The sequence below is a fragment of the Arachis hypogaea genome, chromosome 18 (genome assembly GCF_003086295.3).
Source record: "Arachis hypogaea cultivar Tifrunner chromosome 18, arahy.Tifrunner.gnm2.J5K5, whole genome shotgun sequence".
In the NCBI taxonomy this organism is placed as follows: Eukaryota; Viridiplantae; Streptophyta; class Magnoliopsida; order Fabales; family Fabaceae; genus Arachis; species Arachis hypogaea.
The window spans coordinates 120,269,637-120,330,584 of NC_092053.1; the positions used below are offsets into that span (position 1 = coordinate 120,269,637).

The window sequence follows — 60,948 nt, forward strand, 5'->3', positions numbered from 1 at the left end:
TTCATGTAATTAAAGCACTCTTTTCTCTTCTAAAATTATTTTTAGAAAAATATCTTTGTTATAATTATATTACAATTAGCATTTAATGAATAATGCATGATTATACTAATTTAGGAAAATATCTTTATTTTTAGAAAGTACTATTCTCATGCAATAATGAAAGTACTATTCTCTCTTCTAAAATTATTTTTAGAAAAATATCTTTATTATAATTATATTACAATTAGTATTTAATGAATAAGGCATGACTATACCAATTTAGAAAAATATTTTTATTATAATTATATAAAATAATTTACTTAATATACTAAAATTGAATTTTTCCCCAACTAATGAAAGTAAGGTGTCAATTTCTCATGAATTTATTTTCTTTTCAAAATAAAAGTACTATTCTCTCTTCTAAAATTATTTTAAAAAAATATTTATTAGAATTATATTACAATTAGCATTTAATGAATAATGCATAATTATACTGATTTTAAAAATATCTTAATTATAATTATATAAAAAATTAAACATAAATTTATAATTCTAATTGCTATAAATATGATACTAACGTTCATAGTGGTAAATTGATATTACAATAATTAATTTCTATAATTATTTTTGCACTACTAAAGGCTATATATAGTATTTCTTTGTGGTTAGTGAGTCTAAATCTAAGAATCAAAGCATTTTTTTTAATCTGTTATTCTTTTTAATTTCGATTGGGTAATTGTTTCTAAGGAGCTTTATAGGTCAAGTTCAAGTCACATCCCTTCTACGTTTTCTACGTTTGTCCAAAAATATTCGAAGTGGAGCATATAATGAGATCGAATTTCCTCAATTTAGGTTCAATTTTGAAATATTCGTGCCAACCTTGAAGATGCAATTCAAAGATTGGTACTATATTTAAATTTTTTTCTCTTAAGTTTTTTGTATTAAAAATAATTTTATAACATATTGTATTTTTTTCAGAAACTACCCGTCTTTTGGTGCATTAATACAATGCTATTGAAGAGAATAAAAGTCAATTTTATTTGACAATTTTAACAAGAAGGTAGTCTTAATTTGTACCGATTCTAAGTATTCGATCTTATGATGTTATTTCGGTTGGTTGTTACGAGAATGACTCTAATCTATACGTATCTAAGGATTAGAATAGATTAAATATTATTTAAATAATTTAGTTCTAATATTGGTAGTTGATTAAATTAGTTTTAGAAAAATTTAAATTGTTATCTCAATTTATATATTATGACTATTCTTTATGGATATGTTATTTTTAAACTTTTTAATATGATTTTTTTAAGTTTGTTTTCTTTTTTGATATATGTATCACTTTTTTTGTATCTACTTAATATACTAAAACTGTGTTTTCCTCCAACTAATGGAAGTGAGGTGTCGATTCCTCATAAATCCATTTTCCCGACAAAATGAATGCACTATTTTCTCTTCTAAGTTTATTTTATAAAAATATATTTATTATAATTATACTAATTTAGGAAAATATCTTTATTTAGAAACTACTATTCTCATGTAATGAAAGCACTATTCTCTCTTCTAAAATTATTTTTAGAAAAATATCTTTATTATAATTCTATCATAATTAGCATTTAATGAATAATACATGATTATACTAATTTAGGAAAATATCTTTATTTTTAGAAAGTATTATTCTCATGTAATGAAAGCACTATTCTCTCTTTTAAAATTAGTTTTTAAAAAATATCTTTATTATAATTATATTACAATTAACTTTTAATGAATAATGCATGATTATACTAATTTAGGAAAATATCTTTATTATAATTATATAAAATAATTTACTCAATATACTAAAATTGGATTTTCTCCAACTAATGAACGTAAGGTGTCAATTCCTCATGAATTTATTTATTTTTTCAAAATAAAAGCACTATTCTCTCTTCTAAATTTATTTTAAAAAATATCTTTATTAGAATTATATTACAATTAGAATTTAATGAATAATGCATAATTATACTAATTTAAAAAATATCTTAATTATAATTATATAAAAAATTAAACATAAATTTATAATTCTAATTGCTATAAATATGATACTAACGTTCATAGTGGTAAATTGATATTGCAATAATTAATTTCTATAATTATTTTTGTACTACTAAAGGCTATATATAGTGTTTCTTTGTAGTTAGTAAGTCTAAATCTAAGAATCAAAGCATTCTTTTTTTCTAATCCGTTATTCTCTCTTGATTGGGTAATTGTTTCTAAAGAGTTTTGTAGGTCAAGTTCAAGTTACATCCCCTCCACGTTTTCTACGTTTGTCTGAAATATTCGAAGTGAAGCATATAATGAGATTGAATTTTCTCAATTTAAGTTCAGTTTTGAAAAATTCATGCCAACCTTGAAGATGCAATTCAAAGATTGGTACTATATTTAAATTTTCTTCTCTTAAGCTTTTTGTATTAAAAATAATTTTATAACATATTGTGATTTTTTTCAGAAACTACCAGCCTTCTGGTGCATTAATGTAATGTCATTGAAGAGAATAAAAGTCAATTTAATTTGATAATTTTAACAAGAAGATAGTCTGAATTTGTACGGATTCTAAGTGTTCGATCTTATGATGTTATTTCGGTTGGTTGTTACGAAAATGACTCTAATCTATACGTATCTAAGGATTAGAATAGATTAAATATTATTTAAATAATTTAGTTCTAATATTGGTAATTGATTAAATTAGTTTTAGAAAAATTTAAATTGTTGTCTCAATTTATATATTATGACTATTCTTTTTAGATATGTTATTTTTAAACTTTTTAATATGATTTTTTTTATTTTTAAGTTTGTTTTCTTTTTGGATATATGTATCACCTTTTTTTATATTTCAGATTAGTAATGCAATTATTAAGAAAAATATAATTCATCAATCAAGTAGAATGGTTATGGGATATAGTTCTAATTCTTATTCATGTGCAATAATTTTATTAGTAGATAGTTGATGCATACATTAATAGTGACTCATTTAATTTGATAATAATAATAATAGTAGTAGAAAAGGTCTAGATGGGTACATGCATTGTATTTTAAAAAAGTAAAACATATTTTAAAAAGGATTAGGATATCAATAATAAATTTTGATCGATATAAATATCAATAATTAATTTTTATAATTATTTTATACTACTAAAAGCTACATATAGTGTTTCTTTTGTGGTATAAAAAGGTTGTGATTCATAACATTTTTGTGAAATTATATTGTATGGACACAAGATTAATTATTTAACAAATTAAATTTTAATTAATATGTTTATTTTCTACTCCTATTTTTATTCATTAATTATTTTATTTTTTATATTTATAGTAAATATTGAATGTAAAAAAATATTAATTATTATATATTTTATTTATTTAGAGTCACAATTAAATTTGATGTAATTGTAGCAAGTATCTACAATTAATAGTAACATGATACTATAATTTTAAGTTGTATAATATAATTAAAAAAGAACGTAGCAATTTATATATGCTGCAATAATATTATATATATTTATATATCTCTTCTTTTAGCTCTTTTCTAAAAATATTATCATATAATTAATGTAGATAATATATATATTGAGAAAGTATCTCCATTGAATTAATTATAAAGGTTAATAAAATATAATGGCATAATTTTCATCCAATTGTAACAAATATCTCCATTAAAAATATTGGCTAATTATTACCGTATATAATTAATGTGTATGTGCGCATAATAGTGAATTTTTATAATTATTTATCATTTAGAGAATTCAAAATTCAGACATTGTTCTTCTTCTATTTTTTATTTTTCATACCTAATGGCTACTAGTTACGATTCTATCAATAGTATTATCTATAGTAGATTATGTGATGAAAAAATTTGGAAAATAAAGGCAAGAATTATAAGGTTATGGACAGTCTCATCCAAATTTGACAAGAGCAAGATGACTTACATAGAAATGGTTCTAATGGATGTTAAAGTTAGTTGATTATTTTTCATGATTCTTTCAAGCCATGCTAGGTTCAATTTATAAATATTTTTTTTCGTATTTTAAATTTATTTGATAAGTAAACCCTTGCTGTTAGAAACAAGAGACTCAGAGAATAATATGAAAAGTGTATTATTGAGTTGTGTTGTGAGGTACAATATACAAGGGGTATTTATAGGTGCTAAATGAATCAAAGTAATAAAGACATAGAATCCTACAATTAATGTACAGATATGCTATATAAATATAGACGATGCTAATTGATCTAAAATTGATTATATTGATTCTCTAACATCAATGCTAATTGATCTAAATTGATTATATTGATTCTCTAACATCCCCCCTCAAACTCAAGTGGGAGCTAAGGATACCAACTTGAGTTTGGATAACAAAGTCCGAAAGCGAGTCGGGTGATGAGCTTTCGTGAAGATATCAGTAGTCTGATCCAGTATTCCAACAGCAATGAGACGAACATCATCAATAAGGATATGTTGCCGAACAAAGTGACAATCAATCTCAATGTGTTTGGTGCGTTCATGAAACACATCATTATGGGCAATCTGAATAGCACTACGGTTATCACAAAAAACATCAGTAGGGGACGGCTGAGGAGCACCCAGATCTTCGAGAAGCCAACGAACTGAGATAACCTCAGCAGTGGTGTCAGCGAGGGCACGGTACTCAGCTTTTGTGATTGAGCGAGCAGTGAACGTTTGCTTCTTAGCACGCCAAGAGATGAGAGCGTCGCCAAGAAACAAACAGTAACCAATAGTAGAACAACGATCAGTGGGATCACCAACCCAATCAGCATCCGAGTATGCCTGAAGGGTCAAAGAGGAATGGGCAGAAAAATAAAGGCCATGAAATAGAGTGCCTTTGATATACCGAAGAATGCGAAGAACTGCCGCATAGTGAGTAGTACGAGGAGCTGACAAGAACTGGCTGAGGACATGAACTGGATAGGCAATGTCTGGTCGGATGACAGTCAAGTAGACGAGACCTCCAACTAACTGGCGATAAAGTGTCGGATTATCCAAAACAGTGCCATCCATAGGGGTAAATCGAACATTAGGCTCAAGAGGAGTAGACTCAGTGCGACTATTTGTAATCCCAGCGCGAGCAAGAAGATCTGAAGCATACTTAGCCTAAGAGAGATAAATGCCATCATCTGTGGAGATGACCTTGAGACCAAGAAAATAGCTGAGAGAACCAAGATCCTTCATCTCAAAGGTACGGTAAAGTGAAGCCTTGAGATCAGAGATACCATCAACATCATCTCCAGTAATGATCATGTCATCAACATACAAAAGTAGAAGAACAACTCCACGTTCGCTTTTACGAATGAAAAGCGCATTCTCATGAGGACTAGAAATAAAACCAAGACTACAGATGGTAGTGATGAACTTGTCAAACCATTCACGAGGAGCTTGCTTAAGTCCATAAAGTGCCTTGCGAAGGAGACAAACCTTACTGGAAGGACAAGGATATCCTGGAGGTGGTTTCATATAGACTTTCTTTTTCAAATCTCCATTAAGAAATGCATTCTTCACATCCATCTGACTGAGAGACCATCTCTTAACCGCAGCAATGGCAAGGAGAGCTCTAACAGACGTAAGGTGAGCAACAGGAGCAAAAGTCTCTTCATAATCAATACCATACTCTTGCGTACAATCTTGAGCAACCAAGCGTGCCTTATAACGGTCAATAGAGCCATCAGAGCGAGTCTTGATCTTGTATACCCATCTACTGCCCACAACTTCCTGATCAGAAGGAGGATCAACCAAATCCCAAGTGTGTGCTTTTTCAAGTGCCTGTATTTCTTCCTGCATTGCTTGTTGCCAATTTGGATTTGTGGAGGCTTCTCTGAATGACTTAGGTTCATGTTGATGAAGAATAGTAGAAAAGCAATGATAATCAAGAAGATGAGGAGGTGGATTCCTTACCCTAGAAGAACGAGTGGGAGGAGGAGGCATGGCGCTAGGAGCGGGATCGCCGTCCGGACTGGAATCATCGGGAGATGGAGAAGGCGGAGGATCAGGAGCCTCGAGGGGTGGACTTGGGGTAGACCCTGTAGTATCATCACTAGGAAAGAGATCAACATTTGGGTTAGTAAAAAACGGTGACGGAGTAGAAGGAATGGACTCAAAAGAGGAAAAACTAGAGAACATGTGATGCTCCCAGAAGACAACATGACGAGATATACGAATACGGCGAGAGATAGGATCCCAACAACGATAACCCTTATGTTCAGAAGCATAACCAAGAAAACAACACATGCGAGCCCGAGGTTCAAGCTTATTATGTTCATGAGGCTGAAGGAGGACAAAACAGACACAACCAAAAACACGGAGAGAACTGTAATCGGGAGGAGTACGATAAAGACGCTCAAAGGGAGTAGTGTTACCAAGAACAGAAGAAGGGAGTCTATTGATAGCATGAACAGCAGTGAGGACAGCTTCACCCTAAGCACGCTCAGGACAGGAAGAGGAAATAAGCATCGCACGGACAGAGTCAAGAATATGACGGTGTTTACGCTCAGCTCTGCCATTTTGTTGAGAGGTACCAGGACAAGAAAACTCAGGCAAAGTACCCTGTTCAGCGAGAAAATTTACGCGGCGCGTCCGGAGGCTTCTGGCGGCTATCTCGGCGGCGTTGGAAAGCTGACGAAGAGAGGATCACAATGATGCTGGAGGTGACGAACCAAAGCGTCAAAAACAGATCGAAAATTGCGAGCAAAGAGGCACGGGTGGAATCTGGAAGGAAGATCAACCTGGTCGTGGCAGCGTCTTTCGGCGGCGCGTGGGGGTGCGTCTGGCGGCGAATGGCGGCAGTTTTGATTGCGTTGGAATCACGGCGACAAGACGAACAAGATGTTATGGGGGGTGACGAACCAAAGCGTCGAAAAGAGAACGAAAAAAGAGGCCAAAGAACACTGCCGGAAAGGAAAAAACAATGGGCTATGAACTAATATTCATTAAAAAAAAAAGACCTAAACTCTTGATACCATGTTAGAAACAAGAGACTCAGAGAATAATATGAAAAGTGTATTATTGAGTTGTGTTGTGAGGTACAATATACAAGGGGTATTTATAGGTGCTAAATGAATCAAAGTAATAGAGACATAGAATCCTACAATTAATATACAGATATGGTATATAAATATAGACGATGCTAATTGATCTAAATTGATTATATTGATTCTCTAACATCGATGCTAATTGATCTAAATTGATTATATTGATTCTCTAACACTTGCAATCAAAGACAGTGCCATTTAATAGCTTTATAAGTGCTAATAGTTTTTATATTTAATTTGTTTTACAGTTTGATAAAATTTATTGTTCAATCAAGAATTATTTAGTAAAGATGTTTGACAATGAACTTATTGAGGGGAAGGTCAATGTCTTCTCAGATTTTGTGATTGAGGAATCAAGCAAAATTTATCTTCTAACTGTACACGTGTGTAGAATAACTTTTAAGAAGGAGTCACATATAATAAATACGGTCGATAATCATAAAATTCCTGACAATTATTTCAATTTTCTTGCTCATGCCGATATATTGAAACAAATAAATGAACAATCCAACTTATTTGATACGTAGTTAATTTAATTTGTATTAATCTACATAAAATTATTTTTTATTTTATTTTAATTTTTGCCAAGAAATTATATGATAGCATCATTTTATCGATAACATAAATTTTAATAGTTTATTTATACAAATGTTTAAAATTGTATTGCGACTTTTTAAAAAGTATATCCTTTTATTAATATATTGTTAGTTTTATCGTTTAATATAAAATAAATTGGTAAATTTTTTTTTTAATTTATAAATTTATTATGTTATTCATTTATTTGTCCTTAATTTGATACCTTTAATTTTTTTTTCAATTAGATGTTATTGGACTCTTGACTGGAAAAGAAGAGTTATATATCATGATCAAAAATAGGAAGAAGTGACCATTACATTGTGGTTGATCTTCATGATTTGGAGTATATGAAATTTTAATATTTTACAATGAGATTTTGTTTTCTAACAATTATCTATACATATGCAAACTATTTTATCTTTTTTCATTATATATTACTACTTATTTCTCTTAATTCTTGCTTTTATTTAGAAATAAGGAAAAATAAGGTGCATACTGTGAGAACAGTTTATAACTCAATTATTTAATTATCTAGGTGATCACCAAACAACCGAATACATACTTATTCACCAATTTGCAAAATTTAACGATGACATTAGTAAGCATATTGGTTTACCTTTTATTTAACATATTTGTTTATGTTATATTTGTAATCATATTTTATCTATTTTTACGAATATATCTTTTTAAAAAATACTCTTAATATTAGTATATGGTATATTAAATAAATATTAGTAGTTTTAAATTATGCAAATGTTTAAAATTGTATTGAGACTTTTTTAAAGGTATATCATTTTATTAACATATTATTAGTTTTATCGTTTAATATAAAATAAATTGGTAAAATTTTTTTAATTTATAAGTAATTTGTTATGTTATTCATTTATTTGTCCTTAATTTGATACTTTTAATTTATTTATTTTTCAGTTAGATGTTATTAGACTCTTGACTAAAAAAGAAGAGTTTATATCATGATCAAAAATAGGAAGAAGTGACCATTACATTATGGTTGATCTTCATGATTTGGAGTACGTGGAATTTTAATATTTCACAATAAGATTTTGTTTTGTAACAATTATCTATACATATGCAAAATGTTTTATCTTTTTTATTATATATTACTACTTATTTCACTTAATTTTTGCTTTTATTTAGAGATGAGAAAAAATAAAGTGTACACTATGAGATCAATTTACAACTCAATTATTCAATTATTATCTATGTGATCACCAAATAATTAAATACATACTTATTTTCCAATTTGCAAAATTTAATAAAGACATTAGTAAGCATATTGGTTTAACTTTTTATTTAACATATTTGTTTGTGTTATATTTGTAATTATATTATTATATTTATTTTTATGAATATATCTTTTCAGAAAATATTCTTAATATTAGCATATGGTGTATTAAATAAATGTTAGTGGTTTTAAATTATTTATTATTTATTAGAAAATTTTGTGCATTAGAATTTTCTAATAATTTGTTATTCATTTTAAAATGATTTTGATATGTTCTTACTTTACGGTAAAACATATAAAAATTTGTTGGTGGACAGTATTACTGGGTTATTTATGGGTCATATTGAGTATATATGTCTGATTTATTGAAAAAAATAGATTACTAAATTCGATTAATAACTACTTTAGAGTTGATACACTTAATATTAAATTAAGAAAAAAATGAATAATGCATAATATATTATTTTTTTATTAATCAAATTATTATAATTTAAATTAATTTTAACAAAACAACTTAAAATTATAATTTTAATGTTATCACGTGTATGACACGAGTTATTACACTTGTATATGGATAAAAGATTAGATATGAACGGAGTAGAGTTTGACGTACACTTTAACAGGTGTAGTGAGAAAGGAAGAAATTGTATATTAATAGCCAATAAAATCAAGAATGACCTTTTCAACGTGATTAACTCCCGCAGCAATGTCTCCTCTCAATAAACGGCAACGATTGAATAATCACATGCATAAAAACTTATGGTCCATTATTGGATTATTTATTGTCGCATATGAAGCTTTTAATTTATTTAAAAAATTTAAAATTTATTTTTATGAGATTTTTTTTAATAAGTTATTTTTTATCTAATTAAGGCTGATATGAAAATTAATTTTTTAATCATTTATAAATATTTTAACAGTATAATTTTTTTATATTGATTATGGTAATTATTCTTTAATTCTGATATATTTGATAATAACTTACTGAAAAAACGAAAAAAAAAGTCTAATTTTAAATATTTTACTAGTAAATAAAATTTAAATTTTTAATATATTTATTGCGATAAAATCATTAGATTAATAAAAAAGTGATTAAGACTATGATTAAGACTCGTGCCCTAGCCCCACGACAACGGAATGTGATATTATTTTATTATTATGTATGCATGCACGCACGAAACGAGGTAAATTTATTTGATTTCTCTCAATACCGAAAATACGAAACCAAATAAAGAGATCCACATCTGTCTGTGGCTAAATAGATGGGTCATGGAAAAGGGATTGAACTTGATTATCCTAGGGTCCTTTGATTTGCACCACACCCATTCCCATCCATTTCTACTGTTCATCAAACTTGTTGCACGTTTGATTATATATTTTTCATCATTTAAAAATAAAATGTTGCCAGCAATTTCGATATGCTAGCTGTGCTAGATATTGTATGTGTGAACTTGGAGATTCGATCAATCAACGTAATTCAATTAAACCAATTTTTATCACTTTATCTAATAAATTTTAAGTTTAATAATTTTTTTTTATGTTATCCGTCTATCTAACAAATTAAAGACTAATCTATTATATATATAAATTTTATTTAAAAATTTATATTATTACTAATTAATAGATTATTACATGCTCAAAATGAAATTCGAATTCAGAATACTTATTTAAATAAACTAATTAGTTTAAATAAAAAGATACGAAAGAGAGACTATGCATATACATTAAAATCAATTACATATTGTGTATAAATATATATTATTTAATTTATTTTTAATATATATTTTATATTTTAATATATATTTTTAGATACGTGTATAATTTAATAGCATATTTTTAATATACAGCTTAGTACTTTATACGCATATTCTGATAAACATATACATCATGAAGAGTAAAATAATTAATAATAAATCAGTCATATTATAATAGAGATTATTCATACATATATTAGCCCTAAGACATGATTAAGACGATAGATTATTGTCCCCAAAAAAATATGATTAACACGATGGGATGAGAGAAAAAAATAAAACAAAACAAACAAACAAAGTGCGGCTGGAGTGCTCGATAGAAATATGTACAAAAAGCATTATTGAATTATATATAAATATAATAAAAAATTATATATAAATAAATTTAATAAAAAATTAGGCGATCAAATATATTTTTAATTAAGTCCAACTAAATTAGTGGCGGAGCTTGAAATAAAATTTTGAGGGAGCCAAAAATTTAACATAAAAATTTAATAATAATATTTATATAAAAAATTAAATTAAATAAAATAAATAGTAAAATTAAATTAAATTAAATAAATAGTAAAATATAAAATAATATTAAATTAAATAAATAAAAAAACCTAATTTTTTATATTTGAACTCAAAGGTAAAAGGAGCGTTATTTATTGAATAGAGAGCTGCGGAATCTAAATTGAGAAGCTACTAGGAAAGGAGCGTGTTTTTATAATGATAATTTTTATCTTTTATTTTGTTAGATAATTTTTTTGATTTGATTTGATTTTATCTTTTAATTTTGATGTGTTGTGAAAGCCAACAAAGACCTAACCAATTTAGTCCAAATCCAACATATTTTTAATGTTTAAAACTAAAAATTATTGTGCAATAAAAACAAGAGATGAAAATTGAACCTCGATAGTAAAATATTTGACCCAACTAAACTTTTTTTATTTTTTGAAGAAGCACTACTAATTTTCTTATAAAAAATTTCGGAGCATGGTCCCATTGTCTCATCTAAACTCCGCCCTGAACTAAATTATATATTTATGTATAATGTGCTTTTTTTATAATATCTTTTTTAAATATAATATTTTTTATTTAATTTATTCTTATTTTTTCTCTTCTCCTTCTTTATTATCATTATCATCATCATCTTTTCTTTTTTTTTTTCTTCGCCTCCTTTGTCTTCTCTCTTATTTAATTTCTTCTTCCTCTTTGGTCGAATTATCATTTTCTGTTCAGTAAAGCCAAAACTACTGAATGCAAACATTTTTGAAAAATCACAAATCTAAAATATTGATTCACCAACTAATAAAATACAATTAAATTATTAAACACAAAAATTTTAGTACATAATACAAAAATTTTATAATGATCAACACAAATTTTTATATATTAGTTTAAAAAATTTGTTTTCTATAAATTTTTGTATGTGTGAATCACTATTATTAAATTTTATTAATTTTCGAATCTTTTAGGAGGTTTGAATTTATTTATTTTCATCGCTCTTGTTACTTAATGTTAGTTTTATGAAATAATTTGATGTTGGTTCAGTGTATTATGAATTTGAATATTGTAACAAAGATAGTATTAATGAATAAGTAGTTTGGATGAATGGTTTGAGAAAATTGATAGTTATATTATTGATGGGTTAAAGAGAGAGTACAAATGCTAGTGAAATTTGATATGCTTCTTAGTTGATTGCAATGAACTCCATGATGACCTATTTATAAAGTTGGTTCATTATAATTTTTAAATAATTCTAAGTCTTAGATATTTCTAGATATTAATCTAGATATATCTAGATACTAAACTTAGATATTTCTAGTACTTAATTTATTTATTTATTTAACTTCTAGACTTTTCCATCAAAATATCTACATATTTATTTTTATAAAATAAAATCATGAGAATTCTAAAAAATTCTACAAATATATAGCATAATCAATATTTAGTATGAAGTATCGTGATTTAGTTTCCCTTACTTTTATTTTTGTGCTATGTGCAAAAAATTTTGTGCTATATATCGATAAATCTTTGTGGTTTTTAAAAAATTATTAATAATTATTTGTATTTTATTTTCTATGATTATTTTTATATTATTTTTTTGAATTTTATATTATTTTTTTATTTTTTCGAATTTTCTGTTGTCTTATACCCAGGCTAACAGGAATATTCTGCTCTGTAAGCTTGATCCGCCAGAGATGTGGCACCCGACAGTTGACCAGACTTTATGAACAACGAGATTCTACCATGTATCAAGAGTGGGACAGATCAGAAGGGCATTCTACTTTGCTATCTGCTCTTGTGAAAAGGTGGAGGTCGGAGACTCATTCTTTCGTATTGTCAACCAGTGAAGTTACAGTAATACTGGAGGACATGTTACACATATATTGGCCTATCGATTGATGGAGAGGTTGTGACTGGTTGGACCGATAGCAGTCAGGACTTCTTGGTCAACCAGAGAGCATGGCAATTTTTGACAGTGAACCCATTGGGAGTAGTTCATCTAAAAGTTACATAAAGCTAGCCTGGGTTTGCCATATTAGACACACACAGCCTCTAGACACTTGGTTGTCTGTTCAGCGATACATTAGGTCTTACATCTTCTGTCTGCTGGGAACCACCCTTTTCGCGGATAAATTGACGACGTATACGACGTACCCACCACTGTTCCAAAACTTTGAGCATATCGGCACTTACAGTCGGGGGGTCAGCAACTCTCGCACATCTTTACAAGGCATTGTGTCGTGCATGACGGTATGATTGCAAGGAGATGGGCCCGCTTGATTTGTTGTTTGCTTAGGCGTGGGAGTGAGTGACCTTTCTTGCGCCCATTCCAAGACAGCGACTTGCACCCGCTGATATACCGATTGCATGCAGGTAATACCATAACAGTACATAATTTATTAGATTTTGACTCGTATTTTATTTATGTTTTACTAGCAAGACGTAATTTAAACTCTGTTATAACATTGCGTATTGCAGGTGGAGTCATCATCCACGAACCAGGGAATGGATGTGGAAGAGTGCGGCGTCTGTTAAGCACGACATATACTACATAGAAGAGGTCAGTATCGATATTAATTTATAAGAATAATTTATGGCATTAATAATCTAACTTAGCTTATGCAACATTTTGCAGTTTGTCTGGCGGCCATACCTCGGCATCATCATCCCGGCCGAGCTACATCACTATCTTGATGTGTGTGACACAGTAGGGTAGTTGCTTTCATTTAAATGTGTCGAATGACTTCCTATGGACCGAGTGGTTCGCCAGTATGGGTATGCACAGTCTCCCCCTCTGCCGGCACAAGCCATCCTTCTTGACCAGCATTATTACGCTCTTCCGAGAGTATAGTGCCATCATTGGAGCATCATACTCGACGAATGAATCAGCAATGGGAGAATCGCTGCAACAGTTGATTGTTACATAGCAATCTACAACCAATCGCCGATTTTAGCCCGTCTACCAATTACCGTAGTTGGTACCTTGGATTATTCTAGATGTACCTGAGGTTGTCGGAGTTCATTCCTCAGCAGCCATACTGCATCCACCCTAGCAGCCATGATTGACTCATGACGATCGGAGATTATACTCACGCTGTCTTTTCTTACAACAAGCCTTCATAAGTTACTAAGAAAAAAGTTTCACGCATTAGCGGTCTTACCCTGTACATGGCAAAAGCAATCGGCACAATATTTTGATTCCCATCTTGCGTAACTATAACCAAAAGGCAACCTTTATATTTTTTATATAGGTGGGTGCCGTCAACTTGAACTAGCGGCTTGCAATATTTGAAGGCTCTTATGCTTGGATTGAATCTCTAGAATACCCGATGGAGTATCCTAACACACCACCTCTTCACTCCCGTTATATAGGGGTCGTGTTTCTATTTGGACTTGTGAACCAAGCATCTTCTGAACCATTGCAGAGAACCAAAACGGCAAAGCTCCGTAAGATTCTTTCCATCCACCGAAAACTTTCGCTATCGACTTTTGCTTTGCTAACCAAATCTTTTAATAACTAATAGTGTAGTTGTATCTTGCCTGGACTTTCACAATTATAGATTTTACCTTTATGGATGGGTCGGATTCAACCAATGGCTTCATAGCCTCAGCAATCGTGTCTGAGTCCAACTTGGAGTGATCCTGTGAGATCGTTCCCATGGAACGCGTGTGCCTCCCGTTATATCTCTGAATCTCCCAACAAGCTTTCTTCTATATCAAGCTAGCTCAGATAAGCCAATCGCACCCACGTCCATAAGTCTTGCATTTTGCATAGAATGTTTGTGGCTCAAATTCATAAACAACATAATCAACTCCTCTAGAGATAGTGTAACTCCAAATTGCTGCAATGACTGATTTTCTAGAACCGTATTCCACTCCGATCTTGAACTTCCCGTCCCCAGGATTAACAACACCTATAAAAAGAAGAAATTGTTGTTCATTGATCTGTCAATTAGAATCACTCAAGTCTTTCTCGACACGATCAACTGGTTTGGCAAAGTGAATCGGTTTTGCTGCTACCATGGGTGTATACTGTAAAACCCGGTCAAACCGTAATTAATTAAATAATAAATTAAATAGGAGCAAATATGGTTAAAAAATCTAGCAATCAGAATTTGATAATTTAAATATGATATTTGGACTCAATAAATTTTTCTGAGTCAGAAAACATAGTTTTCTAAATAAAAATGCGCACTGAAAATTTGACCGGCAGTACTGGCTGCGATCTATACGGTACTGTGGCTGAGAAAATTAATTAGAAGTGAATAATTTTAAGAAATAAGAATTTATAATTTGGGAAGCTAGAAATACTTAAAATACGATTTAAAGCTCCAATCTTAAAGGTTTTGGCCCAAAATTGGGCCTACGGACTAAAACAAGTGAACCGGGCCTAAGTGGGCCCAAGACCCAACATATATATAGCCTTATTAAGGCCATTCAGCAGACAGCAGTCACAACCCCCCCCCCCCCCCAATTTTCATGGGAAACACGCTGAAATGGAAGAGAGGTGAGAGGTGAGGGTTCCAACTTCAATTTCAATCTTCAAACCACCATAACTTGAGCTACGGAGCTCCGATTGACGAGCCGTTTGTAGCCACGCGTCGCTCTTCTCCTCCTCTTCGAGTCTATCTAAGTTTTGTGGTGAGTATTTAATTCTCCTCTGCCCAGTTTCGTTTTTCCTCTTGTATTTCAAATTTAGTTTTGATTTTGTGAAAATCTTGTGATTTTGGTTGTTTATGGGTGCTCTAGTATGAGCCATTGGTGATATTCATCATAAAATTCAGTGGGCTGAGGTAAGAAATCACTAACCCTTGTGATTTACTAGATTTAATAAACCCTAGGTTGATGTATGTATGATCTTGGTTTTGTTAGAGTTGTTGGGTGAGATTTTGGTGCTCTTGGAAACTTGAATTGGCTTGTGAAACTCTTGAGTGAGGCTTGGGGCTAAGATTGGTGGATACTTTCAAAGAAGAGGCTCAATTGATCTGGCTCCAAGAGGTACGGTTTAAGTTTCATTTAAGTACCGTATGGTGTGATGAGAATTCCTAGGCTAGATGCCCCTAGGATTAAGTTTGTATTTTGTAAATGGTTGGTACTAATATGCATAGTTGATATGTAATGTAAATTAATGATTGGGTTGAGAATTGGGTGAATTTGTATGTTTGGTGTGTTGAGAATTTGATGGATTGGATAATGAATATTGGTTTGTGGAATATCCATTTAAAATTGTAAATTTGGGCCGGAGGCCGGAAAGAGGTAAGGAAGGTAAGTTGATGTGTTTATTGTGTGATGATGTAAGAGATTGGATGGATTTTAGATATTAAATGTGTGAATATTGGTTTGATTATTGAATGATAAGGATTGAGGAATTGAGGTGTGGAATTTGATAGTTTTGGGTGAAATTGTATAGATGAGATAGGTTTGATTTTGGTTGAGTATAATTATGTGAATGTGGTTGGGTTGTGGTCATTTGAGTGAGTGAAAATGAATTTGGCTTGAGAACATTGGAAAAATTGCTGATTTCTGTTTTTCGATAAAAACTGATTTTTGACCAACTTCGACGATCCGCAACTCGGCCTTCGGAGTTAGGAATTCTTCAAAATTGAATTTTTATGAAAGTTCATTAAACCATCTTTCCAACGATTTAGAAATAGTTGAAAATAAAATTTTAGAAGAAGTTATGTGTGGCAGAAGTTTGAGCTTTGAAAATGAAATTCTGCAGCTTTTCCAGACTTAGTAAAATTTTTAAGAAAACGTAATCCGACGCGCACGCATGGCCGATGTGCACGCGTCACTCATGATTTTTACTCTCTTACACGTGCGCCTAGCTGACGCGTACGCGTCGTTGTATTGATGCAAGTGCCCAGTAAAAAATCCAGAGAGTTGCGCTGGTACTGTGCTGGTTTTGTGCGAGGAGCACAAAACGCATCCACGCGTACGCATGACTGACGCGCACGCGTCACACTACCTCTCTGCTTTCCATGCGTGCACATGGGCAACGCTCACGCGTCACTCTACTTTTCCGCCTCCCACCCTGTTTTCAGCAAAAATTGATTTTTGAGTTTTTAAAGCCGAATTTCAGACTTCTAAGCCTCTATTTTCATCCTTTAAGTCCTAAATTTTTATAGTATGCCTAGTAATAAAAAGAAGCTAGGGCATGTGGTGCCTTGTGGATAAAGTAAAGTGAGAATCAATGATGAATGATGAGACACGATTAATGATGATTGTATGAGTTGCTAAGGATGATGGTGGGAGTGCTGTGTATGTGAAGAATTGAAGATTGATGGTTTAGAAGTTATAATAAATTCTCGTTGCAAGTATAGTTTCTAGACCAAGCAATCAACCTTTCTTACAAACGTTTGGTTGTCACAATTAACAAACCCAATAAAATTTATAAACCGAAGTATTCAAACCTCGGGTCGTCTTCTCAAGGAACTGCAGGAAAGTGTTCTTATTATTAGTTATGGAAAATAGTACTTTTGGGTTTTTGAAAAGGGTTTGAGTGAGAAAAATAGGTTGCAGGGATTAATAAATTAATATCTAATAAAACTCTTGGCAAGGTATGAAAATTCGAAAATCCTATCCTAGTTATCCTTATGAGAATTGAGTTTAATCCCACTTAGTTAACCTTTACGAAAGCAAGGGAAAGTCAAGTGGACTAATTAGTTAGATCCCCAAGTCCTAGCCAACTCCTAAGAAAAGACTAGAGTTAGTGGAATTCAATTCAATTAGCAAACATAACAATCAATCACGATAAGTTTGATAACTCAAGAATCTCCAGTTAATCAATTAAAGCCAAGAATATAAAAAGTTGAATAAAAATCATATATCTGAAATACCTCAAATAACATTAATAAGAGAAATCAAATCTAATATGGGAAAGTTCATAAGTTAAATTGGGAGAATAAAAGGAACATTTAATCTGTGATGATGAAGAAGATGAAATCCTAATCCTTTAAGAGGAATCCTAATCCTAAAACCTAAGAGAGAGGAGAGAACCTCTCTCTCTAAAATCTACATCTAAAACTATGAAAGGTGAATTGTGGAATCTCCCTCTATCCCCCCGTGCATTCTCCCACTTTGTAACATTTAATATATGTTTTCTGGACTTGGATCTGGGCCAAAAAGGGTTTCAAAAATTGCTGGGGGCATTTTCTGCAATTTCTGCACGTGGCGTCTGTCACGCGTCCGCGTGGGTCACGCGGTCGCATCATTTGGAGTTTTGCTCTTCCACGCGGTCGCGTCGGTCACGCGTACGCGTCATCTGTGTCCTACTCAAGGCACGTGTCCGCGTCAGTCACGCGTTCGCATCGCTGCCTTTTCGCGCTAGGCACGTGGCCACGTCGTCCATGCACTCGCGTCGCTGCCAGTTTCTTCAAAAACTCCATTTTGTGCTTTCCTTCCATTTTTGTATGTTTCCTTTCCATCCTTTAAGTCATTCCTGCCCTATAAGGCCTGAAAGCACTCAACACATAGATCACAGCATCGAATGATAATAAAGGGTAATTAAAATTAATATTTTTAAAGCTTAGGAAACATGTTTTTCACATATATCACATAATAAGGAAGGGAAAGTAAAACCATGTAATTTACATGAATAAGTGAGTGAAGGATTGAATAAATCACTTAAATTGAGCACAAAATATATCATAAAATATGGGTTTATCAACCTCCCCACACTTAAACAATAGCATGTCCTCATGCTAAATTCAAGAGAAAGAATAAGGTAAAGTGGTGGAATTTCATGCAATGCAATCTACTCTAAATGCAACTACCTAAATGAGTCATGCAATTCTAATTATTATTCATTTGTATATAAAGCTTACATATAGTTAGATTAATTCATATCCTCAAGGAATTATATATGCATAGCCAGACCCTAGATAATGTTAAAGCACTGTTACAATTGAGATGGATAAAAGTATTTCACAAACTTGTAAGATAATTAACAATTAAGCAGAGATATATGGTGATGAGCTATTGAACCCTCACTGGATTTTGTGTTTACTCTCTAGTCACTCAGTGTTTATTGGGTTAATCACTATGTTCTTCTTTTTATCCTTACTTTCTATAACTTTGTTCTTCATCTAACCAATCAACAAATATGGAATATAGACATACAAAAATCATGAGGTCTTTTTCAAGGTTGTAATGGGGCCAAGGTAAAGGTAAGGATATATATATAAGGCTAAGTGAGCTAATAAGTGAATCCTTGATTAGTCTAAGATCTCACCTAACATACATACTTTATATAAATCAAAGTTCCTTAACCTATTTACCCAAATTTTTCCACTTTGTATTGCAAACTCGTGCATTAAACTTGACTTTGTCCCATGTGCATTGATTCTTTTTATTTGGCAATTGGGGAATTTTTTTGTATCCCCTTTATTTAAATACTGAATTTTTTTTTGAATGCACATGGTAATTCAATTGTTTTGATTTCACATGAGCATGCTTCCCAAATTTTGTTTCTGAAGTGACTTATTCTCTTTGAATTCCTACTTTATTTTTATCGTCCCATGTTCCCATAAAATTTCTCACACTTAAATTGTACACACTATCTATCTTAAGCTAACCAAGGATTCAACTTGGGATTTTTATTTTATTTTTCTGCTTAAGGCTAGTAATGTGGTTATGGAACAAGAGGGGATTAAAAAGCTCAAGGGGGCTAACAAGGGTGATGTAAAAGGTAGGCTAATTTGGGATAAGTGAGGAAAAATTCAAATTATGGCCTCAATCATTTCTTAGTATGTATCTATATTCTATATTGGACATATAGATTAAAACAAAGTAAAGAACATCAGAATGAAAAAGAAGGGCAAAACACACAGGAATGAAATTTATGGTTTGAATGTAACCATACAATTAAGCTCAAAACTCACAGGCTATGTGTTCTCCAGCTCAAAAATCATATATCGGTTATACATGTCATGCAAGTAAAAATTAAGAGTTTCCATTCAACTCAATGTAAATTTTTAGGGTGGCCCTTAAAATCTTAATGTTGTTCCTTGATGAAATGTTGTTAACTAACTAACATGTACTACTATATATGCATGGTGTGTGGATTTTGATTTACTAAAGTTTCTAGTTTACTCCTTTTATTTTTAATTAAACCAAACTATCATATGCTAAAAAGGTAAACTATGCTAATTAATCCACATTTTCTATAACTAATAAGTTTAGAATTGCAAACTAAACTAAATGTCTAAGATATAAACTAGAGTACAAAATGCGGAAATAGAGTAATAATACAGCAAAAGAACAATGTGCAAGTACTGAAAAAAAATACAGAAAAATGAACAAAATAAGATAGAAAGAGTCTGTAGTGGTTCACCAAAAAGATATGCCAGGGATGGCGACCTCCCCACACTTGAAATAAAGCATAGTCCTCGATGCTCACTCAATCTGGGTGTGAAGAAGCGTCATCACTGGAAGGATGGGCTGTTGGAGTCTCTGAGGTGGCCTGGGGGTCTGCAAGCTGGATAAGTGTAGGAGTATCTGTCTGCTGCAGTGGAGGCTCTGACCGTAAAGGGATCTCCGGATCTGCTGCCTGTAGCTGGTGGGGCTCCTCCTGCTATGGCGCAGCCTGCTCGGATCCTGCCTGCGCAGCCTGGGTAGGTGCCTCCTCCTCATGATCACTCGCATCCGCCTCAGATATATCAGAAGGGGTGTCAGGCTCAGAGGGGATGTCGCCGCCAGATCAGATCATCAGCTTGAGGTGCTCATAGCGTCGCTTGGAGCGACGCTCAGATCTCTCATATCGCCGCTGGTTGCAGCGCTCCATCTGCTCTAGCTACTGAAATAGGCGGTGCACGAGGTGGTAAATGGGCTCTGAGGTAGGTGGAGGTGCAGTGGTGGTAGCTGGTGCAGCAGTAGATGAAGAAGGGGCAGCTGAAGGTGTGGCTGTCTCATCAGAAGCGGTGAGGAATGGGGTCTGTAGCCTAAAGCTTGAAACTTCCTGCTGTGAGGGATAATCTTCTTGCAGTTTGCAGCAGGTGGCTTCTCATCAGCAAGCTCCCAAGGCACGTCAGCTCGACGGCCGAGCTGGGTAATCAGATAAGGAAAAGGGAGAGTGCCTCTGATATGGACCCTGGCCATATAGTACGGATGAATCGTGGAAGATACAGGTCCTTACCCTCCATCACACACCAGATGAGGGTGATCATAGCAGCGGGCAGCTCTGTCTCATGAGTGCTTGGCATCACATAGTTGCTCAGAATTTGGTGCCAGAGCCGAGCCTCATCATTCAGATACATCAGCTTGATTCCCTTGGGCATTATTGTGTTCTTTCCCATGACCCAGGGAACAGAAGGATCAAGGGCTATCTTCTACTTGACAGCATCCCAGTCGAATCTCATAAACGGCATATCCTCTTTAGCCTTTTGGTAACCGTCAGGCTTATCTGACTTAGGCTGAAGCTGGAGGATATCCTCAATAGCTTCCTCAGTGACCAGTATTTGTTTCCCTCTGAGGTGCACTACATCCAGGGAAGTCTTGAAATAGTTGCAGTAAAACTCTCTGACCCAGGAAGCATTGACCTCTGTCAAGTTTCGTTCTAAGAAGAACCAGCCTCTCTGTTTGATCTGATCGGAGGTGTACTGCTAGAGTTCTTCTGAAATTTTTAGAGTTCTCTCCAGGTACAGGTTCCTGGAGGTGGCAAACACGGGATACTTCAGCTCACAGTATCTGTTTGCAAATTTTACCGGATCTGTGACAGTGAGGAGCTGGTCAGCCTTCTCCTGCGGGGTAAAGTGCTTTTCCCGCCAGGAGTCATCATGCAGAATGTCCAGGATGGACATAGAGGATTCGCCTCTTTTCCTTTTACCAGTGGTTGCTTTGCCTTTTCCTTTGCGCTGAAGGTCAGACATCCTGAAAATAAGAAAATCTAGGATATAAATGAAGAACAAAAACAGGAAAACAAGTAGGCAAATAGAAGAAGAACAATATAAGCACATAGTGGCAAAAGAGCAGTAGAATTATGAAACGAGTTAAGTATATGTGCATTATGGATTGTATTTGAGTTAGAAATCTGAGACGAAAAATCACAATCCAAAATGTAATATAAGTAGAATTCATGTTAATTAGGAAAAATAATAATCATGCCTTGAATTAGAAAGTTAAAGTAAATAGTTAAAAACCAAAAAGAGAAGTTTGAAAGTTAGATCGGTTAGGATTGAGAAAGAGGTTAGAAAGTGGAAATCAGAGTTAGGAGAAAGAAAGTGAAAGTAAGTGGCATGATAAATATTTCCTAGGTAACAAGAAGTTCACAAATTTAAAGATTAATCAACTCATATTCAAGCAAGGATAACAGGTTATTGATGATGATTCATATAGATATAGAAGTAGCAGAAATTACAATCAAATCATCAATAATGCAATTTATTAACCAGGAAATCGAAAGGAATAAGAATGCAGGCCCGTGCATTCATGAATTGGAATGGTTGTCGCTAAGTAGTGCAAAATGGAAAATTACCAATACCAATTACTGAATGTAAAAATGAAACAATTTGCAGAAAATTGGGCAGCATTCCGGCTAAAATTGGATGTTCCCGAGAAACAAACAGCAAGAAAAACAGTTCATATGAATTGAAATAGGGCTGCAAATAGACATAAATAACATGAACATGAAAAAGCAGTGTAACAGCAGCATGAAACAGTAAAGAACAGCATATGAACAGTAAGAACATCACAGCCAGATCAAAATTGCAGAATAGGTACAACAACAACAAGTACGGCACAATTATCAGGCCTAAATCCACTAACCACATCTTAGCTGCCTAACCACCTAGAATCCACTACAACATGCATCTCTAACAATCCTAAATTGAACATAATCTGTAAAATATGCAGCTAACTACGAAAGAAAGAAAAATTGGTGTTCAGCGGAACCTGGTATGTGTAAGAACAGAGATGAGGGCAGAGAGATGGTGGTGGTGATGCCGCGGCTCTGGGAGGAGCACGGCGGTGCGGTGGCGGAGCAGGGGCGGGTTGTGGTGGTGTTTGGGTTAGGCGAGTGGGAGAGGGAGGGAAGGAAGGAGGGTTGTGGTGGTGGGAGGCGGCGCTGGTGGTCGTGGCTGGCCGCGGTGGGGTGCGGTGGTGATTGAGGGAGGAGTGAAGAGAAAGAAGAGGAAGGGGAGAAAGAAGAGAGAGGGGTGTTGGTGGGTGGTTCGGTGGTGGCCGGCGGTGGTGGTCGGGGCTGGGTGGCGGAAAGCGGTGGTGGTGGTTGTGGAGGGGAGTTACAAAGAAGAGTTGAGGAAGAAGGGGGGTTATGGGGGCACGATGGGGTTAGGGTTCGCGTGACTTGGGGTTAGTGGATTTAAATCCACGCAAACGCGTGGGGCACGCGATCGCGTGACTAGGGTGAAATAGGTTCGACGCGGTCGCGTGATTGACGCAATCGCGTGGGTTGGGTAAAAGATGGGTGACGCGGACGCGTGAGGCACGCGACCGCGTCGCTAAAAATTGTGCTAGACGCACACTTCCAGCGTCGTTTTGGCGCAACTCTCTGTCTCCATTAGGGGGCCATGACATCCACGTGACGCGGACGCGTCGCTCACACTTTCGCGTGGGATGAGTGTTTTGCAAGTGACACGTTCGCGTCAGGGACGCGAACGCGTGGGCCAAATTGTGCTAAAGGCACACCAGCCGCACAATGCCAGCCCAACTTTCTGGGCGTTGAATCTTTACGCCGATTTCTAGATCACGCGTCTGCGTGGGAGGTGTTTTTCGCAAATGACGCGAACGCGTGAGGCACGCGGTCGCGTGGAACAATTTGTGCCAAAGGCACGCCTCCAGCCACGCTGTCGCGTGACTTTCTGGTCACTTTTCTTTTCTTCCTAATGCATTTGTGACGCGGACGCGTCGGCGACGCTTACGCGTCGCATGCATTTTTTTTTATATGAATAATGCAGTATGCAGAATGCAATGCTAGTATGAATGGTATGCATGATTCCAGGTCCAATCAAAACTCAAGAACAAATAAAACAGACTAGAATTAAAACTGAAAAAGGGACGATCATACCATGGTGGGTTGTCTCCCACCTAGCACTTTTAGTTAAAGTTCTTAAGTTGGACATTTGGTGAGCTTCCTTCTATGGCGGCTTGTGCTTAAATTCATCCAGAAATCTCCACCAATGTTTGGAATTCCAATAGCCTCCGGGGTCCCAAACAAGGTACGCAAAGCTCTTGAGCAGCTTCAAGCAGATTCTCAGGCTCCCGGGGTGACGAATGTCAGAATAAATTCTAGGATCCCAAACTTTGCTTTTAAATCCGCCTTTGTCTTGATCTATATTCTTCCATCCGGGCGGTTTAGAAATTGTATTCTCACCAAGATGACCAAACGCCTTTTGAGACCCATTCAATTGAACTTGATACCAATCCTTGCACTTCGAATTGAAGCGTGGAACCTCATTGAATCTTGCACACCAGCTCTAAGTGCGAGCCATTTTCCTTTTACTCTTAAAGCTGCAGAGAGCTCTAAGATGGCCATCTGTTTCAAGCAAACCATATTCAAGTGGAAAAGTAAAGATAAAGGTTAAGGATTGTACCCACTTGAAGCTTGTATTAGGTGGTAATGGCCTTGGGGTAGGTGTTTCCAGTGGTTCTCTAAGCTCTACTCCCTTGTATTCTTCTGTGAATTCCTCCTCTTCTTTGCAAAATCCTTCAACTGCAACTGCGTCTTGATCAAAGTCTTCTATGTCTTCCTCGTCACTGAAGTCATAAGTTGGAGGTTGAGAGAAATCTACCTCAACATCATCTTCGTACTCACTGAGAAAAGGTTCTTCAGGTTCAAGGAGTTCAGTTGCGGGCGCAAGTTCATGACTAGGAGAGCTTGATTCATGATCATCACTGCCTATAGAATCAACTTCTTGGTCTGTTCCGTCCAATTTTTCACAAGGTATATGCTTTGGAGGTTGTGCACTATCTTCCTTGGCATCAAATTCGAACTTCTCGGCGGAATCCCTTACAGTTCTCGATTCCCATGGAGGTTCAGCATCTCCTAAATCTTCAACCACTTCTTCTTCTACAACTATTATGGCTTCCTCTACTTGTTCCAATACAAAGCCATGCTCCTCATTGTCCACCGAAGTTTTTAGTGTCTCCTTCATGCTATGCTCTTCTTTTGATTCTTCACATGTATCCCTGAGAGTACCTTGAGTGCTCAGATGTCGGGAAGCTATTATATTTACTACCTCGGTTAAGGCAGTAGTGAGTTCCAGTACGTCCCTTTACATATTCGCTTGCCCTTGAAGAAGAACACGAAGTTTGTCATTTACTGGAGGTTGGGGTGGATATGAGGATTCATTGGTTGAGAGAGAGGGTTCATAATAAGAATGTGGTGGTTCTTGGGAGTAATTAGATTGGAATTGTGGTGGATAAGGGTCATACGGTGGTGAATGGGGAAAAGAAACTTGTGAGTGTGGTGGTTCAAAGCTATGTTAAGAGGATGGTCTATAAGCACAGGGTGGAATTTATTGGTAACTATCAGGGGGTATCAGTGACGGACCCAGAAAATTTATGGTAAGGGGGCAAAAATAATTCACATTATTATCAAAAGATATATTAATTTAAATTTAAAAAGAGCTCTTTTATAAAAGCATTACTACTCGCACTATCAGATTTCATAAGATAATAATAGAGATAAAAAACAGCATCTTATGAAATACTATATTCCAATTAATTGCTAAATTCATCAAACCAATCAGCATTAAATTTACCAAAAAAAGTCCCAAAATATGTTTGTAGAAAATTATATTCTCTTGGTTGACAATGATCTTTTCACAAATAAATTTGTCTAATTTCATCTCTGTCATTTATATCATAATTTAAAATTTTGGGTCGTTGTTCAGGATCAACTATGAAACTTTTTACATTGAATTTTAAAAACTTTTTTTTATTAGAAGAGACTAATGAAGTGACTTCAGATTCTAGTGGTAGCTTTCTTTTAAAATATTTTTCCATTATTATTTCTAAAAATAAAAAATATATATTCTAAATTAGTAAATTGATCGATTCACTTTAGAAATTTATATGCAACATAATTATATATAATAGAATAGAATAAAAGATAAACAAATAAATAATAAGGATCACTAAATCAAAAATAAAATAAAATATATAAATTCATGAAGAGAATAAAAAAATAGATTAATACCTAAACTATAATTGTTTGAATTAAAATTTGCAATCGAAAATATGAAAAGAGAAACAATAAAATTGAAAAAAAACATAAAATCATAGAGAGCTGTATAAAACAAAATAGAGAATTTAAAATTTACCTGTTGATGAAGACAAGATGACCACTAAACAAGGAATAGAAAAAAAATGTTGAAAATATGAAACTAAGAAGAGAGTTTAAGAGAATAAATGAGTGACGACTAGGATTTGAGAATGAGAGAAGACTAAATTTAATTAGGTTAACTCATAATCAAAATGATAGCAAGATAAAATGGATTCAAGGTTTTAAATAATTAGTTTAATTTATTTGTAATGGGATCATTTAAAATTTAAAATGGGGGCATATTATATATGTATATATTTTTTTTTGTTTAAAAAAATTAAATGAGAGTGGGGGCAAGTGCCCCCCCATGGTTCCATGTAGGTCCGTGCCTGGGGGGTATTACCTTGGCATGCATTGTATAATGGTCGTCGTCTGTGTTGTTGCCTAAAGGGTTGATCAAGTCCTCGTGGCTCCATCCATCTTTGATTGCTCTGACCTTGATGCATGTTCCTGCTATAGCTTTCATTCCTTTCAACAAATTTAGAACCAAACTCAAAGAGAGAGGGGTGAGAATTCATAGTAGCCAATAGAAATAAAAGGAGAAAACAAAAATAAATAAACAAATAAAAAGAAAAATATTTACAATAACTAATAATAAGGCACACGTTTGCAGCTCCCCGGCAACGGCGCCATTTTGAAGAACTAAAGATTGATGGTTTAGAAGTTATAATAAATTCTCGTTGCAAGTATAGTTTCTAGACCAAGCAATTAACCTTTCTTACAAACGTTTGGTTGTCACAATTAACAAACCCAATAAAATTTATAAACCGAAGTATTCAAACCTCGGGTTGCTTCTCAAGGAACTGCAGGGAGGTGTTCTTATTATTAGTTATGGAAAACAGTACTTTTGGGTTTTCGAAAAGGGTTTGAGTGAGAAAAATAGGTTGCATGGATTAATAAATTAATATCTAATAAAACTCTTGGCAAGGTATGAAAATTCGGAAATCCTATCCTAGTTATCCTTATGAGAATTGAGTTTAATCCCACTTAGTTAACCTTTACGAAAGCAAGGGAAAGTCAAGTGGACTAATTAGTTAGATCCTCAAGTCCTAGCCAACTCCTAAGGAAAGACTAGAGTTAGTGGAATTCAATTCAATTAGAAAACATAACAATCAATTACGATAAGTTTGATAACTCAAGAATCTCCAGTTAATCAATTAAAGCCAAGAATATAAAAAGATGAATAAAAATCATATATCTGAAATACCTCAAATAGCATTAATAAGAGAAATCAAATCTAACATGGGAAAGTTCATAAGTTAAATTGGGAGAATAAAAGGAACATTGAATCTGTGATGATGAAGAAGATGAAATCCTAATCCTTTAAGAGGAATCTTAATCCTAAAACCTAAGAGAGAGGAGAGAACCTCTCTCTCTAAAATCTACATCTAAAACTATGAAAGGTGAATTGTGGAATCTCCCTCTATCCCCCCGTGCATTCCCCCACTTTGTAACCTTTAATATGTGTTTTCTGGACTTGGATCTGGGCCAAAAAGGGTTTCAGAAATCGCTGGGGCGTTTTCTGCAATTTCTGCACGTGGCGTCTGTCACGCGTCCGCGTGGGTCACGCGGTCGCGTCATCTGGAGTTTTGCTCTTCCACGCGGTCGCGTCGGTCACGCGTACGCGTCATCTGTGTCCTGCTCAAGGCGCGCGTCCGCGTCAGTCACACGTTCGCGTCGCTGCCTTTTCGCGCTAGGCACGCAGCCGCGTCGTCCATGCGCTCACGTCGTTGCCAGTTTCTTCAAAAACTCAATTTTGTGCTTTCCTTCCGTTTTTGTATGTTTCCTTTCCATCCTTTAAGTCATTCCTGCCCTATAAGGCCTGAAAGCACTCAACACATAGATCACGGCATCGAATGATAATAAAGGGTAATTAAAATTAATATTTTTAAAGCTTAGGAAACATGTTTTTCACATATATCACATAATAAGGAAGGGAAAGTAAAACCATGTAATTTACATGAATTAGTGAGTGAAGGATTGAATAAATCACTTAAATTGAGCACAAAATATATCATAAAATATGGGATTATCAGTATGCCATGAGCCGAAGGGTGGTGTTTGTTAGTGAATTATGGCTGGTTGTGTATTATGTTGTGAGCCGGATGGCTGTAATAAATATTGATTTATGGTGAAGTATGTATATGCATATGATTGAATGAGATAGACGTGTCGGGTAAGAGGCGGTGGAAATGACCACTCGCTCGGGTATATGATTAAGAAGTGTAGAGATGTTGACAATGTATGGAAAATAAATTAATAAATTTAATGATTATGAAGAAAATTGGAATAATAATGAAAGTGAACTTGAATTTGATTGAGATATGCCTCCAGGTAAGACACAGTGGTGTCATCCACTTGCTCCGGATAAGAGGCAAGAACACCGGGTAAGATGCAATGGTGTTGTCCACTTACTCCGGGTATGAATTGTGAAGGAATTGATGTATAAAAATGAGTTGTAATGATAATGAAAATGTGTTTCTGAATGTGACTCCGGGTAAGATGCAGTGGCATTATCCACTTGCTCCGGGTAAGGGTCAATAAGTCGGGTAAGATGCAGTGGTGTTATCCACTTTCTCCGGAAGAGTTCGAGGCTTCGGGTAAGATGCAAGGGCTATGTTCTGTCGCCGCTTGCTCCGGGTCGAGAACTATAACACCGCCTGGGTAAGAGGCAGTGGTGAGGTTGTCCCCTGCTCCGGGTACGCGGGTAAGATGCAAGGGTTGCAGCGTTGTCCCACTTGCTCCGTATTTCGTGTTCCGTCCACGGTTAGATACCAGGACTTGTCGGGTTCACTTTATAACCGACAGATGAGATTCATCAGCCATAGGGCAGGCATACATCATTTGCATATGTTTGAATTGTTTGGGTTTGTCTAATTATTTTGGATTGCTATATCATATATGCTATGTTACCTGATTATATGCTACTTGTTTTACTTGTATCTTATTGTGTATTACTTGCATGTATTGTTTGTGTTTGTACAATTGAGAGGTCCCTCATGCTGGTGTCGGTTGACGCTGAGGGCTGTTCTTAATTGATGAGATGAGTTGATGATGTAATTGAATAATGATGATGATTATTGAATGAGGTAATTGAGCTCCCTGTGTAGACGCAGTGAAGTGATTTCACTGCTCCGGGTTGATCATGAGATAATTTGAGCTCCCTGGGTAGATGCAGTGAAGTGATTTCACTTGCTCCAAGTGAGGATATGAGGTATTGATATAGAATTGCTGAGACAGAATAGATGGTGATGATTTTGTTTGCGATTCTCATTCTGGTTTGTTGGAGGGTGAGAAAGTTGGGAAGCATGAAAAATATGAATTAGATTTAGCATTCCCTTATGACAGTTGCCTGTTTATAGATTAGCAAGAACATAGGGTGAATATTTGGTGAAAGAAAGTTTAGGATGCTTAGTGAGTTTTTATTACAATGCATTGTATTGTATTTATTTGGCACTTTTACCGTACTGGGAACCCATGGGTCGGGGGTTCTCATTCCGTATATATCTCTTGTTTTTTAGATACAGGTCCAGGTGCTCAGAAGTGAGCTGTGGTTCATCTAAGAGACGGCAAAGATCTTTATATTCTCTACGTATATTTTGCTTATAATCTCTCCACCTTTATCGTGAAAATCTTATATTGTGTATTGAACTCTTTTGAACTTGCCTATAGAAGCTCTTATATTTCTTTTGGGAGAGGTTATGAGATACTGTTGTCAACTACTGTTATACTGTACCCTAGCCGGCCTAAACTTCACGGGTCGCGACTAGTGGTTATTTACTTATATATATATATATATATATATATATATATATATATATATATATATATATATATATATATATATATATATACACGGTCCTTCTCTTATTCTCCTTAATGCCTTTATCTGTATATCGCTTTTCGACTTCACGCGTTATCTTTAAGTTGTCGATACGTGAGTGATACGACTTCACGATTTTATTTTTACTCTTTTCAGGCTTCTCGATTAATACTCTTTTCAATTTTACTTATAATTATGTATTAAAAATCCACTTTGAGAGTCGTACCACCTTATTACCATTGACTTATGACTCGAGCATAAGGATTTGAATAGTAGGGTGTTACATATAAGGGTTCGAAGACGACGACACACAACCACTACCTGTCACGAACCGCAGCGTACCACTTCATCACATGTTGCGGTATTAGTCTTGCATGACCGTCACATGCTGATCAGCTTCGACCCAAAATGTCCTATTTCGAAACCCTCCACTCGATCGGAAGTACTGATAGAAATCTATATGCAACTCTCTCAACCTCCTTTAAACCTAGTGCACCCATATCAGCCAATATAAAATTCTTTAGCGTGTCCAGAGAATCAAGACGACAAATGTGCAATATTATAAGTGAATCGCATTTAAATATTACTCCTGTTCACCATTTCTAATTATCCCATTCGAATAAACTAGCACAAAAAAAGAAAACTGATTACTAATAGTCATATGTACGAAGAATAAAGAAGAAATACAAATTATTAGTGGAATTGGTGTAGTGTGATGAGTAGGGGCGAAACTTCCTATATACAAGGGGAGGCAGCGCCCCTCCCCCAAAAATTTTATGTAAAAAAAAAAAAATAATAATTAAGAGTGGCCCCTCCAAAAAAATATTGATGGCCTCCTTCTCTAAATTTTAGGTGCTTGGACCATGATCAATTGATCATCATAAGAAAAATTAGAGGTTAGTGATGTTCCTTTCAAATTTTCTCATACACAGTTCAAAAGTTTAACTTTCTTTCTAAGGCAAAAAAAAAAAAAAAAAAAAAATCTTTCTTTCGCACTTAAGTAGGGCACCTTACCCGTGAATCACTCTTATGATCTTTTCTTTTGCTCTCTGATTAAATCAGGTCTCCTCTCTTTAGTATAGGACAATAAGAAGGAACATCACTTTTCTCCCTTTATTTTGAATTAATTCTTTAATTATTTTTATTTATCTAGTTTATAATGATAATTTAAGTTTTTGAAAAAATAAAAAATAATAATTATACAATTATAATATTAACCTTTTATATATATATATATATATATATATTCTCTAATTATTAATTGTTTGTGATTTTTATATTATTAATTTACAAACAATAAAATCAGAAGTGTTATAAATATGATTTAGGATTTAGTTAACTTAGCTTAAATAATATTTATCTATAAATTTTTAATTATAAAAATTTATTTAAATAATAGATAAGATGAAAACAATAAATATTAAAAGAAATGGACTAAAAGGGTAAAAATATTTCTATTATTATTACATCAAGGTTAATTTTTTTAATACTCGAGGCATTAAAGGTCAATACCTTAACTTTTCAATAAGATAGTTTAAAATCAAACATTAATATTAGTATTTATAGATTTTAAATACGATAATCTATTTTTTATAATATTCGATATTAGTTTTGAGATATTTGTGTTTAAATATCATTGAATAAGTCCAATTAATCGTTATCTTCAGTTATATATATATATTATTCGATATACAATATATTTAATTATTATCTTATAAAGAATAAGTCCTATTAATCATTATCTTCAGTTTTATATATATATATATATATATATATATATATATATATATTCAATTATTATATAAAGAGCAAGTTTTATTAATCGTTATCTCTGTTCCTGAGTTGAAAATCTCTTTATATATATTATATTTATATATTGTATTTTGATAGTATATCTAAGGTGCTGATGAGTCACCTACTTATGGATAAACACGTATCCCAAATACTATTTTAAATACTGAGACACTTAGATATATAAATACACATATCATGAGTACCAAATAACCAATTTATGAACAAATGTGTAGTTTATATGTATCCTAAATGCAACTAGAGGATTATTTATTTCTAAATATTGTTACTTATTCTGAATACGTACTGAGTTATCGGATTATATTTTTTATGATTTTTGTATCACAATATTCGAGATGTGTAATATATATTTAAATTATTAAATATTCTACGTACTAATTACATATTTCAATAAATATTAAAATTATTTAATTTAAATAAAAAAATCAAAGAATATTTTGTATTAAAATTGAAAAAAATGTATTGTGACTATTCAATCTTTAGATTTTTGTAACTTCTTAAAATTATTTTTATCCATTTACGACAAAAATTGCAAACTAAATTTATTTAGCTAAAATCATTAAATTTTAAAATAAAAATATCTCATTTTTCTAATATTTTTATATAAAATACATAAAAATTTAAATTTTAAAATATTTTTTGACAAGATATATTTAATAGTTGAATATTTTTATTGTATTTAAATATTTTAAAAATATTTTTATTATTAAAAAATTCAAAAGAATACTTTTATCAATAATTTGATAATTCAAATTTTTTCCGATTTACTCATTATGTTTATAAAAAAGTTAGAAAATTAATTTTTAATTAAATATTTTAAAAATATTTTTTTATTAAAAATATTTTTATCAATAATTTGATAATTCAGATATTTTTTCGATTTACTCGTTATGTTTATGCTAAAGTTAGAAAATTAATTTTAATTAAATATTTTAAAAATATTTTTATTATTAAAAAAGTATGTTATCAATAATTTGATAATTCAGATATTTTTTTCGATTTACTCATTATGTTTATGCGAAAGTTAGAAAATTGATTTTAATTAAATATTTTAAAATATTTTTATTATTAAAAAATTTTAAAAAATACTTTTATCAATAATTTGATAATTCAAATATTCTTTCAATTTACTCATTATGTTAATGAGAAAGATAAAAATTTAATTTTTAATTAGTTAATATGAATCAATTTAATTTAGAGTTTAAAATTTTAATTTAAAATAAATAAAATAATTTTAAAAATTTAACTTATGTTGCCCAAAAAAATTGATTACCTATCGTTACTCTAATTTTTATTAGACATACACAGATACTTTCAAGTTTCCACTTTCCACACATCCCTGGCATAAACGCAACCAACAAAAGAAATCATTAACGATGACTATACATACATACATACATACATATATACATACATACAATAGTTCAATCCATTCAAACGAAGGATAAACATACATGTAAGGTTGGAATTTGAAAACACACTTCCTTATTCTATTCTTCACCCAAGTTCACACTTATTATTTAATTTATATAAACACAACTACTTCCAAAACAGTCCCGAAAACCTGCCCTTATTAAATTTCAACCATTCATATAACGTGCTTCTAATTTTTTTTTTTTAGTAATTATTATGCCTTGAGAAGATGAGCATCCATCTCTTTAGTAGATTTGTCATAAAATTCCAAGTAACCATTATCATTAATTTTCTCATATTCAAGTGAATATTTGGCTGAAACACTTCCATTGCTGTTATCAATCTCTTGAATGGTGAGCTTCAAGACTTTATACTGTTGACTTATGTCTCCATCAAAGACATTGAATTTGATTGTCTTGTTCTTCTCATCAATGGATTCAATTGTCTCCTTGCATATAGTTACTTTACCATCTGTTGCTTGACAATAATTAAAATTAAAAAAATAAAAAAAAAGAAAAGAAAATTAAGGAAACCTGAGAATAATTATGTCAATTATTAGTTAACATAATTACATACAAATTATGCTAGCCAATGAATTATAACTCAAATAGCATAGTCTCTCCATACTTACTTAAAAGATCACAGATTCGAATTTTCCTATTTTTGATAAAAAAAAAATACAAATTATGCTAGTCCTTTTGGTGGTCTTAAAATTGTCTTTTGTCTTGGAGACAATCTATTTTTTGTTTATATTTTTAGGAACCACAAAAAATACAAGAATTTTGTCAATTTATGCATATATTTATAGCTCTCTTCTAATAATCTCATTCATTATGGATTTTTAAACAATTCATATAATTCTCACTAATATTATTTCGTAGTAAGAACCTTTTTTTTGGTTGTAAATGGAGGGAACCTAATTAAATTTAATAAAATCTCAAAGAAAAGAAAATATTAGAGATATAACTATTTATATATTTTTTCAAATTAAATTTTTAGAAGAAGTGATATTATGACATAATATCAAAGCTTTTATAATAAAAAGTTTAAAATTTGATTCATGTTAAACTTTAATGAAAAAAATTTTAGCCTAAAATAAATAACAAAAAAAAATCATATAAAAAATTTATGTAAACCCAAAAAATAAATCTTATATGAAGAGATATATTAAAAATATAATTATTTACGCGATTTTTGCTATATAAGTTTAGATTTTAAAAAAAAAAATGATATCATGACAAATAAAATCCGACTAGATGTTTTTTTTTTTAATCTACAAATTAATTCATTTAAAACTAAGCTTGATTACCTACAACTAGTGTTTAACCGAATCGCCAATGCTGTGCCAATCCTCACCCTGATGCAGCTTGGTGTGATGCACTCTTTCACAAATATTTTGAGCTTGGTGGAGAGATTTTGTTAAAAAATTAAAGAACTTTCCAGCAGGTGCATGGATCACAATTTCAGTACTAAGCTTACCACTCAGTGCCATTGTCTTAAGAAGGAAACAACTACTATGAAGCACGAAATCAGATAATACTGATAATTTAACAAAGCTAGCTAGCTAGAACGTCTGATGGGAGATATGGGACAATGAGTTCCGATTTGTCGGGCCTTATATAGAAAAATAAGCTACCTAAGCTACTATATTGTCAGCTTGTTCCTCCCTATTAATTTATTGCGCTGCTAATAAAAATTTTTATTCAACAGAAAAAATAGTCAATATATGTTATTTTACTCAATGAAATTATCTAACAATGATTAATCACTGAATTCTAATCAAATTTTTTAGGAACGCAAAATAGGTACCAGCATATTTTTATATTATTTATAAAGTTTGATTATAGTGCTTATAAAGTTTTATTATCAATTTAAATATATGATCATTTTGCATATCAAAATGTATTTCAATAATGGATCATTATTGGTGATTGATAGTTGATTTTGATAGTTCATATATAATATAAATTTTTTAGTGCACACATAATTTTAACACACTCGAAAGATAAAAAAAAATATTAGAAAACCAATATCTATTATTAATATCAGCCAATATTTTGTATTGATATTTTATTTTTATATTGTTAAAATTTAAAATTTAGCAATTATTATTTTTAATAATAATAAAAAATAATTAATTTTGTTGATAAATAATATTATTAAAAAAATTCACAATAAAAAATAAGCCACACAAAAAATTCAAAAAAAACAATAAATAAAACCATCTACATTATTCGATCTACATGTGTAGGTTACACATATCTGCTAATTATCTACAATTATGGTTCACTAGTAAGTGTTTTGCTGCTATCAGTTAAAGAGAGTCTTATATTACTATATTAGTATTTATTTAATTAAATGATAATATTTTTAAGTATTTTAATATATTTAAATATACTATTAATTAAAGTATAAGACGAGATATACAGGGTCAAAGTAGGGATGAATAAAAAAATCTGTATCTATAGATATCCACAGGAATTATATATCCGTAATTCCGTATATATATATATATATATATATATATATATATATATATATAAAAGTTATGTAAGTAATTCTAAGGGTTAAGTACAATTTTAGTCCCTAAGATATAGGGTAAAATTTTTTTTTTGTCTTTAACCTTTTTTTACATATAAAATGTCCCTAAGGTTTAACTTAATTTTAAAATTATCATTTTTACTTAAATTTTAAATTTTATTACCAAATTACCCTAACAAAAAAATTATAAAAAAAAAAAGAGAACGGAATCACACGGGAGGGGGGAGGGAAAAAGAAGAAGGGGTAGGGAAGAAGAAGGGAAAAAAAGGAAGAGAGGGAAAAGAGGGACAGCGCTGGCGAGGTTTAGAGCCGCCGTCGCCATCGGGAATAAGAACCAGAAGGAGAGAGAGCTCGCTAGGGAGAGAGGAGACGTGACTTCATCGAACTCACCAAGAAGGTCCATCTCCTCTGCGACAACCTTTGCTTCATCATCCGCGCCGCCACTGTCCAACCCTTAATGAGCGTTCCCTTAACCGCACTCTCACCCTTCTACGCCGTTGCTACCACAACGACGATGTCCTCGACCAAGTCTTTACCATCACCACCACCGCTGATTTTCTCAAGGTTTGGAAAACCTATCCTCCTTCACTACAAAAAATGTTGGTTAAAATGACGCTTATATTATGGCGGTTATATGTAACCGCCATAACTTTTTGTTAATTTCGGCAGAAATTAAGGTCTGCCATATTATTCCGGTGATTGGTGGCGATTTTTGTAGAATACGGTGGTTTAAAACCGCCATTATTTTTAGTCTTCCTTAAAGACTTAGAGGTGATGTTGTTGTGCATAGGAGAGGATCAGAATAAGAGTAATGTTGCAAATAAGAGAATGAGTGTGACGAACCTAACCCTAGTTTTCTGCTGCCGTTCATCTTCTCACCACCGCTCAGCTCTAAGTTGCCGTAAGCAACATTATCATTGTTGTTGCCTTTCTACGGAGGTTCTAGATCTGCTTCTCTGGCTTCGATTTGAGGTTTTATCGCCGTCGTTCATCTCCGCCGCCATTCATTTGCTCGGCACCGCTCAGCTCCAAGTTGCCGTAAGCAACGTTATCGTTGTTGCTGCCTTTGGCGAAGGTTATAGATCTGCTTCTCTGGCTTCGATTTCAGGTTTTTATCGACGTTCATCTCCTCGCTGCCGTTCATCTGCTCGTCGCCGTTCATCTCCTCACCGCCGCAAGCAACAGCGTTGATGTTGCCTTCGGTGGAGCTTCTGCGATCTAATTTTTTGCTTTGATTTGAGGGTTTGCTTTCTGTTCACAACCATTCATCATCTCCTCGCTACCGCAAGCGACGCCGTTGTTTCTCTCTCTGGAGGAGCTTCTGAGATCTAGTCCTTTGGCTTCAATTTGCAGATTCAATCTGGTTCTCTAGCTGTGAAGCTATTGTTGCTGCCTCCAACTAAGCTTGTATGATTTGGTTCTACCATCCATATCAATTCACAGTAATCTACTTCATCTTCTTTTTTTGATTTTCCTCCTCCATACGATTAAAATAGTGTTAACTAATTTAAATTACATGATTAATGTGCAATTAATTGATGATTACCTTACGAATAACTAAACACCAAAGCGATTACGCAAGTGATCGTTGAAGAGAATTAATTATTTAATTAATTAATTAAAGAAATTATGGCGGAGGAAATTAGATTCTTCGAGCTGAACACAGGTGCCAAGATACCTTCTGTTGGATTAGGAACTTTTCAGGCTGAAAATCCAGGAGCCTTGGCCAAAGCAGCTACCACCGCTATCAAGGTACACTCACATTTTTTCTATTTTTATAGTTTTGTTAAACCATTACAATTTTACAGTTTTGATTATTGTATTATAAGTAGAAGAGCTAACCCGTAGAGGTGGATGATTATTAATTTTGATTATAATTATTGTGTTTGACATGTCAGGTTGGATACGGACATATCGATTGTGCTTCATCTTACGGCAATCAAGTAGAGTTAATAATCATTAGTTTACTGAATGATTATGAATTTATGATCTTACCTCTTACTTGCATATGTTCTGTTATTTATAGATTTTTGACTTATTCTTAATTTTTGCTTATGTTAGCTGGTGAATTTGTTTATCTTTGGTAAAGTGAAGTGCTCGATGTGTTTGTTAATTAATGTTTGCTAGTAAACTTCTTGCTTTGAAAATAAAAATAAAATAAAATTGGAATCTTGGTCTCTGTAGATTGGTTCTGTTCTCAAGAAGCTTTTTGATAAGTTGAGATCTCAATAGCTTGACATACATTATTCAATTCCAAAGGTAGTTACTGCTATATTCTTCCTTTGTCAGTTTCTTTGTGTTCCAAGTTCTTTTGCTTTGCTTATAGTTTTATCTTTAGTTGATGGCATTTTAGACAATGCTCCAAAAAAGGATATTTGGTCATGGTGGTGTGATGATATCTGGTCTTGATTCATCTGTTTCAAATGACGAACTTAAGCATATTTTTGGATTATATGGAGAAATTAAAGAAGTAAGTTTTAATTCTGATTTTTCACCTTTTTTGCATCATGTGTCTTACCAAGAATTATTTTGGCATTAGTAATTATTGTGTAATGGCAAATCTATGAATCTCTTGAAGTGAATATTAAGCAAACGTGATATGGTAACCAATGGTTGTATATATACATAAATCCAATAATCATACTAAAAAAGTAGTCCACCCTACTTATCATATTCATGTAGATCATGGAATATATGCGTGTAGTAAGAACAATCAAATTCAAAAAGGATAGAATCTTCACTCTCCAGCTTTATTGCAACTACCAAATTCTTCAAAGCCTTCCAGGACACTACTCTTAATTAGGGGGGAGGGCTTTAATTAGGGCTCCTAAAATAAAGATTGTATTCTTAACTAACATTAATTTAGGAAATCATAATTAAATTGTTCAGTTTGATTCTTATTATTAGTAAACCTAATGAATTTGCCTTTTTTTATTATTAGTTTAATGATCAACAATTACTTACCCATATTGATATTTGATCTATGATCGATTTTGGAAATGATGATCATAGCCTACCCTATAATTTTAGTTAAGGTTGCTAGAATAATAAAAATGCATTATATTATAACAAGTTCCTAATTCATGTCATGATAAATTCCTTACCTGTATAATTTTGTATCTTGTGCGTGCCACATTTATTTTTATTATTATATCCTTAAAATAAATAAATATAATATTTATAATGAGTAGTATAGTCATACACTTAAGTTTGGAATCATTCGTACCCAAATTTGAAGCTAACCTTGCTCAGTTCTGTGAAAAATTGGTAAGCTACCTACATGTTTCTTGACAGTCAATTAAGTTTATTCTCTTCTATATGTTAATGAATAATTTCAATTTTTATAATTACAGGTAATGGACTTGGATAGAAGAGTAAGACGTGGGCAAGAACGCCTTGCTCAAGAGGTGGAGCCAGAACCAGCACTTCCATTATAATTAAAATACATTAAATATTTTTTATGTTTATATATTGATATCATAATTCAGGCTGCCAAAGAGAAGGCTGTTGAAGAAGAGTGAAGGAAACAGAAGGAGAAGGATCATGAGAGAAGACTATACAATCTCCAAAAAAGGGTTGAGGTAGGTATTTTACTGTTGTAATTTTTTCCTCTTGCATGATTGAACTCTGAAAGTGTAGTCCAGTCTTTCCTAAATATATCTGTCATGGTTGAGAGAGGTATATTGGGTTTGAAATTGCAGCAGAACCATTTGAGAGCCCTCCATTTCCCTTAGCTGCAGAGAGAACAAGAAGAAAAGACCCTCTTGATGGCTTCTATCATTCTCTACAGAACAAGAATCTCTTACTTCATTAAGGTTTCTTTAACTACAAACTCAACTTTTTATTATTGTGCTGTTAATATTAATGTGAAGCATGAAAAAAAAAACATTTACTTGAGAAAGCAAATAGGCTCCTATAAACTCCATATAAGTCTCCTATTATGTTTGTGTGTGTGTGTGTCTGTGTGTGTGTTTTCAAATTTAGTCTTTCTTTTTCCCTTTGGATGCAGGATGCAATTCCATTGAGCCAGCAATTGGAACACTACAAAGAATGTCAGAATATATTGGTGGAAGTAGCAGGACAATCAAATGCTTCATCAATCATATCTGGTGCTACACATCTTGTTAGTGCTGGCAACAGTGACTTCATTCAGAATTATTACATAAACCCTCTGCTTAACAAGGTTTACACTGCTGATCAGTTCTCTGAAATTCTCATGCAACACTATTTTCATTGGATTATTGATATTCATCTTTATACCCTAAATATTATATAAAAACAAAAAAAATGAATATATAATAGAGTCCCGTTATTATTATGTCCTTAATTATTACATGATATTTTTGAAATGAAGAATGTCATATAAATTGTTTAATCAAATAACCACCCTTATTCTCTTGTTTAATTCGTATAGTATTTTATAGTATTTTAAGCACCATCAACTTTATAGTATTTTAAGCACTCAAAAAAGATGCTTCCTATTTAACATTATAAGATTATTGTGATCATTAATTTCCTTCCCTTCTCCTCTCTTAATACCCCTACAAGACTAAAGGAAAAATTGGTCCATTATGGGAAGCATAAATATGCCATACTTGTTAGTTGTTACTTTCATCATAAATATGCCATACTTGTTAGTTGTTACTTTCATTAGTACGGGGAATGGTTTGAAAATAGGAGTAACTTTTGGAGTAATTTATCATAATAATACCTTATCAACCAGCTCCATGAGCTATTGGAGTAACTTTTTTAATTGTTTTTGAGAACATAGGAATCTTGCTCACAATCAGTTCCAGCAAGGATTGAATGTTAACTTCATGAAGTGTAATACCCTAATATTCAAATCCTTATGCTCGAGTCATAAGTCAATGATATTACGGTGGTACGACTCTCAGGTGGATTTTTAATATATAAATATAGGTAATTTCGAAAAGAGTATTAATCGAGAAGCCTGAAAAGAGTAAAAATAAAATCGCGAAGACGTATCACTCACGTTTCGACAACAAAAGATAAACCGTGAAGCCGAAAATGATATACGGACAAGGCGTAGAGGAGATTAAGAGATAGATAACAGATAGACATATATAACATAAATAAATAGCCACTAGTCGCGACCCGCGAAGTTTAGGCCGGCTAGGATACAGTATGAAAGTAGATGACAACAGTATATCCTAATCTCTCCCAAAGGAAACATAAGAGCCTCTATAGGCAAGTTCCAAAAGAGTTCAATACATAATATAATCTTTTCAAAACATAGGTGGAGAGATTCTAATCAAACACAAAGTAGAGAAAATAAAGATCTTCGCCGTCTCTCAGACGACCCACAACTCACTTCTGAGCACCTGGACCTGTATCTGAAAAACAAGAGATATATACGGAATGAGAACCTCGGGCCCATGGGTTCCCAGTACGGTAAAAGTGCCAAATAAATACAATGCACTGCAATAAAAACTCACCAAGCATCCTAAACTCCTTTTCACCAAGTATCCAGCCTAGATTCTCACTAATCTATAAATAGGCATCTGTCGTAAGGGAATACTAAATCTAGATCACATCTCATATGACTCCCAACTCGCTGACTCTCCCACGAATCAGATTTCAGAATCATAAACAAAGCCATCATCAGTCGTGCTGTCTCAGTAATTCTATATCAATATATCATGCCCTCCCTGGAACTAGTGAAACCACATCACTGCGTCTACCCAGGGAGCTCAAATCATCTCAACTAATGATCACCATCATCATGCAATCGCATCATCAATTCATCTCATCAAGAACAGCCCTCAACCTCCACCGACACCAACATGAGGGGCCTCTCAGTTGTACAAACACAAGCAATACAGGCAAGTAATACACAATTAGGGTACAAGTAGAACAAGTAGCACATAATCAGGTAACTTAGCATATATAATGTAGAAATCCAAAACAAATAGGCAAACCCAAACAATTCAAACATATGCAAATGATGAATGCCTGCCCTATGGCTGATGATATCATCTGTCGGATATCAAGCCAACCCGACATGTCCGGTAGCTAACCCGGGCACAGTCTCTCTGTTGCGTATTAATATCATTAGAGGGTATCTGCGCCCTGTCGCCATTAGAGGGTATCTGCGCCCTGTCGCCATTAGAGGGTATCTGCGCCCTGTCGCCATTAGAGGGTATCGGTGCCCTGTCACCCTTACAACCAGAGAGAAAACACAAGCATGCTTACATTAAATATTTTTCATCATTATTCATTTATCATATTCGTTAATTTATCATATATGCCTTTATACTCAGCCATAATCCATAATGGCTTTGCCGTAACTCGGCAATAACTCAGCCACCCGGCTCACAGTTCAATCCAGAACTAGCCAATTTATCAACATGGCTCTGCCGTATCCGGCAAGAACTCAGCCATCCGGCTCATGGTCCAATCAAGAACCAACCATTTATCAATAAATATAGCCCTTCGGCTCATGGCATACACGGTACTTCCACCGCCATCCTCCATATCTCATATAATCATATCTGATCATCATTGATCATAACCTTTTCCCTTGCTTCACTCGCAAGTTACCACATCCCCTAGCTCCTTCCTCCTTGCTAGGCATACCATAATGATTTGATACATAAGGGGTGAGATCGAAGGCTTAAAAGTATGAGGTTTGGCTTTAAAAACTCAAAAATCAACTTTGGCATGAAAACAGGGCCACGCGTACGCGCACTTCATGCGCACGCGTGGATGGCCAAAAACTCATCGACGCGCAAGCGTCATACGCGCGAACGCGCGGGTTGAAAAATATCCAAACAGCGCGCAAGCGTCAGCCACGCGTACGCGTGGGTGCTCTTGCGCCCAGGCACAAAACTGGCACGACCCTGGCACAACTCTCTGGAAAATAGCTGGGCATTCGGTACAGCGCATCGACGCGCCCGCGCACACCACGCGCACGCGTGGATGGTGCTTTCTGGAAGAACGGCGCGCACGCGCCAGGTGCGCCTACGCGCGTAGGGTCGTTCTGCTAAAAATTTTCTAAGTTAAAAGCTGCAGAATTTACAGATTCAACCCCCAATCTTCCGACGGACATAACTCTCTCATTTTAAATCGTTTTTCACCCGTCTTTCAAACGGCATGGACATCCCGGATCCAATTTCATTTCTAAATAAATTTGGCAGAAAACAAAAATCCGTAGTCCAGGTTATGTCCCATCAAAGTATGCCCCAAAACCATGTTTCCATACAAAGCCACAAAGTGCCATTTTCAAAACAAGCCATTTTCAACTCTTTTCAAAATCAATCAAAACATGCCAATTTCAGCCTTTTCTTTGAAATCAATCAAAATATACCAAAATCAACATCAAGCCTCCTCAACTCGCACGTTGACACTTTCTCAAACTCAAACACATTTACATATCATATACTCTTTCTCATGCCAAATTTCAACAACACTATTTCCAATCAACCATCATTATACATAATCAATATCGTACTCACTATGACGTGGCTTTACCCACAAATCAACCTTAATCATTCCTCAAGCATATATCACGACAAACATATCTCTAATGCATCATCATACCATCAAGGCATCAATAATCATAATCACATATATGACCATATAATATATCTCAACCAAAACCAAACATACCTCATCTATATAATTGTACCCAAATTTACCAAATCCCACACCTCAACTCCTCAAACCTTATTATTCAATAACCAACCCAATCATTCATATATTCATTATCTGAAATTCATCCAATCACTTGTGTCATCATACAATGCACACATCAACTTACCTTTCTCACCTTTTTTCGGCCTCCGGCCCAAAATCCACGGCCTCCGGCCCAATATCATAATTTAAATGCATAAACCACAAATCAATACTCATTACCCAGTACATCAAATTCTCAATACACCAAGCATACAAGGCCACACAATTCTCAACCCAAATCATTAATTCACATTACATACCAACTATGCATATTAGCACCAACCATTTACACAATCCAAACTTAATCCTAGGAGCATCTAGCCTAGGAATTCTCATCACAACACACGGTACTTAAATGAAACTTAAACCGTACCTCTTGTAGCCAAACCAATTGAGCCTCTTCTTTGGAAGTCTTCACCAACCTTAGCTCCAAGCCTCACCAAAGCTCCTCAAGCAATACCAATCTCCCAATTGTGCACCAACATCACCAAATACACTAACATAACCAATATCACATACATACATCAACCTAGGGCTCATAAAAATGACAAGTCACAAGGGTTTGAGCACTTCTTACCTCAGCCCATATGAAGTAGGGATAGAACCCACTTAGAATCCATGTTGGAGTATCCCTAAACACCCAAAATCACAAGATTTCAACACTAATTACCCAAAAACGTGTAACAGTGGGGAATTTCGAAAACTGGGCAGAGATGAATGGAATACTCACCACAAAACCTAGATAGAATTGTAGAAGATGAGAAGAGCGACGCGTGGCCGCAAACGGCTCGTCAATCGGAGCTCCGTAGCTCAAGTTATGGTGGTTTGAAGATCAAAGAGAGTTAGGTTTTCTCTCTTCTCTTCTCTCTTCCCAATTTCAGCGCCCAACACCCCTTCTTTAGGGCAAAATGAGCTGAAATGCTCATAACTAATGTTTATATATGTTGGGTCTTGGGCCCACTTAGGCCCGGTTCACTTATTTTTGCCCATTGGCCCAATTTTGGGTCAAAACCTTTAAGATTAGCGCTCTAAATTGCACTTTAAATATTTCTACCTTCCCTAATTATAGTTCCTCATTTATTAATCTTATTTACCCATAATCAATTTTCTCAGCTGTAGTACCAGACAGATCTCAGCCGGTACTGCCGGTCAAAATTCCACTGTGCGCTTTTACGCAGAAAACTATGTTTTCCGACTCGGAAAAATTCACTGAATCCAAATATCATATTTGAATTATCAAATTCCAATTGCCAAATCTTCCAACCATATTCGCTCTTATTTAACTTATTATTTAATTAATTTCGGTTAGACCGGGTATTACATTCTACCCCCCTAACAGAAATTTTCGCCCTCGAAAATTCCATCCATCACTGCGAGTACGCGAGCGTAGTCTGCCTCTATATCCAACGCATAACAGTCCCAAGGTCCTTTTATTCTGCGCGCTTCCGTTGCCGCGCTCTGATTTCTCTATATTCGAGGTTCTCGGTCATTTGCCCAATGCCGACCAATAGTCTCGTTCCTTACTTTTATCGTCTCATCAACTCACCCTATTAAATCTCAAATCATGTCATCAATAATATTACCATCGTCGTTAATCACAGCCATCGTCCCCCATCACTATAATCAATCAAAGATCATCACCACACCTTAATGATACTCCATCACTATCCTCTCTCTCTGCCAAGCTAATTACCACTAATCACAGCTCAACTCCAAGCATAAACTCCAAACTTACTTTCTTATTCTCAAACCCTCGAATTTCCACATGACTTGCTGTTATAAAGCCTCCGACTCATCAATCAAAAACCCCTTTCATTTCTGGAAAGCAAATAAGTTTGAAATAACAATTTAACAAAATTATAAGAATCCGCTTTCCTTTAATAATCTATAAAAGCATTCGAGACACATCTCTTTTGTTAACGTTACTCATATCAAAAATCATCCTCAAAACCATAACCAACGCTCTTTCAATTTCTTGGGAAAAATTTTCAACAGTACCTCCCCAAAAATTGGAGTTTACCACCCGTCACGGGTTCCCTTAAACCAATCTCAGTACCGCATCAGCATTCCAATTTAGTGGTTTTCACATTCGTCTTTCAAAACCAATCATTATAAATCTCAATCTAATTCCAAGGTCACTATGACCAAACATCATGGTACTCATCTCTCAAACACGACAACTTGCACTCTCTCATCATCTAAATCCAATTATGCATCAATGATAATTTTCTCATCCGCTTTAGAACCATCAAAGCTCGCAGCCGCAATCAATTCCAACTATTGGGGATCATTACTTGCAGTAACCCGCTTAACCCTTCTAGTATTCAAACATAAGATACTATAGTAAACTTTTACAGCTCTTATTCGTAGCTATCCTATGTTACTGCTTCCACAAGTTTCCGCTGCTTTATTCTGATCTCTCGTCTAGTACGAGTTCTATCACTTACTTCCTCACAACCACAACTTAGCATGACTGGCATTCACTAGATTTCTATCTATGATAGCCAAAACCACATACCAACTTAATCGTACTTTTAACACGTTGTTACCGATCTTTCGCTTACCAATTCCCAAACCGTCGGATCTAACGGTATCACCCGTTGTTGTAGTGAACACACGACCTTGTTGTTGGCCCTTGGTAGTATTCCGGTTGACCTTCTTAGGACATTTCCAAGACACGTGTCCAACTTCTCTACAACCATAGCAAAGTCCCAATCCACCTCGACACGGAGTTCCCGGATGATGGCTTTGACATCGCCCACTAGTCATTCCACTCTGAGGTTGCTTTCCGTTAAAGGCCTACCTAATCACTTATGCTCACCAAACCTTCTATTAAGATAACTTAGGGTTATCTAGAACAGATCATAATTTTTCATTCGACCATGTATTATGAGTGAATACCAGCCTTCAGCATTATCTAAAGTGGTAAAGAATTAAGTTATCAGTTTTCTTATTACCTCAGGTACGAAAATCAGACCTGGCAGTCTCCCGGTCCTTCCGATGTGGGCAATCTCTGACCAAATGTCCTAGCTTTCCGCAATTGTAACACAAACCCGAACCATAACGACACGGTCTATTTGGGTGATGACCTCCACATCTCTGACAGCTCAAAACATCTGAAACAACCACTATTTGCTTTTCCCTACCTTTTCCTTGGGAATTCTTATTTGTCGCAAGGTCATTTCGCCTTTGGGGAAGACGTTGTGGGTATCCTCTTCTCTTAAACTCTTGACCCTTTGTTGGGTATTCCTGATTGTGCTCTCTGCGGTGGGACTCCTGACGGTCATTCATCGTCTCAACAGCCTTCCTCACACATTCTTCAGCAATATGGCTCTTGTTCACAAGTTCAGAGAAGACCCTAATCTCCATCGGTCCAACGGAGCTCAGGATTTCACTTCGAAGTCCTCCCTCATACTTAATACACTTCCATTCCTCGAAGTCTCCCGGGGTTCCTTGACACATACGAGAAAACCCGAATAACTCCTCAAATTTATCCGTATACTCAGATACGGACATTGTACCCTGCTTCAGCTGCAGTAATTCAAGTTCCTTGACCGTTCTAGCAGAATTCGGGAAGTACTTCTTATAAAATTCCACTTGGAAGGTACCCCAGGTGATAGGATCATTCCCCTGCTGCAGGAGACGTCGGGCCTCTTGCCACCAATGCGATGCTTCCCCCGTGAGCAGATAGGTAGCAAATTCAACACACTGTTCTTCAGGCACCAACTGCGCTTGCAGTGCTCGCTCCATGGCCTGAAACCAGGTGTCAGCTTCAGTCGGATTAGTGGTTCCCTTGAACTTAGGTGGATTAACCTTTAAGAAAGTTGCCAGTGTCATCGGGCCCTGAGCTCCACTTCTGCCATTGCCATTATTGTTTATCTGTTGCCCAAGAGCCTCCGCAGTGGCCTGCATAGTAGCAGCCATATTCTCCAACACTGCCATAAAGTTTACCGGGTTATTCGGGTTGATTTCCGGTTCCTGAGTACTAGTACGATCTCTCTCACGTCCCCGACCAGGTCCACGAGGCACCATCTGGTTCCTATACACACCAAACAATCGATATCAAGTTGATCAGTCTCAATATCGGAAGTATAGTGCTTCAAAGTACCAAAAGTACACTCATGGACTTCATGCTAGATGTATCGGTTAGATACCCTAACTAGCACAGGCACAGACTCAGAGTATGCATTGAAGCATAAGCAGTTCCATCCCTCAGGCTCACGAGGACGAACTGCTCTGATACCATAATGTAACACCCTAATATTCAAATCCTTATGCTCGAGTCATAAGTCAATGATATTACGGTGGTACGACTCTCAGGTGGATTTTTAATATATAAATATAGGTAATTTCGAAAAGAGTATTAATCGAGAAGCCTGAAAAGAGTAAAAATAAAATCGCGAAGACGTATCACTCACGTTTCGACAACAAAAGATAAACCGTGAAGCCGAAAATGATATACGGACAAGGCGTAGAGGAGATTAAGAGATAGATAACAGATAGATATATATAACATAAATAAATAGCCACTAGTCGCGACCCGCGAAGTTTAGGCCGACTAGGGTACAGTATGAAAGTAGATGACAGCAGTATATCCTAATCCCTCCCAAAGGAAACATAAGAGCCTCTATAGGCAAGTTCCAAAAGAGTTCAATACATAATATAATCTTTTCAAAAACATAGGTGGAGAGATTCTAATCAAACACAAAGTAGAGGAAATAAAGATCTTCGCCGTCTCTCAGACGACCCACAACTCACTTCTGAGCACCTGGACCTGTATCTGAAAAACAAGAGATATATACGGAATGAGAACCCCGGGCCCATGGGTTCCCAGTACGGTAAAAGTGCCAAATAAATACAATGCACTGCAATAAAAACTCACCAAGCATCCTAAACTCCTTTTCACCAAGTATCCAGCCTAGATTCTCACTAATCTATAAATAGGCATCTGTCGTAAGGGAATACTAAATCTAGATCACATCTCATATGACTCCCAACTCGCTGACTCTCCCACGAATCAGATTTCAGAATCATAAACAAAGCCATCATCAGTCGTGCTGTCTCAATAATTCTATATCAATATATCATGCCCTCCCTGGAACTAGTGAAACCACATCACTGCGTCTACCCAGGGAGCTCAAATCATCTCAACTAATGATCACCATCATCATGCAATCGCATCATCAATTCATCTCATCAAGAACAGCCCTCAACCTCCACCGACACCAACATGAGGGGCCTCTCAGTTGTACAAACACAAGCAATACAGGCAAGTAATACACAATTAGGGTACAAGTAGAACAAGTAGCACATAATCAGGTAACTTAGCATATATAATGTAGAAATCCAAAACAAATAGGCAAACCCAAACAATTCAAACATATGCAAATGATGAATGCCTGCCCTATGGCTGATGATATCATCTGTCGGTTATCAAGCCAACCTGACATGTCCGGTAGCTAACCCGGGCACAGTCTCTCTGTTGCGTATTAATATCATTAGAGGGAATATGTGCCCTGTCACCATTAGAGGGTATCTGCGCCCTGTCGCCATTAGAGGGTATCTGCGCCCTGTCGCCATTAGAGGGTATCGGTGCCCTGTCACCCTTACAACCAGAGAGAAAACACAAGCATGCTTACATTAAATATTTTTCATCATTATTCATTTATCATATTCGTTAATTTATCATATATGCCTTTATACTCAGCCATAATCCATAATGGCTTTGCCGTAACTCGGCAATAACTCAGCCACCCGGCTCACAGTTCAATCCAGAACTAGCCAATTTATCAACATGGCTCCGCCGTATCCGGCAAGAACTCAGCCATCCGGCTCATGGTCCAATCAAGAACCAACCATTTATCAATAAATATAGCCCTTCGGCTCATGGCATACACGGTACTTCCACCGCCATCCTCCATATCTCATATAATCATATCTGATCATCATTGATCATAACCTTTTCCCTTGCTTCACTCGCAAGTTACCACATCCCCTAGCTCCTTCCTCCTTGCTAGGCATACCATAATGATTTGATACATAAGGGGTGAGATCGAAGGCTTAAAAGTATGAGGTTTGGCTTTAAAAACTCAAAAATCAACTTTGGCATGAAAACAGGGCTACGCGTACGCGCACTTCATGCGCACGCGTGGATGGCCAAAAACTCATCGACGCGCAAGCGTCATACGCGCGAACGCGCGGGTTGAAAAATATCCAAACAGCGCGCAAGCGTCAGCCACGCGTACGCGTGGGTGCTCTTGCGCCCAGGCACAAAACTGGCACGACCCTGGCACAACTCTCTGGAAAATAGCTGGGCATTCGGTACAGCGCATCGACGCGCCCGCGCACACCACGCACACGCGTGGATGGTGCTTTCTGGAAGAACGGCACGCACGCGCCAGGTGCGCCTACGCGCGTAGGGTCGTTCTGCTAAAAATTTTCTAAGTTAAAAGCTGCAGAATTTACAGATTCAACCCCCAATCTTCCGACGGACATAACTCTCTCATTTTAAATCGTTTTTCACCCGTCTTTCGAACAGCATGGACATCCCGGATCCAATTTCATTTCTAAATAAATTTGGCAGAAAACAGCGATCCGTAGTCCAGGTTATGTCCCGTCAAAGTATGCCCCAAAACCATGTTTCCATACAAAACCATAAAGTGCCATTTTCAAAACAAGCCATTTTTAACTCTTTTCAAAATCAATCAAAACATGCCAATTTCAGCCTTTTCTTTGAAATCAATCAAAATATACCAAAATCAACATCAAGCCTCCTCAACTCGCACGTTGACACTTTCTCAAACTCAAGCACATTTACATATCATATACTCTTTCTCATGCCAAATTTCAACAACACTATTTCCAATCAACCATCATTATACATAATCAATATCGTACTCACTATGACGTGGCTTTACCCACAAATCAACCTTAATCATTCCTCAAGCATATATCACGACAAACATATCTCTAATGCATCATCATACCATCAAGGCATCAATAATCATAATCACATATATGACCATATAATATATCTCAACCAAAACCAAACATACCTCATCTATATAATTGTACCCAAATTTACCAAATCCCACACCTCAACTCCTCAAACCTTATTATTCAATAACCAACCCAATCATTCATATATTCATTATCTGAAATTCATCCAATCACTTGTGTCATCATACAATGCACACATCAACTTACCTTTCTCACCTTTTTTCGGCCTCCGGCCCAAAATCCACGGCCTCCGGCCCAATATCATAATTTAAATGCATAAACCACAAATCAATACTCATTACCCAGTACATCAAATTCTCAATACACCAAGCATACAAGGCCACACAATTCTCAACCCAAATCATTAATTCACATTACATACCAACTATGCATATTAGCACCAACCATTTACACAATCCAAACTTAATCCTAGGGGCATCTAGCCTAGGAATTCTCATCACAACACACGGTACTTAAATGAAACTTAAACCGTACCTCTTGTAGCCAAACCAATTGAGCCTCTTCTTTGGAAGTCTTCACCAACCTTAGCTCCAAGCCTCACCAAAGCTCCTCAAGCAATACCAATCTCCCAATTGTGCACCAACATCACCAAATACACTAACATAACCAATATCACATACATACATCAACCTAGGACTCATAAAAATGACAAGTCACAAGGGTTTGAGCACTTCTTACCTCAGCCCATATGAAGTAGGGATAGAACCCACTTAGAATCCATGTTGGAGTATCCCTAAACACCCAAAATCATAAGATTTCAACACTAATTACCCAAAAACGTGTAACAGTGGGGAATTTCGAAAACTGGGCAGGTATGAATGGAATACTCACCACAAAACCTAGATAGAATTGTAGAAGATGAGAAGAGCAACGCGTGGCCGCAAACGGCTCGTCAATCGGAGCTCCGTAGCTCAAGTTATGGTGGTTTGAAGATCAAAGAGAGTTAGGTTTTCTCTCTTCTCTTCTCTCTTCCCAATTTCAGCGCCCAACACCCCCCTTTAGGGCAAAATGAGCTGAAATGCTCATAACTAATGTTTATATATGTTGGGTCTTGGGCCCACTTAGGCCCGGTTTACTTATTTTTGCCCATTGGCCCAATTTTGGGCCAAAACCTTTAAGATTAGCGCTCTAAATTGCACTTTAAATATTTCTACCTTCCCTAATTATAGTTCCTCATTTATTAATCTTATTTACCCATAATCAATTTTCTCAACTGTAGTACCAGACAGATCTCAGCCGGTACTGCTGGTCAAAATTCCACTGTGCGCTTTTACGCAGAAAACTATGTTTTCCGACTCGGAAAAATTCACTGAATCCAAATATCATATTTGAATTATCAAATTCCAATTGCCAAATCTTCCAACCATATTCGCTCTTATTTAACTTATTATTTAATTAATTTCGGTTAGACCGGGTATTACATGAAGCTTTCTGCCTTCTCTTCATTGTGAGACTTCCTCCTCCTATTAACATATTGATTATATTCCAAGTTGACTTGTTTATATTTGTGTAGGTATCTGCAGAACAATCAGTTTACAAGCACTATTGATGTCCTTGCTAATCTGCCTCATTGTGATATCATTGGTTTGTAAGAGATGAGTTTGGATAATAAAGTTGGAGTGTTGGAGCAAGAAACAAAGATGTCGGAGCAAGTCTCCGGGATGAAACTCACACAAGAGACCAAGAAACTAAGGCAGGCTTGTTTTAAAGTTAATTACAAAAGGAGGAAACTTTTGGCCTTCAAATCTTATTCATCATCACTTAGTTAAGCTACTTGTCTTGTATGTTCATATTCTAAGTAGTAAAAATAACACTTATTAGATGGTTTAAATACATTATTAAATATTAACATAGTTTAGGAAACTGGATGGTAGATTTGACTGATTAGTATTTATTGCAATGCTTGTATTTTGGTAAGTTTAGTAAGACAAGGTTTTGTATAGGAGTTATTACTTTTGATTTTTAATAATAAAAAATTATATATTATATTAATATTTTGTTTATGACTTATATAATATTTTATTTATGGATTATGATTTTTTGCTATTGTGAAATTTTAATCACAATTATTTATTTAACGCGATAAAAATGACGGTAAAAATTATTTTTTTAAACGATAAAAAATGTCACTGTCAGGGTAAAACGGCGGTTCAAAATGCCATTTTAACCAATCAAAACGCTACTGTCAGGATAAAAATGATGGTTCAAAAATGCCATTTTAACAAACCAAAACGCCACTCTGTCAGGGTAATAATGGCGGTTTGAACCGCCGTTTTAACCAAACAAAATGCTATTCTGTCAGGGTAATAATGGCGGTTCAAACTGCCGTTTTAACCTATCCAAAAATCGCCATTTTAACCCTGGAAATAATGGTGGTTTGAACTGCCGTTTTAACCTATTCAAAAACCGCCGTAATAACCAGAATGGCGCTCAGAATTACGTCGCTTTATGATTCTGATTTTGATTACGTCACATTGTTAATCCACCAATTTTTATTCTGATTTTGATTATGTTAATCCATTGTTAATCACATTGTGTTCCAATTCTGATTTTGTTTCTTATTTTATTAATCCATTGTTCTTCTGCTTCTATTTCTTCTACTTTTGATTCTGCTTTTATTTTTGATGCTTCTGATTCTGCTTATGTTTCTGATTCTATTTTTATTTTTAATTCTATTTTTGTTTCTATTTTTAATTCTGTTTATATTTCTCTTTCTGCTTCTGATTCTGTTTCTATTATTGTTTCTATTTTTTATGTTTATTACATTATTTTTGCTTCATTGTTGTTGTTGTTGGAGAAGAAGAAAAACAAGAAATGCTGTTGTAATGGTGAAGAAAGATAGAAATTGTATTTTGGTGAAGAAGAAAAAAGGTATTTTGGTCCAAAGGACGATTTTAAAACAAAGTTAAACCCGAGGGACGATTTTGTATGTAAAAAAAGGTTGGGGACGAACAAAATTTTTCGGCCTATACCTTAAGGACCAAAATCTTACTTAACTCTAATCCTAATTCATTTTATTTTAATTTATATGTCGAAAATTTTATGTGTATGTTATTATGTTAAATTTGTGTTTGAATTAATATATTTGGTTGAATTATATTGAATTTTATTATGGTTGTGTTAATTTTGTTTTTTTTTTAGTTTAAATTTAATATCCATGGATACTAGGTATTTGCCTTCCCTGCAAAAAAAAAAAAAATAAATAGGGATATATGACGGAGATAAGACGATAATAGAGATATTTTATCAAAATGAGAATGGAGGTGGGAGAGTGTCACGGTCCAAAATGATTCATGACTAATGCTTAGAAAAATAGTCCTCTAGCAAGCCTAAGAGATTTGAATATAAGTTAAATAAGAAGGTTACAAATATTTTTAATAAATTTACAAGTTCTAGAAAGAATAGTTTACACACTTTTAATAAAAGATAAAATAATTAAAAATAGGTGATCCTGCATATGAGATATGGAACATAGAACATTTAGAAACACAACAAATAATAGATATCTATTGTAGATCATTGCGCTTGAATAGAAAGACTCACATAATTGAGTATTTGTTATTGAAAAATATTTTTAGAAAAACAGAGTGAGTTTTTGCAACTCAATGACTAGATAATACATGTACAATCCACATAAGACCATATAAATATCTATAACAATATATAATGCCAAAACAGAGTTTTTGGTGTCCAACTTTATGTTCCAATATTGCCCTTAATGATAAAAGTTCTCCGTACATGCATGCGTCAGTTACTTTAAATAAAAAAACTTCCACCGTTAACAACAATACATATTCTTCTATCTCATTTTCATTCTGTGTTTTCACTAATAAATCGTAAAAACGCGTAACCTCTTCTTCAATTCTTCATTTCAATCATTTATCCTTTTCAATTTTTCTTAATTCTCTTCTCCATTCTGAATGTGCTTCTCTATATATAACAATTATTTGGATGAGTTTTTGTGGTTTTATGACATAATATATGTATTCCTATAAAAAATAAAAATGACTTCATAATTTACTTTTTTTAATTTAAATTTATTTATTTTATACTTTTTACATATATTAAAGTACTTAAAATATTATATTTTTATAATTTATTTATTAATTATTGATATTAAATTTATAATTTTAAAAATAAAAATATAAAAATATTTTTTTAACTCAATATAAAAATACTTTATACCAAGAGTTTGATCTCATTCTTCTGTTATTAATTTTTTTTATCTCATTATTGGATTCATAGTGCTTTTACTCTCACCACTAAATGCACTTTTCTATATTTTTACTATTTCCATCATTCTCCTTCTTTCAACATCGTGATTGTATCGTCTCCATTCACTACAATTACAAATTATTACCTTTTAGTTAAATCTCATTTTTTTTAAATTGTTTTGTATTGAATGATATTATTTTTTTTATTTTTTAAAATTATTGATTATGTAAAGCATTGTAATTAAAATTTGAGTGCATAAATATTTATTTTAAATTAAATTAAATAAATTATATAACAAAAAATTTAATGATTTTGTATTCCACAATATTGTTTGGTATATAACCTTGATTATTTGATGAGTTTAATTTTGATAGCATTGTGTAATTAGATGCATGTGAAACTATTTTACACTAATAGAACATCAAAATTAAATTCTTATTTGATTAACATAGAAAAGACGCAAAAAAAAAAAAAAATTGCACCTACCAATGATTTGTTAAAATATTAATATGTTTATTTCCTAAACAATTAATGATGTAGAGTACTGATATTTAAGTACATGCAAATTCGTTCATATTTAAATTAAAATAAATAACTTATATTGCAAAAAAATTTATTAATTTAATATTATTCATTTGATATATGGTACTAATTATTAGATTGGCATATAAAAAGACGCAAAAAAATCTGTACCTATCAATGGTAAAATAAAAAAATTCTCATTGATATTTTGCTAATTCTTTTTTGAATTTTTAATCAATTCTATGTTGATTAATATTATTTTTTTATTGAATATTAGATAACATATAACATTGAAGATATGGTAGGATAAAAATATTTATTAATTATTTTTTTCAAATAACCTGATAACACAATAAACATCTAAATTTTCTATTATATATTTTTTAACGTTTCAACTTTCACAATATTATACCGCCTAATTTAGATAGCCAAAACATAGCAAAATAAGTAATAAGAAGATATAGAATTTTATTTTTTGTTATGTGGTACAAAGATGATATAATAATATAATAAACGGTAATAAAAATAAAATAAAATAAATAAAAATAAGAAGATATAAAATTTTACTTTTTGTTATGTGGTACAAAGATAAAATAATAATATAATAAACTGTAATATTCCGATACAAAAGAACATATCAAGAGCCTTCTATCTTTTTATTTTAATTTTGTTAAAAATACTAATATCATTTACTTTTAACTTTTAACTTTCAAGATAAATGGAAAGATATGACCTTTTATACATTAGATAATTTAAAAAATTTATTATAAAACAAGTTAAGAATATGAGTAAGTGAGAGACAGAGAGAATTTTTTAACATATTAAATTTGCGTTATATTAAGTGATGATTAAGAAACAAATTAAAACTCTAGATTCAAAAAAATGTCTCTCTTTCTACAGTGTTTCACCTTAAGTAATTATTTTTTTATAGATAGTATTTAAGTGATAAACAAAATAATAAGAAGGTTCGTATTAGATTATGAAAACTAATGTCATCCTTATAGTAGGATCGCATTATTTCAAAACATGCAAAATATTATAATAAAATATAGTTTAATTAATAAAATATAGTTTAATTAATATAGTTTAAACAAACGTACAACTTATATAAAAGTAGTCAAATATAAAAAACAATGATAGTCTTTTATTCTAAGGGCCAATATTAAATTGCAGCCTAAATTTATAATTATTAGTTAAAAACTTACAATAATATACTATTTTTATTAAATTAGTTAAAAATAATATATTTTGATATTATTTTTATGGATTATTGACATCAAATTTTGATAATTTGAGTAAAAATTTTGAATGTTTATGTCGTACATCTTTTTTAATAGAATAATAAGACAACTTAAAATGCACATCAAGTAAAAATTATTATTTTTATACATCTAGATATTCAAAAGACACAAAAACTAATTCTTTTAACAACACTTTAACGACTCATAAAAGTTAACACAATAAATGATTATAGATCAAAGTGATAGACAAGATTGAAAGTTGCGATAATAGTACTTGATGATTATTAATTACGATCGGGTGAAGAGAAGGTAGGAGGAGAAGAAGAAAATGAGAAGGAGAACAAGGCAATAATAGTGTGTGATATAGAAAATAATAGTGTGTGATACAATAAGAAGATATAATAAAGTATAAATTAATAATTTAAAAAAGTAATAAAATTAAAGATAATTTAATAAATTAAAAATAAAATTTAAAAAATAAAATATTTTTTTATCTATTAGAATTATGAATATAAAATTAAAAAATACTTTAAATATAAATTTTTATCTTTGCTTCAAATTAAACACTATTAAAAAATAAATAAATAAATTTTATAATATTTATAAATAATTACTTTATAAATATTTATCTTGATTTTATTACACATAATAACAACATGATAAACTTTTTAATATCTTATTTAGTTTAAATTTTAAATTTTAACGTCCTAAAAGTTAAATAACTTATAAAATTTTTATATTATTTTTAAATATTTTTTATTTTTAATTTTTAAATTATTTTATCAAATCTATAATTAATTGAATTCATCCCTATAATAAGAAATCAATTTAATTGAATAATCTTGAAGCGTTTATATAGTTATTTTTATGGTTAATAAATCTGACAGTTTTTAAGATTCAAAAAGTTATTGATAAGAATATGTATGATGAATTACAAAAATTTTTCTCAGGTACATAATTTTATATTCTTCTATTTTGTTTATTAACTATTCTTATAGTTTGATATTTAAAAAGGAAAAAATAAGCATTTTTATTTCTTCAATTTTTTTATTATTTATAGGAAAATGAAGGCTTCTTTAGATTTAGATCCATATTTTGGCCTATCACTTAAAAAAGATGAAGACAAATATAAATATCTATGAAATTTAAATAAAATTAATCTTTTGTAAATAACTAATATGTATTTTGATTTATATATAATCTTTTTGAATCACGATAATATTATTATCATTATTTGTTGAAGTATGTTTTTTCTAATAATATATATATACTTTTTTATTATGTGCTTTTATAATTTAACATTTTAAAGATTTTTTATAATAATTTTAATTTTAACAAAATATAATATAAATAAAGCCACGTTAATATTAAAATAATAAAAAAATACTTATTTAATAAATTTTAAAAATAAATAATATATTAACAAAAAAATAAAAATAATTTCTTTAAAAAAATAGAAAAGCGGCTGAACAGACACGATAGTGCCTGTTGAGCCGCTAGTTATTATAAAAGTAATTTTATTTAGAAAATAATAATTTATATAAATAAGTGAATAAATAAGGGAGTTCTCAGTACAGAAATTAAATCAAATAGTCCACATTGGACGGCTCCACCTTTAAGGATAACCTTTTCTACTCGTGTGTCCATACCGAATAATAGATCCAACGTGTAGCCTACACGTTGGGCTAGCAACGCTCCTACTAGCTATTGTCTGAGTTAGATGCATCTAAGTTAATGTCATGACTGTCGTTAATTACGGTTTTCTCCTCCTAAACCAATTCAAAACATATAATTTCAAATATAACAATTTTTTTATCTTTCAAATATATAAGGTATCAAACCAAATCAAATAATACTTTTTCATCGGAAATTATTTTCAAATTCAATCATAAAGAATTTCAAACATATGTCACAATTTCAAAGTAAGTGAGTACCAACAAATACTTTAACGCTTCAAAAATACATATTCAAGTAAAATAAAATATTCTAAAATAATATAAAGCTTCATCAAACATACATATAGTCTCATATCAAATTTCTAAGGTATCAGCTTCACAAAAATAATTATTCAACCATAGTAAATCAATTATTCTAATCAAATTAAAATTCTTCAATAATAGTTTTATAAATATAACTAAAAGCTCATAATAACATACATAAACTAAAAGTCAACAATTATAAATGTAAAACATACTCATAACTTGGTCCCAAGGGACGAAGATATCGAATTCAGAGTGTCAAATCAAAGGGTAAGAAGGATTGAAGTATAATGGAACGAGAGAACGCAAAATTTGGACTGAGTCAGTGGCAAGGTGGAGCTAGGTACAGTTCTAAAAAACTTCGGCAGCAACAATCTAGTGACAACAGTGTCAACAGATAGACAAAGCAGGAATAAAAGAGGACAGAGCTAGGGTAAGGTAATGGATACAAAAGCTCAACAGCAAGGAGGACGGAAGCTCAGTGACGGCATCGGAGCAGTTCAGAATGGCAACACAATTTCTTCTTCCTTCCTCGTTAGCCTTCTTCTTTTTTCCTCTCGTTCTGCTCGCATTTCTTTCTACTTGTTCGGCTTTCACGCTGGACGACGACAACAATGGCAACGGAATGGCTCAATCGCAGCAGAAACATCTCCTAACTCAAACTGCGATGCCCTTTCTCTTTCTACTCGCGTTCTTTTTTCTCCTTTGTTGTGACGATGGCGTGAAGGTTCCCTCCAGCGGCAACTCTGACCACAGCGACAATAGCCATAGTGATTGCAGCCACTCTCTCTCTCTCTCTCTCCCCCTCCCTCCTACAATGACTCAGTGGCACCATCTTTTCCTTCTTTTTCTTTCTTTCTTTCTTTCCTTCCCTTGTTTCTCACTCCTCCCTATCTTCTCGTTCTTTTTTTTTTCTTTCGCTATGTGTAACAGCTAAGTGAGGGGTGTCCATGTGTGATTAAGATTAGGGAAAACAAAAAAAGAAAATATCAAGTGAACCCACAATATTATTTATTTATTTATCTTCTTCTATTTTTCTTTTATTTTTGAGTTATTAATGGGAGGAATTATAGCTCCATGAAAATCCATTATTATCCCTAAACTTAAGACTAAATACCAGCAATGTGTTCTAGATGTACAATTACATGTAGAAGATGCAAAGTGGCTCATCATTCAATGCTCCTCGTGTAACACCCTAACTATCAAAATGTCACGCTTTCGACTGCGCCACTCTGATAGCTCGGGTATTACGACGACCCTTATAATATTTAATACTAAAATATGAGCCTGTTTAAAACTTGAACCAAATTTTTCAAAAATATACATTCACACTTACAATATAAGTTACAATACTCACAGGAAATACATATATATATATATACACATACATATTAATTTACAAACATCTCATATCAAAATCCTATCCCTCTTACAAGACTTGCAAAATTAAAGGCGAGAAAAACATAAATACTAAAACAATACAAAATTATCGTCTAACAGAAAAGAAATAATATCTTTCGAACTTCGTCATCCGTAACCTGAAAAAGAGAAGATCTATAGGGGAGTGAGAACATCATCTTCGAAAGGGTTCTCACTATAGGATTGCAGAATTACTATAATAGGATACGCGAGATAAAATCATTACAGTGATTAATAACCGCCTTATGCATCTTTTCAAAAGCAAAGGTTTACTATAAAGAAAATCTGAAATCTTCTCTAAAAGAGGAAATTGTTCATTTCTTAAAAATTCAAAAGCCTTTCAAAAGATTGATCTATGATGAACCAGATTAGTTTTTCATACTTTTCTAAACCAGAAACATCAACCAAACATGGCCTTCGGCCCACCTCATGATCAATCACGGCCCTAGGCCCAAACAGTCCAAACAACAACCAATCACCACGGTCCAACTGAATCCCAGTCATAAACACAAGTAGGAAAGTTCAAGCACAAGCAAACAATTACTTCAAGTAGAACAATTAGCAGTTAACCACAATTAATCACAAGGGCAAACCAAGTACAATATGCACACCCAAACAATGTTACATAGATGCATATGATGAATGCCTGTCCTAGTAGCTGATAATATCATATGTCGGTTATAAAGCCAACCCGACAAGTCCTGGTAGCTAACCATTGGACTGTCCATCTGTCGTGCATCCCCAACTCGAGTTATTCACAGTCATAATCCTAATTCACATCCAACACCCTCAATGGTGTATATTTACGGGGGTGAGCTCATCCGAAACTTTCACAGTGTCCGGCCACATATACGACATAGGGTCAACAGA

General features: G+C 33.6%; 1 protein-coding gene and 1 long non-coding RNA gene across 16 annotated transcripts; one reads left to right on the top strand and one right to left on the bottom strand.

The window, feature by feature from the left end:
* Positions 1-33,397: 33,397 nt before the first annotated feature.
* LOC140181648 (uncharacterized) lies at positions 33,398-35,038 on the bottom strand. The gene is made up of 2 exons (XR_011876645.1): positions 34,756-35,038; positions 33,398-33,917 (listed from the first exon to the last, which is right to left on the bottom strand). It is a non-coding gene; the product is annotated as an uncharacterized lncRNA (long non-coding RNA).
* Positions 35,039-36,050: 1,012 nt separating this feature from the next.
* Positions 36,051-52,694, top strand: LOC112773012 (aldo-keto reductase family 4 member C10-like). Of its 15 annotated transcripts, XM_072224081.1 has the most exons (9): positions 36,203-37,429; positions 37,654-37,739; positions 37,886-37,935; positions 38,172-38,246; positions 38,326-38,457; positions 39,341-39,394; positions 39,476-39,802; positions 39,997-40,170; positions 52,216-52,694. In XM_072224081.1, exons 7-9 carry the CDS (start codon positions 39,755-39,757, stop codon positions 52,249-52,251), a joined length of 258 nt encoding a protein of 85 aa, XP_072080182.1. In that variant the 5' UTR covers positions 36,203-37,429; positions 37,654-37,739; positions 37,886-37,935; positions 38,172-38,246; positions 38,326-38,457; positions 39,341-39,394; positions 39,476-39,754; the 3' UTR covers positions 52,252-52,694. The 15 variants fall into 15 exon arrangements, with proteins under 15 accessions (XP_072080183.1, XP_072080181.1, XP_072080179.1 ...); XM_072224084.1 differs by lacking the exons at positions 38,172-38,246; positions 38,326-38,457 and having other exon boundaries at positions 39,476-39,568; positions 39,722-39,802; XM_072224085.1 differs by lacking the exons at positions 38,172-38,246; positions 38,326-38,457 and having other exon boundaries at positions 37,886-37,930; positions 39,476-39,568; positions 39,722-39,802.
* The last annotated feature ends 8,254 nt before the right edge of the window (positions 52,695-60,948 follow it).

Coding starts and splice junctions, on each gene's coding strand:
- LOC112773012 (XM_072224077.1), top strand. CDS start 39,755: ATGGCTTCTATCATTCTCTACAGAACAAGAATCTCTTACTTCATTAAG. Junction 39,803..39,996: donor GAATCTCTTACTTCATTAAG/GTTTCTTTAACT, acceptor CTTTGGATGCAG/GATGCAATTCCATTGAGCCA. Junction 40,171..52,215: donor TAAACCCTCTGCTTAACAAG/GTTTACACTGCT, acceptor ATATTTGTGTAG/GTATCTGCAGAACAATCAGT.